The sequence below is a fragment of the Lampris incognitus genome, chromosome 14, assembly GCF_029633865.1.
Source record: "Lampris incognitus isolate fLamInc1 chromosome 14, fLamInc1.hap2, whole genome shotgun sequence".
In the NCBI taxonomy this organism is placed as follows: Eukaryota; Metazoa; Chordata; class Actinopteri; order Lampriformes; family Lampridae; genus Lampris; species Lampris incognitus.
Genome location: NC_079224.1, coordinates 18990727 through 19060917, shown reverse-complemented (window position 1 = coordinate 19060917; position 70191 = coordinate 18990727). Strand labels below are relative to the sequence as shown.

At 44.4% G+C, this 70191-nt stretch overlaps 3 protein-coding genes across 3 annotated transcripts; all 3 read right to left on the bottom strand.

Annotated features, from left to right (window-relative positions):
- Nucleotides 1–24809: 24809 nt before the first annotated feature.
- slc22a13a (solute carrier family 22 member 13a) lies at nucleotides 24810–38747 on the bottom strand. Its single transcript, XM_056292696.1, has 9 exons — nucleotides 38373–38747; nucleotides 38136–38239; nucleotides 37893–38047; nucleotides 36150–36318; nucleotides 35938–36058; nucleotides 27228–27322; nucleotides 26716–26930; nucleotides 26512–26620; nucleotides 24810–25020 (listed from the first exon to the last, which is right to left on the bottom strand). The coding sequence occupies exons 1-9, from the start codon at nucleotides 38745–38747 to the stop codon at nucleotides 24810–24812; spliced, it is 1554 nt and encodes a 517-aa protein (XP_056148671.1).
- A 5939-nt stretch (nucleotides 38748–44686) lies between these two features.
- Nucleotides 44687–52207, bottom strand: LOC130123509 (solute carrier family 22 member 13-like). The gene is made up of 10 exons (XM_056292695.1): nucleotides 51833–52207; nucleotides 49961–50064; nucleotides 49700–49854; nucleotides 49420–49588; nucleotides 48615–48735; nucleotides 48448–48542; nucleotides 48130–48344; nucleotides 47920–48028; nucleotides 47407–47613; nucleotides 44687–44793 (listed from the first exon to the last, which is right to left on the bottom strand). Exons 1-10 carry the CDS (start codon nucleotides 52205–52207, stop codon nucleotides 44721–44723), a joined length of 1623 nt encoding a protein of 540 aa, XP_056148670.1. The 3' UTR covers nucleotides 44687–44720.
- A 267-nt stretch (nucleotides 52208–52474) lies between these two features.
- LOC130123507 (serine/threonine-protein kinase OSR1-like) lies at nucleotides 52475–67698 on the bottom strand. The gene is made up of 17 exons (XM_056292694.1): nucleotides 67460–67698; nucleotides 66656–66768; nucleotides 65904–66012; nucleotides 64065–64206; nucleotides 63152–63207; nucleotides 62709–62818; nucleotides 62475–62576; nucleotides 62197–62330; nucleotides 61995–62043; nucleotides 61817–61882; nucleotides 61599–61721; nucleotides 60824–60859; nucleotides 60529–60666; nucleotides 59727–59832; nucleotides 59554–59622; nucleotides 58625–58689; nucleotides 52475–56439 (listed from the first exon to the last, which is right to left on the bottom strand). The coding sequence occupies exons 1-17, from the start codon at nucleotides 67527–67529 to the stop codon at nucleotides 56365–56367; spliced, it is 1563 nt and encodes a 520-aa protein (XP_056148669.1). The 5' UTR covers nucleotides 67530–67698; the 3' UTR covers nucleotides 52475–56364.
- Between the last annotated feature and the right edge of the window lie 2493 nt (nucleotides 67699–70191).

Sequence of the window (70191 nt, the reverse complement as noted above, 5' to 3'; positions counted from 1 at the left end):
ACATTTTTATTGTGGCTGTTTCTTTCACTTCCTTTTCCTTTCTTTCTTTTGGCCGCCCCGCTGGGCTTTTGATTAACGCCATCCATTTTCTGCTGCTTAGCAATTTTTCCTGCACACTTCTCACTGATACAACCTAACTGATAGTGAGACAGGTAAAAAACAATTCCACTAACCTTGACTTGGCTTAAGAAAAACTGGTCTTGAATCTGTGCAACGTAAGCCACCTGTTCTCTATGCCCACTCACCTCGGCCGTTAGCCCATCTATACAGTCTACTGCCGCTTGCTCACCAGTCACCACTTGCCCAGCCATCTCACCAATATAATAATCAAATATGGGACTTAATTTTCTTGGAAACAACTTTTATTTCATTCTGATTGGATAATTATCAAGAGAATGGGTCAAGCTTTGTTGTCATATATCTGTGGAGCCCGACATTAAAAAAAAAAACACACATTTTTTTTCTCCCATCGCGGAGGGCGCTTTTACACTTAAGGGCCGTTGCCCATTCATGGGTACCAAATACGCCACTTCCGAAATGCCCGCCGCCATATTTGTGTCCGAGTGACATGACAGTTTTCTACTGTGACCGTCATTGCCGTCATGACCACCAACACTGCACATTTGAATGAGAAAGAGAGCGATATTTGGAAAAAACATCAATTATTGGTAGTGTTCCCTATTACCTTCAGCCAGGGGCGGATCTACAGGGTGGCAAGGGGTGGCAGCTGCCACCTCTGGGACACAGTCTTGCCACCCCTGTTGCCACCCCATTTATAAATCAGATAATATGTTTTTAAAGTATATTTTATGTACATGCATGGTGAAGGTCAATGAGACCCGCACCAAACTCATCTCAAACAGAAGTCGCCGATTTAGAATCCCCCTCCCCCTCACAGATCTACAGGGTGGCAAGGGGTGGCAGCTGCCACCTCTGGGACACAGTCTTGCCGCCCCTTTGCCGCCCCAGGAAAAAATCTCTAGATCCACCACTGCCTTCAGCTTTATTTTGTCCCTTAACGTCCACGAAGCGTCTGCCCCAACTTACTTTTCCTGACATTCCTATTTACCTTGTACACAGCCCATCCCCATACACCGGAGATAGCCTGAAGGCAGGAATACTGCATTGTTACTGCCTCCACCTCCATAGCTTTTAACCTCTGTTTGTACCAGAGATGAAAGTGGTTGGTTTTACCCACTCAGCCCTCTGCTGGCTCTGGCTCCTGCACCTTTTAAGTTGGATGCTGTAATTGGAATAAATGTTATGAGGCCCCTGATCTACTATTGCTGTTTTTTCTTTTGTCTTTATGGTCTGTACGCATTCATCTGACATCGCTGAACACATACAAATGCTGTAGATTGTGCCGAAAGTAATTATATGTAATTACATAGCATATATGCTGGATGACAGACAACTTATGATTTCTAACCCCTACATAGTTACTCTTTTAAATGGTAGGAGACATTATGAAATGAATGATGTACTACTGGAGACGATAAGGTTGCTTTTGTATTAAAGTAAACTCTATTACTGTTGGTTTATTTAAAGCCAAATACAATAAGTCCACAGGTTACAGTAATGGTCACATTTATTGCCTTGATGTATCAGTTTTACATTTTACATGCAACTACTGCCTGTCTATTCTGTGGGGACCACAGATGGGCAAATATTACAAAGAGCACAGCAAACTGTTACCATCTTGTCAAGGGAGGTAGGTTGTCCTTGAGTGGCTGCTTGGCAGAGAGACAGTGGGATGGTGGTCTGAAGGATGGTGTGCTTGGTCTTGACCAGGCTGATGACTCTTTCCACATGGCTCCTGATGGCAGCCAGTCCCCTTGTTGCTTATAGTTCCAGTGTATGCCATTGCTGCTTGCCTTTGGTGAATGCTGGTATTTTCAACTGTGCACAATACAGGTCAACCGTATCTTTGACACTGAAGCCTCTATCTGCAAGAATGACATCTCCTGGTGACAATTTCTCAAAATATCCACAGTTTTCTGTGATGTGCTTGTCGCTTGTGCGTCCACCCCAGCCATTTGACACAAAGGATATAACACCCTGTAGTGTTATTGATATCAGGTATTTTACAGTGTTGTGATGCTTGTACTGAGAGAATGTCTGTGCACGAGCTCTCAAGTTCTTTGGCTTCTCTATAAATATTTCAAAACAGTCAATGATAGAAGTGCAGTTGCTATAGTTATCCCTGAAACAGATGGGCAGACTGACCTGAATTTGTTCTTTTGATGGCCAAAATAGTGGTGACAGTCTAACATACATAACATCTAATGTACTATTGAATATTCTGGCAACACTTGTCTTAGACATACAAAATAAATAGACAAAAAAATATAGAGATAAATTGAGCCTCATTCTCATCAGTGTTAACAGAAAGCTATGAAAGGGAGTCAGTCTTGGACTAGCTTTCAGAAATCCTGACGGAAAGGTAAAGACAACCATTAATTTAGTATAGCTTGGAAGGCTTGTGAGTTCCTGTACCATTTCATCATTTCCTTTAAATGACTTTTCATTAAAAGAAAGCAGATCAACTTTGTCCTTCAGACTATGAACCTGTGCTCTAAGTCGAGCGCACTCATTTGTTAATGCTTTGACTGTAGCTTTGCAGGCTGCATTTGAGCATGGTTCCATGATGCCTGGGCTGAGTGGCTTGAGAGTAATTTCCTCACAGTCTGCCTGTACTCCCATGGTGTTGTTGGTGTCATTGCTGGTGCTGGAAGGGGCCACAGTCTCATGGTCAGTGTCACTGCTAGGGGCCAAAGTCTCAGTCCGTTTCCATTTCATCTGCCGGGTATGCTCAAACCTACTGTTGGCATAGATGTTTTTCTGCTACTGTCCAGCTGAAGTGTGTGCAAACAGGCTGTGTACATAATCAGGGCTCATGGGTTGTCATTTTTTCTTCCTAAGTAGACAGAGAGGCAAGAATGGTAGAATATTGCATGTGTGCATACCATCAAGATATTGGCCAACCTGTGCAAGGTAATTTCCCTTTCAGCTTTTTCTCTCAGACATTTTTCTCTCTTATTCGCCTTTATGCTGCAGGTAAGAACTGTAATTTATATTTCACAAGAAGGGTGAGCTCAGCGCGCATCTGCTGATCGGCAATCCGGTGCTTCTCAGTGAGGACAAACATCAAAGTAGAGAGGAACACTGGAGCAAACCTGGCAGTTGAATCCTTTTTATTAAGGTGCAGTGCAAGTGAAAGCTTGGTACTTGGTGTGTCATCAGGACAGAGGAAGGAAGACAAGGAGACTTGGTGGTGGAATGAGGAAGTACAGCAAATTATACAGAGGAAAAGGTTGGCAAAGAAGAAGTGGGATAGTAAGAGAGATGAAGAAAGTAGACAGGAGTACAAGGAGATGCAGCGTAAAGCAAAGAGAGAGGTGGCAAAGGCAAAGGAACAGGCGTATGGTGAGTTGTATGACAGATTAGACACTAAGGAAGGAGAAAAGGAATTGTACCGATTGGCTAGACAGAGGGACCAAGCTGCAAAGGATGTGCAGCAAGTTAGGGCGATCAAGGATAGAGATGGAAATGTGCTGACAAGCGAGGAGAGTGTGCTAAGAAGGTGGAAGGAATACTTTGAGGGGCTGATGAATGAAGAAAATGAGAGAGAGAGAGAGAGAAGGTTGGATGATGTAGGGATAGTGAATCAGGAAGTTCAGCGGATTAGCAAGGAGGAAGTGAGGGCAGCTATGAAGAGGATGAAGAGTGGAAAGGCAGTTGGTCCTGATGACATACCTGTGGAGGCATGGAGATGTTTAGGAGAGATGGCAGTGGAGTTTTTAACTAGATTGTTTAACACAATCCTGGAAAGTGAGAGGATGCCTGAGGAGTGGAGAAGAAGCATACTGGTACCAATTTTCAAGAACAAGGGCGATGTGCAGAACTGTAACAACTACAGAGGTATAAAGTTGATCAGCCACAGCATGAAGATTTGGGAAAGAGTAATAGAAGCTAGGTTAAGAGGAGAGGTGACGATCAGCGAGCAGCAGTATGGTTTCATGCCACGAAAGAGCACCACAGATGCGATGTTTGCTTTGAGAATGTTGATTGAGAAGTATAGAGAAGGCCAGAAAGCGTTGCATTGTGTCTTTGTAGATTTAGAGAAAGCTTATGACAGAGTGCCGAGAGAGGAGGTGTGGTATTGTATGAGGAAGTCAGGAGTTGCAGAGAAGTATGTAGGAGTGGTGCAGGATACGTATGAGGGAAGTGTGACAATGGTGAGGTGTGCGGTTGGAATGACAGATGGGTTCAAGGTGGAGGTGGGATTACATCAAGGATCGGCTCTTAGCCCTTTCTTGTTTGCAATGGTGATGGACAGGTTGACGGACAAGATCAGGCAGGAGTCTCCATGGACGATGATGTTCGCGGATGACATTGTGATCTGTAGCGAGAGTAGGGTGCAGGTTGAGGAGAGCCTGGAGAGGTGGAGGTATGCACTGGAGAGAAGAGGAATGAAAGTCAGTAGGAGCAAGACGGAATACCTATGCGTGAATGAGAGAGAGGACAGTGGAATGGTCAGGATGCAAGGAGTGGAGGTGACAAAGGCATTTGAGTTTAAATACTTGGGGTCAACTGTCCAAAGTAACGGGGAGTGCAGTAGAGAGGTGAAAAAGAGAGTGCAGACAGGTTGGAGTGGGTGGAGAAGAGTGTCAGGAGTGATTTGCGACAGAAGGGTATCAGCAAGAGTTAAAGGGAAAGTTTACAAGATGGTTGTGAGACCAGCTATGTTATATGGTTTGGAGACAGTGGCACTGACGAAAAGACAGGAGGCGGAGCTGGAGGTGGCAGAGTTGAAGATGCTAAGATTTTCACTGGGAGTAACGAAGAAGGACAGGATTAGGAACGATTATATTAGAGGGACCGCTCAGGTTGGACGGTTTGGAGACAAAGCAAGAGAGGCAAGATTGAGATGGCTTGGACATGTGTGGAGGAGAGATGCTGAGTATATTGGGAGAAGGATGCTCAATATGGAGCTGCCAGGGAAGAGGAGAAGAGGAAGGCCAAAGAGGAGGTTTGTGGATGTGGTGAGGGAAGACATGCAGGTGGCTGGTGTGACAGAGGAAGACGCAGAAGACAGGAAGAAATGGAAACGGATGATCCGCTGTGGCGACCCCTAACGGGAGCAGCCGAAAGTAGTAGTAGTAGTGCAAGTGAAAGCTTCTTTCACTTGCAGGTTGCTCCAGTGTTCCTCTCTACCTTACTGTATATTTAACTAAGTGCAGAGGTAAGTAAGGGTAGAACTATTTGGTTTAATAACATTTTCCTTTTTAAAAAATAGCCGGGCAAGTGATTAGTGTAATAAATCTAACCATTAATTATTTTCCCTCACAGGGCAAGATAACGTTAGCTAGCTTACTACACAATCTAAATAGTTAGCTAGCGAATATTAGCATAATGTTAGCTAGTTAACATTAGCATAATGTATGCAAATAACAAGCTTATGATACTGCTGTAGGCGTTTTCCTGGCAAAGGGGGCTAAAAGATACAAATAACAATTAGCTAAGTTAAAGGCAAACATAACTTACTGGTGACAAAGTGTTGACTGCACAATCTGGAGTTAGAAGTTGGCTGCCAGTGGTCCCTTCTGATTGTAGCCAGCCATTTATTCCGCCGATCTAGCTCCTTTGGGATTGAATAAAATCGTAGTCCGGGGTTTCTCTGACGACTGTTGTTACAGCCAACAGCACAAGATATCCCGGGCATATTGTATGGACCTTTTATTTGTGTCTAGAGACTCTAGAATCACAACTAGTCTACTCTGGCAGTAGTGGTTGTGCAGCTGTGACCCGAACACAAAAATGGCGGCGCTAAAACACAGTGACGTCACAGGGTATCTATGAATATGGTAGCTCTGGCGCAGAGGCTATGCCTCAGGATATCCCTCACAGTTGGCAGTTTAGACACCAACAGCTCAAGCCCAGTGCCAACAAGATTACTCGAAATGAGAATTTGGTTTCATCCTTGTTCTGACTTGAGCAATTTTTTAACTAGTTCATACTGAAATAAAAACAATAATACGCAGGTAAGTATCCACTACAGACAGCTATTAAAGTATTACACAGGTAAGTATTATAGCGAATTCAGGGGGGCAGCCGGGAACCGCCGCAGCCAAGACGCGAAAACGGATCTCCCGCACCACGGGCGACAACGTTAACCAGTCGACTAAAGGGTCCGACCGTTAGCCAAAGTCTAGCGAGTCTATTCATCCGTGATCGTTACACTACCCCCCTCCTCGTCCTCCTCCTCCTCCTCCTTCGGGAAGCGCGTCCCCGTGCTTCAGCATACCCGCTCCCTCACGCCTCTGGGCGCACGCGCTTCCGATGGCCTCACCATCCCACTTCTGACACCAATGTAGCGAATTCGGTGGGCAGCCCGGGAACAGCCGCGCAGCGTGACCCCCCCCCCCGCTCCACTAACCACCGGCACGCACAGCACCCGACATAACATGCATTCCCGTGATTGGCAACAGCAGTGAGACGATAGATCGACTCCGCTAATCCAGAACTCCCAAATGTAGAGTCGCTACAGTATTACAGAAAATCGTCAAAATATTCCCTTCACAAACCCATACTTTCCTTCACAGGTAACTCAGGCTAGCAATAGGTAAGTACAAAAATCAATGAACAAATATAATATAAAACAAAGTAATTTATGTCTAATATTAATCGGTTACTGGGTTCCTAATCGAAATGTACTTACAATGCCACAAGAAGAGAACAGAAGACGGATGGACAAGATTGCCAACCTCCGCAATTTGGGGCTTTCAGCAACAAGATGGCTACAACTGCCGTCCCAACAGGAAGTTACCAAAATAAAAGCCGTAACTTCAAAATAAAAGCCCCCTCCAACTTAGTCTCTTTCTTCCAGAAGAATAGAAAAATAATCAATTTTTTTTAATGATAATCAAATGCAAATGGATGTAGGTTAGGGTTATCAGAATTAAAACGTTCTTCAGATTTGTGTTTTTCACACCAAAATATGTTGTTTGAAAACCCCTCTCGATTGATTTACAAAAACTACAGAGTATGGCCCACCCTACCATCCCAGATCCTTTCTGTGTATACTTTGCATGTTCTCCCCGTGTCTGCATGTGTTTCCTCCGGGTGCTCCGGTTTCCCCCCACCATCAAAAAGACATTACATTACATTACAGTCATTTAGCCGACGCTTTCATCCAAAGCGACTTACAATAAGTGCATTTAACGTAGGAAATCAGGAGAACTACTAGTCATCAGAGGTCATAACTGCATCTAAACAAGCATCTAAGAGCAAAACCAGTGCTAAAGTAAAAGCGCAAGAAAGAGATTTTTTTTTAAAATGAGTGAATACAATAAGTGCTAAGAACAAGTAACAGGGTAGTAGTTCTTGAAGAGGTGAGTTTTCAACCTGCACCAAAAGATAGGCAGCGACTCCGCTGTCCTGACATCAGTGGGGAGTTCATTCCACCACTGTGGGGCCAGGACAGAAAAGAGTCGTGACCAGGTCGATTGGCAGCAGGGGCCTCTGAGCGACGGGGCAACCAGGCGTCCCGAGGCAGTAGAGCGAAGTGGTCGGGCGGGAGTGTAGGGCTTGACCATGACCTGGAGATAGGAAGTAGCTGTTCCTTTCACTGCCCTGTAGGCTAGCACCAGAGTCTTAAACTGGATGCGAGCAGCTACTGGGAGCCAGTATAGGGACATGAGAAGGGGAGTTGTGTGGGAGAATGTAGGGCGGTTGAACACCAGATGGGCTGCAGCTTTCTGAACAAGCTCCAGAGGTCTGATGGCCGACACCGGGGTACCAGCAAGGAGGGAGTTGCCGTAGTCCAGCTGGGAGATGACTAGAGCCTGGATAAGCACCTGTGCCGTCTCGTCGGTGAGGAATGGGCGAATCCTCCTGATGTTATAGAGGAGAAATCTGCATGAGCGAGCAACCGATGCAACGTTTTCAGCAAACGACAGTTGGTCGTCCAGGATCACACCCAGATTCCTCACAGTCCGAGTTGGCATCACCACGGTGTTGTCAATGGTGATGGCCAGGTCTCAGTGCGAGCAACCTTTCCCCGGGAGGAACATCAGCTCTGTCTTGTCCAGATTGAGCTTCAGGTGGTGTCACCATCCACTCCGAGATGCCAATCAAACACGCAGCAATGCGTGTCTCTGATTGTGTGTCAGAGGGAGGAAAGGACAAAATCAGCTGGGTGTCATCGGCATGCATGTTGATCACCCGGATGTGGGTGTCATTGCATTAGGACACTTCATATAAGGCATGTCATGGGTAGAAATTGCAGAAAAATACACTTTACAAAAACACATTTAAAAAACGTGGTTCCTATCTTAATGCTATACTAGGCCGACTTTTCCATACAGCCATAACTTAAGGAGAGACCTGCTGCCCTAAAACACACACAAACTCCACCAAACATAACGTGTCAGGCCAGGACTCCACAGTCTACACCCACCTACACGCCAGTGGCCACTCTCTCAAGGATGAGGATGTGCACATCCTTGATAGGGAGGAATGCTGGTTTGAAAGGGGAGTCAAAGAGGCCATCTATGTGAAGAGGGAACGACCATCCCTGAACTGAGGGGGGCATCTTACAATGCTGTGATTGCAACTATTCCCCAATCCTGTGAATTGTACACATTGTCATTGAAACTCTAGTTGGTGGTCACACCTATTTGTTTATGAAACCAATCATTGGTTTCGGTCGTTATGCACCTGTGCTGTATATAAGGTTGAGGGGATACCTGCAGTCAGTTGAGACCAATGAGGTCACTTGGATGAGTAATGAAACGTTTCTCCTACTAAACACTGTGTTCAGATGAACTCATTCACCTTTCAGTGATTTTCTTACCTGGATTATTGAGCGTGCATAAAGACAAAGCTAGTTAATGTTTAACGCCTGTATCTTACATTGCACCAAAGGAACACTTAAACATAGATGTTGTCAGGACATTTTGCACGAGTAATAATTTACTCAATACAAAATGTCCCGAGAACATCATATGAAATGCAAGTCATAGAAGGGCATCGTTGTGATAGTAGACACCGATAATGTTGTGATATAAAGGATTCATATTAGCCTGACAATACCATATATCAGTTTAATGGTCATGCTTAGAGACTATACAGGGGAGTTTTAAGGCCTTTGTTAAATTGAGAAAGCGAGTCTGTGGCTCTGATCGAAGATGGGAGCTGCTTCCACCATTCTGGGGCCAGATAAGAGGAAAGTGTGAAGACCTTGAACTCGTCGCTTATGGAGGTGTCATAGACCGTAGCTTTATGACATGTTCACCACAAGTACTTGTTCCTTTGAAGTCAAAGAAGTATCACAGATCGACATCCAGATGTTTTGCATGTCCACTTTCTTAAATATTTGTTTGTTATGAGTAGTCAATCCCAGGTTGAGAGGAGCATTCTCTAACTACTACAAGCACACAATGTGAAGATGTGACACTTCTGTAGATGGTTTGACTGCAGCATCTCATAATGATAACCTTTACTTATAGTCTGCACTATGACCATCACGGTGCTGTTGACTTGAGAAAAGCACAAAACATTATTAAATGTATTAAAATTTGCATTGTGGGGATGTTTGTGAGTAATGTCATGTTATGTATAGTGTAAAGCACACATTTTTTTAACTTATTTTACATCAAAATCTAATCACCTTAACTTCCTTGTGATTGTATTACCAAGTATAAGCACATTCCCACCAATAATAATAATAATATTATTATTATTCTTGCTGCTGCTGCTGCTGCAGCAGCTCCCGTTAGAGGTCGACACAGCAGAACATCCGTTTCCATTTCTTCCTGTCCTCTGCATCTTCCTGTCACACCTGCATGTCCTCCCTCACCACATCCGTAAACCTCCTCTAGGAACTTCCTCTTGCCTGGCAGCTCCATATTCAGCATCTTTCTCCCAATATAACCACCATCTCTCCTCCACACATGTCCAAACCATCTCAATCTTGCCTCGCTTGCTTTGTCTCCAAACCATCCCACCTCTAAATATTCTCGTTCCTAATCTTGCCCTTGGTTGCTCCCAACGAAACATTCCCACCAATAATACCATGAAATGTTTTGCACGATCTGACCAAATCACATCCCTCCCTATGTTTTGTCACACCCTAATAACTTTGAACTTTACATTTTGCACCTCTTCTCTTTTTCCTCTGTATAACTTCTTGTAAATTAAACTGAGTACATAAGTAGCCGAGGCTCATCCTGTCATTTTAACATGCATTTAGAAGTCCAAAGTCCCAACTCACAACTGCTGTGGTGACCATCACAATCCTTTAGCCAAAACCCCTTTCACCACTGCTTTGATCGGACACACTGAATCCTGTTTCTTTAACACGCAAGAGAAAAACGAGGTTGTCCAAACAACGTAGATCTGGTTTTCCTTTTTATTACATTGAACGGAAGAAAAAAGAAACGGAAAAAAAGATGACAAATTCAGATCGGTGAAATCAATCAATGAATAATAACATGTCGCTGGTTATGGCTGTGCTTAGAAATTATATGCTATCTCCTGATACCCAAGTATACTTTACTTCTGAACATCTGGTTTTTTAACAACCCCAAACCACCAGCTGACTGTGAAGTCTTGAGTTGATGCAGTTGGAGGACAGTAGGGGAAGGTAGAGTACAAGATAGGATGTAAGTGACTGTAAGTGGGGAGAAGAAGTGTGACGTGGGTTATTGAAGTAAAGTAGCGTATGCTAACAGACGTGTGTCTTCGAGTGGTCCCTTAGCAACACAACACTGACATATGACAAACCGCACATACAACGCACAATAACAGCTTCTACGATCACAACGGCTGACATCCTGGGATTGCAAAATGCCGATCACATCCTTAAACTGCTGCTGCGAATGAGATAAATAGACAAATGGAGGTTTGATACTCCTCAGCATTTCTTGCGGTATTTGCATCCTTCTATCTCCAACTGCTGGTGCAATACGGTTACGTCTGATTAAATACGTTTCGTGATTTTACGCTGCTCGCTATTATTCACTGTTAATCTCAAACCACTTAAAATGCATTGTGACATGGATCAGGTACTCTGGCTCCAACTATCACAATTTATAAAGCGGTCTTCAACATCACCTGTCTGTCAAATGTGCTCAAAGTGGCAAAGTGCCACACCCCAACAGGTTGGCTGTTGATTTCTATTGAGACACTGAACACGCTAAAGGAGCCAATGAATGGCCCACTTACTACTAATGAACCAGTGGCTGCCATACGGGATATTTACATTCTCTTTCCTGTCCGGGAAAGTATTTAGCTATTTTCTATTTTCTTAAAAGAGAATGATATTCTCATAATCACAATGCTGCTATTACACGATATTATGACACCACTGAGAAACAAAGAGCGCCAAGCTACTTCCGGGTGGATTCTAGTAGCTGGGTAGTGCCTAGTAGCTATAACGGTTAGATAGCACTAGTTGAACAGACAAATTAATTTTCAAAATGCCGAAATCGTGCTGTGTGTGGGGCTGTAATGCCAAATGTACCCCCGGCAAACAGGTTTTTAGGCTTTTTCCGTTTTCCATCAGATAAATCTAAATCTACCCAGCGAAGTCTGTGGGTACAGAGGGTAAAACGGACGAAGAGCACTGCTAACGTTACAAAGTTAGTGAAATTGCCAGGGGGACTTGCTTGTGCTGAACCGGGAGGAGGATGGAAACCATCCATTCATGACCGGATTTGTGGGAGACATTTTATTACAGGTAAAAATTAACATTGTTGCCATTGTGTACTGGGAGATTAATGGTGGGCTAGACTCGGGCTATGTAGCGTAACCGGTTTTTTTTTTTTGCCCGGTGCGGGATTCGATACGAGGTGTAGTGCGCCACAAGGCGACATCACTAACCACTTGGCTAAAGGGTCAGACCCGTTTGCTAGGGACTAACGTGTCTTATTATTAGTTTACAGTAGGATAGGCTTTGTAGAAAATAGATACCTGGTTAGGATCACAAAAGAGGTAGGCTATAGCCTAATAATAAAACACATGCGCCTATTATCCCCAAAATGAACATTGGTGTACAAGATACATTGTTGTGGCACCAGGCATTACATTACCCAGACGTCAGTTGAGTTCCCCCAAAAACCGCCTGGCTAGCTAACGTTAACTACATTTTACATCAGTCAAAGTAACGTAAATCCCCGATCGCGTCATTACTAATGAAAACAACATATAATATTGTTCATGAAACACCCAGCTTTCTATAGCTAGGCCTACTACTTTATTTTTGTTTCAACAGAATTATTAATTAATTAGTCGCGAACACTTCCTTACCTTCTCATTTGATCAGGCGATCTCATTCAATCGCTGTTTCCGTGTTATGAGCTGGAGGACTACCTGGTGGGGGAGGCTCTCTGTTCTACATTATTTAAATGTCCATTTATATTATGAACAGGAAAAATAAAATGGAAGACAGAACAGGGATGGAAATCATACCTTTTATTCGTTTCACTTTCATTCATCAACAGTGCTATAACAGCGTGTTTTACTTTGTAACAGGATGAAATAGTCTTTACAATTTTTTTGTTTTTTGTTGTTGGTTGAAATCTGCTTTAAATGTGTATTAATTTGTTGTTACATAGGAGTAGTTGTCTATTTAAGGTATATATGGAATAAATTAACATGTATATTTGTACTTTACTCATGTAAACTACATAAATGTGCTTGCGAAATAAAAATATCTCTCGCTCGCTCTTTCTCTCTCTCTCATTTCTTTCCCTATAGCTCCCCCTGCTGTCCTTCTTTGGCTCTTGCAGGGCAACAGAGTGAATAGTGGTCATTTCTTTCTTGCCAAACTTATTGTAACAATGCAATGTAAAACATTTCTTATGTTCAAATCTGCTCTATGCTCTATTCATCAAGCTTGTGATAAACTTAGTGATATGTTTTGACTCATGATTAATTATAAATAATTAAGGACAATAATAATAACAACAGTAATAATATAACAATGTTGTGACCCTGTGTGTATGGAGGATTCTGTGGAGTTAGGAAACAACGAGACAGGAGACGTGAGAGTAGACGTAGTCGAGGTAGTTTACTAGCTCCAACTTTGCATGTCATACATTCGACAACGACACTGAACTGTGTACCGGAAGCGGAAGTCCATTATCTGACCCCTCGCCTCTTCCCTTAAAGGTACACCGTCCTCTTAGGTGAATGTCTCTCGTTATATAGATGTGGGTCACCACACAGGCCCCCCCAGAATTCACCTACACAAAACAATGCAAAACAGCAAAAGCGCAAGTCATGAACATAAAAATAGATTCTACAACAGAACAGTCAACGACATAGTGCAAAGTCACGGGGAAAACAGGTGACGAGTCGGGGGGCGGACCCTGCGGCCATAACGGCTGCGCTTCACAGGAGGGGAAACAGATGGGGCCGAAAGCCGGGCCATAGGCGGGGCCGAAGCAGGAACAGAGGCAGGTGCCGGGGCCGACCTAGGAGGGCGTCCCCGCCGCGGGGGTAGGGCCAATTGCATTGGCTCCCCAATGTCCAAGTGAGCGGGCTTGAGACGGTCTATAGCGACCCGCTCCGGCCTGCCCCCCATGTCCACCACAAAGTTCTTATCCCCCGCCTCCAGGACGCGGAAGGGCCCGTCGTATGGGGGCTGCAGCGGGGACCGATGGCTGTCGTGCCTAATGAAGACGTACCTCGCCGATGGCAGATCCTTGGGGACGTAGGACCGGGGGAGGCAGTGTTGAGACATCGGAACGGGAGCGAAGGCACCGGCAGCGCTCCAGGATGCACTGAGGTGAGAGGCGGCCGACCAGGGAGCCGTAGCATCCGGAAGAAACTCCCCCGGAACCCGCAGGGGCTGGCCATACACCAGCTCAGCGGAGGAGGTCTGGAGGTCTTCCTTCGGGGCCGAACGCAGGCCGAGCATGACCCACGGGAGCCGGTCCATCCAGTCGCAGCCAGTGAGGCTTGCCCGCAGAGCGGCTTTCATGTCCCGATGGATCTTCACCCCCAGGTGCTCAGCGACCGCCGTCCAGAGCTCCGAGGTAAACTGGGAGCCCCGGTCGCTCGTGATGTCACCCGGCGTGCCGAAACGGGCCACCCAGCAGCCGATGAACGCCCGTGCTACCTCTGCTGCCGTCGTGGAGGACAAGGGAATAGCCTCTGGCCGCCTGGTGGCCCTGTCCACAATAGTGAGGAGGAACGTATAACCACGGGAGGGGGGCAGGGGACCCACCAGGTCAACATTGACGTGGTCAAACCGCCTCTCTGGAACCACAAACGGCGCCAAAGGGGCCTTGGTATGGCGATGCACCTTGGCGCGTTGGCACGCCACACACGAGCCGGCCCAGGCTCTAACATCCTTACGGAGCCCAGGCCAAACGAACTTGACGCTCACCAGCTTGGTCGAGGCCTTCACTCCCGGGTGGGAAAGGCCGTGGACGGTGTCGAAAACTCGGCGCCGCCAGGAAGTAGGCACCAGGGGGCGCGGTTGACCGGTGGAGATGTCACAGAGGAGGGTGGTGTTGGCCGCGTCGAACGTCACGTCCTCCAGCCGTAGCGCTGTAGGGGTCGACCGGTAGTCTTGAACGGTCGCGTCCTTGGCTTGGTCCGCTGCCATAGCGGCGTAGTCGAGTCCCAAGTGAACGGCGTTAACAACCGCCCGTGAAAGGCAGTCGGCGACGAAGTTATCCTTGCCCGACACGTGTTGTATGTCCGTGGTAAACTCGGAAACCGCCGCGAGATGGCGCTGCTGACGCCCAGACCACGGTTCTGAGGTTTTGGCCATACAGAACGTCAGCGGTTTGTGGTCCACGAAAGCGGTGAACTGTCGACCCTCCAATAGGAACCTAAAGTGTCTGGTTGCGAGGAAGAGACCCAGTAGTTCCCTATCAAAGGTGCTGTATTTGCGCTCGCTCTCACGGAGTTGTTTACTGAAGAACGCCAACGGCTGCCAGCCCCCCCCCCCCACCCACTGCTCACACACGGCCCCCACGGCGTAGTCGGAGGCATCCGTTGTAAGGGCTATGGGGGCGGCAGGCGACGGGTGAGCTAGCAGCGCAGCGTTGGCCAGCGCGGTCTTGGCGGCCACAAAAGCCTCGTCCATCCCCGAAGACCAGTCCAGCTCGTCCTTAGACTTCTTACCCCGCAGGGCCTCATACAGGGGACGCATGATGTGGGCGGCACGGGGCAGGAAACGGTTATAAAAGTTCACCATGCCCAGGAATTCCTGCAGCGACTGTACAGTGCGGGGGCGGGGGAACATGGTGACAGCCTCAACCCTGGCAGGGAGGGGAACGGCCCCCTGTGGAGTGATGTGGTGCCCGAGGAAGGTGATGGACGACTCCCCGAACTGACACTTAGCTGGGTTGATGATGAGGCCGTGTTCGCTGAGCCTGTCGAACAGCTGTCTGAGGTGCGTCATGTGTTCCTCCGCCGACGCGCTGGCCACGAGGATGTCGTCTAAGTACACAAACAAAAATGGCATGTCGCGGAGCACAGAATCCATAAGGCGCTGAAACGTCTGCGCCGCCCCTTTAAGGCCGAAAGGCATACGTAAGAACTCAAAGAGCCCAAAGGGTGTGATGACAGCCGTTTTTGGGACATCCAGTGGGTGGACCGGCACTTGGTGATACCCCCCCACTAACTCGATTTTGGAATAGATGGCAGCGCCCGCCAGGTGGGGTAGAGAAATCTTGTATGTGCGGTATGGGGTACCGGTCGGGGGTCGTGGCATTGTTTAGGCAACGGTAGTCCCCGCACGGGCTGTCAGAACGGCGGACAATGCCGAGGCGCTCCATAGTCGAAAACTCCTCCCTGGCTATTGCGAGCTTGGCCGAGTCGAGGCGTCGGGCCCGGGCGTAAACTGGGGGGCCCACTGTGGTGATATGATGTTCCACGCCGTGCTTGGCCACCGCCGAGGAGAAGGTGGGTGTGGTGAGCGCGGGGAAATTTGCGAGCAGGCGTTGGTATGGATCCCCGGTGGAGAGTGTGTTAGCGTGGCACAGCGCTCCAGCCCCCCCAAGCGTGCAGGGGTATGACGCAAAAGAGACGGCATCAATCACGCGACAGTTTTTAACATCCACCAGCAGGTTGAAAGCACAGAGGAAATCCGCACCTAGGAGCGGGGTGGATACAGCAGCCATCACAAAGTCCCAGCCGAAACGTCGGCCGCCAAAACACACGTCCACATGTCTGATACCGTACGTCCGAATGGACGTGCCGTTGGCGGCGTCCATCTGGGGGGCGTGACTGTCGGTCATCGTGTCCACAGCTTGTGCTGGTAGTATGCTGCGTTGAGCGCCAGAGTCAACCAGCAGCCGCCGGCCCGACAAGGAGTCCCTGATGAACAACAGCTTGCAGTCACGGCCGGCGCCCATAGCCGTTAACGAGCGCCGGCCTTGGCGTTTCCCTGAACCCTGTAACTGCAGGGTTTGCGACACTGTTTTGCTTTTGCCTCAAACCTGGCATGGTAATAACAGAGCCCGTCGTCAGGTTGGCGGCGGGCTGTCACCGCAGCCGCGGTGTCCATATAGTCGTACACAGGTGGTGGTGGGGCGGTCTGGTGGGGTAGCAGGGCATGCACAAACTGTTGCCGGTTGGCCAGGAAAACCCTGTCTGCTTCAGCAGCCAGAGAACGGTAGTCCTTGGAGGCGGCAAGAGGAGAACTGACCAGTGCTGTGCGTACAGGTGCGGGGAGCTGCCTCAGAAAAATGTGTGTGAAAAGAAAGGCCGGATCAGCCGATCCCAGCACAGACAGCATTTTTTCCATTAACTCAGACGGTTTGCCGTCGCCGAGGCCATTCGGGGACAGTAAACGGTCTGCCTTCTCCAGCTCCGACAGTTCAAATAGTTTCAGGAGGAATGTCTTTATAGCATCGTACTTGCCAGCAGCTGGCGGAGCTTCCAACAGTATCATTGCTCGCGCCGTTGTCGATGCGTCTAACGCCGCCACTACGTAGAAGTACTGCGTTGTATCCTGCGTTATCCCTCTCAACTGGAACTGGGCTTCCACATGTTGAAACCACGGCCGTGGATTATGCTGCCAAAAGTCGGGTAGCTTCACAGTAGCGGTGTAAATGCTAGCGTTAGCAATAGCCATGTTGTTAGCACCGGCGTCGTCGTTGTCAGACATACTCGTATTAGTAGTTCGATCACGTCGGGGTCACCAATGTGGAGTTAGGAAACAACGAGACAGGAGACGTGAGAGTAGACGTAGTCGAGGTAGTTTACTAGCTCCAACTTTGCATGTCATACATTCGACAACGACACTGAACTGTGTACCGGAAGCGGAAGTCCATTATCTGACCCCTCGCCTCTTCCCTTAAAGGTACACCGTCCTCTTAGGTGAATGTCCCTAGTTATATAGATGTGGGTCACCACAATTCCACTGTGAATTTTATAAGGTCAATTGAGTCCCCATTAAAAGACAATGGAATCCATAACGGACATTGTGTTATTCATTGCTGAAGGACGTTGGTTGTCCATTCTCTATCAGTATTTTACTATACTTGCTGAGGAAACGGTGAACCACAAGCACGTGAGGGGCGACAAAAAACGTGCCAAGGATGCATGACCCAGATCTACACACACAGTCGTACGTTGTTCTGGCTATAGTACTTTATAAGTGAACATACAATATTTAATACAGATAACATCCATGTTATTCCAGTAAGTTTAATGAGATACGGCACAAGGGACTGTTACACATTATCCTGGGTTTTGGTAAGTACCGCATATCTTTTGCACAGAGACCAAAAACCTGCTGAAAAATCATGTGGAGGAATTGTTTCGGACTATAATTTGGTTGACCTTAGGCCTTTGTGTTCACGTGTGTTTGGGTAACTTCTGGTCTTCGTGGTCGTTATCGTTCTGCGGGGAAAAGGAATACAGATAAGTGTTTCGGTTCACCGGGATGAAACAGCAAAGGGACAGATTTTGCCGTTTTCCTTCTGTTGGAAGTCAAGCGCTCTGATCTCCAAGTCGCCTTTCTGCGAAGCCTCGGGTGGTTTTACCAACACAAGTCACAATAAAACCTAGGAGAAAGCGAGGATTCACGTTGTCTTTTTAAATGCAAGAAGTGTTGCCCGTGCCTATAAAGTGACTGAAGACAGATTATTTGATAATATAAAATTGAAAAGAAGTCCTTCTGGGCCTGAGTTAGGCATGGTTTACATGCTGAACCTGTTGTCTCAGACAGACAGCTGAATTTAAGAAGTGTCACAGTCCATCTTCATACCTTCACTTCATGCCCTCCTGTGATTCCCACGTGTGATTACCTGCCCCATCCTAATGCGTTGCACCTGTGTCTAATTGTCTCCCTCCCTAGTGTATTTAGTCTGTGTGTTCCCTGTCCTCTGTGCCAGCTCGTCTTGATCTTTGCGTGACAGCGTTCCAGCATTTCCCCCCTTGTGTTTTCCCCGTGAATGTTCTAGAATCTAGATCAGACCTGATCGTTTTTGGATACCTTTGCTGAGCTGAGTGACCTCTGTGTATCGAACCTTTTGCTGAATAAAGGACTTGATGTTTGCCCTATCCTCGAGTGTGCGTGCATTCTGGGTCCTGCTCTAGTAGTTCAGTGCTTAACATAAAGATGCTGTTGAGTTTCAATGACCTGATTGTTGTTGTCGTTGTTTGGCTGTTTGTTTTTTTGGAATTTCCACCTTTTTCTCTCTAATTGTACCTGGCCAATTACCCCACTCTTCCGAGCTGTCCCAGTCGCTGCTCGACCTCCGCTGCTGATTCGGGGAGGGCTGCAGACTACTACATGGATAGAGACTAGTTCCCATCGACGCAGAGAACGGAAATTGAGTCGAGAACGGTCAACTGAGCATGCGCGAAATGCCTCTACCATGCCTCCACACGCCCCGCGTAGCATCCAGACGCTGGGATTCTAGGAAGACCCACCCCTACTCTGCGTCTGATTAGCTAACTTTAACCCTAACCCCGCTGTAATATTCTCTAGAATATAATAGCCCCTTTGGCTATAAGGATGTGATACAAGTACTCCTATTGGCTGTTAAGTTAGCTGCAAGCTGATTGGTCCATCTGACGCATGAGGACGCAGGGTGAAGTAATACTTGGGGTAGTATTGGTCGAGGATCAATGACCACACCGGGTTATAGGACTCAGGTTTAATCGTGGCTCAGTAGGCAGACGTAATAACCATACATGGTAGTGGTGTAACCATAATAACAGCCCGGGTAGTACATAACACCTAGTGTAGTTCCAGTGGATATATATAGCATTATATCACTACACAGGGGAACCACATAATCGTCAGTCTATGTTTAGCACTCAGACGAGTCACTACTGCGGAGCTAGCTACTGTATGATTGTGTAAACTACTAATAAGACACGTTAGTCCCTAGCTAACGGGTCTGACCCTTTAGCCGAGCGGTTAGTGATGTCGCCTTGTGGTGCAGTACACCCCGTATCGAATCCCGCACCGGGCAAGAAATAACCGGTTACAATTGTAACCGTCACCGTTGAAATAAAGACACTGAACTATAAAGTCGTCATCGGATTCCTCCATATGGACAGAAAGTCAGATATGGTGTCAGAGTAAAAGCGTGAGAAGAAAGAAGAAACAGAAAAGTCAGAATGGACGTCGCTGGAGTTGCTGCACCCCGCATGGACTGGGAAGCTAGCAGTCTGCCCGAAGCATGGCGCACGTTTAAACTGCACGTCGAGTTGATGTTTTCTGGACCTTTAACGAGGAAATCGGAGGAAGAAAAATGCAGCTACCTACTGATTAGGGTAGGAGAAAATGGACGGGACATTTACAATACACGGACGCTCTCAGAAGCGGAAGGAAAGTTGCTGGAAACATACTACGGTCGTTTTGAACGGTATGTAAAACCCAAAGCAAATGCAATCTTCGCGTGCTATAAGTTCCATGGAAGGGCACAGGCAGCTAGCGAGTCTTTCGAACAGTTTGTGACAGATTTGAGACTGCTTGTGAAGGACTGTAATTATAGAGAGAGTGAAGAGGAGATCAGAGACCGTATCGTTTTCGGAGTTCATTCACCGAGAGTGAGAGAAAAACTACTGAACATCGGTTCCGAGCTAACATTGGAAAAAGCAATAGACGTTGCTAGGTCTCATGAACTATCACAAGCACAGCTCAAAACCATTGCTAGCACCAGCACGGGCACGCGCGAACAGGCTGTGCATGCAATCGGTCGGAATGCAACAAAGAAGAAGCACTGGAAAAGGCGCGAGGACGACACAAAATGGCGCGCAGCCTCAGACAATGCCTCATGGAGAGCGAGAGACAACAACCGTAGTAAAGGATGCAAATACTGTGGGAACAAGATTCACAGTGGAAACGAAACCTGCCCAGCAAAAGGCAAGCAATGCAACAGCTGCAGCAAATGGAACCATTTCGCTAAAGTGTGTCTCTCCAGACCAGGAAAAGGCGTACACACTGTGGAGGAAAATGAGTCTGACAGATGCTCAGACAATGAAGAACTGTTCATCGACGCATTGACACAAGGTAAAGACAGTAAAAATACGGATCAAGTTTTCGCTGATATGCAAGTAGGTCCAAACAAAAGCACAGTCAGTTTTAAAGTAGACACTGGGTCCTCAGCTAATGTCATTCTCACACAAGCTTTCGGAAGACTGGGAATACAGAGTGCATTGCAGCCCTCCACTCGCCCACTATATGGCTATGGTGGTGAGCGGCTCGTCATTCAAGGGAAATGTGACCTGAAATGCCAGTACAAAGGCACCCAGTCAATGTTGAAGTTCTATGTTGTTGACACACAGGCACCACCTGTGCTAGGATTAAAAGCATGCCTAGACTTTGGACTGATCAAGCTCATACTGTCTGTATCCAACACACCCAAGGTATCACTCATTGAGGAGTACTCAGATGTTTTCAAAGGAATAGGACTGTTTCCTGGTGAATGCAAATCCACGTTGACCCAAATGTAACACCTGTGGTCCACCCACCGAGGCGTGTTCCAGTAGCCTTACGCGACCATCTCAAAGAGGAGCTACAGAACATGGAGAAGCAACAGATTATTGTGAAAGTCACCGAACCGACTGAATGGGTCAACTCAATGGTGTGGCAGCAGAAAAGTCACGCACAGGAAAGCTCAGAGTGTGCCTCGACCCGAAGGACCTGAACCAGGCTGTGAAACGACCTCATTATCCTCTACCTACCCTCGACGACATCACCTCCAAACTGGCAGGGGCCTGCTATTTCAGTGTCATGGATGCTCGCTCAGGGTACTGGGCGATAAAACTCACAGAAGAGTCGTCCAAGTTGACAACATTCAACACGGTGTTCGGAAGATACCGTTTCCTTCGTCTACCTTTTGGGTTGATCTCCGCCCAGGACGAGTTTCAACGGAAGGTTGATGAGACCTATGAAGGTCTACATGGAGTCACAGCCATAGTGGATGATGTCCTCGTATATGGAAAGAGCAAGGAGGAGCACGACAGCAACCTCCGAGCCATGTTGCAGCGCTCCAGAGCGAGGAGTGAAACTCAACCCGGAGAAGAGCACGATCTGTGCCACTGAGGTCAGCTATTTCGGGCATCGCATCACAAAGGATGAAGTCAAGCCTGACCCAGCCAAGATTGCAGCTGTGAGAGACATGAAGCCACCCAAGGACAAGGGTGAGTTGGAGACAATCCTCGGTATGGTTAACTATCTGTCCAAGTTTGCCCCGATGCTCTCAGACATCAACGCACCCATGCGTCACCTGCTGAAGGAGTCAAGTGAATTCAGATGGGATGCGCAGCATGACGAAGCTTTCAGGAAGATGAAAGAAGTGATCACACGTGAACCAGGACCAGTCTTAGCCTACTATGACCCTGGCAAAGAGCTCAGACTACAAGTCGACACATTGAAGTACGGACTAGGTGCAGTCCTGCTACAGGAAGAAAAGCCCATCGGATATGCATCCAAATCGCTAAATGACAGTGAAGTCAATTACGCACAAATAGAGAAAGAGCTATATGCTATTCTGTTTGGATGCAAGCGTTTTCACCAATACATCTATGGTCGTCATGTCATCGTGGAGAGTGACCACAAACCGCTTGAGTCCATTATGAGAAAACCACTCACAGCAGTGCCTCCGAGACTACAGCGGATGATCCTCCAGCTACAGCGGGATGACTTCACCATCGTGCACAGACCAGGCAAGGAGATCCACGTGGCAGACACGCTGTCCCGCAAGTCGCTCACAGACCAAGATGACAGCCTCAGAGAAGGCATGGACATGCAGGTACATACAGTGTACAGTGGCCTGCCGGTCAGTGACACGAAACTGACAGAGATCAGAGCTGCGACTGCCGCAGACACACAGCTCACAATGCTGAGAGAGACAATCAGAGAAGGATGGCCTGAGGAGAGGAGAAGATGCCCTCAGAGAGTTGCAGAATACTGGAACCACCGAGATGAACTGTCAGAGATGAATAACATTTTGTTTAAAGGCGAGAAAATCATCATACCTACCTCGCTCCGCGCAGAGATGTTATCTCGGATACACACAGGACACAGGGGCATGGAGAAATGCAAGCAGAGAGCCCGTGAATAGTGTTGTGGCCTGGAATGAACAAGCAGATCGAGGAGATGGTTGGACAGTGCCCCACCTGTCTCACATACACACCTGTCGACAGCTTCAGATCACCAGCCCAGCTGCTCGTGAGTTGTCGTCTACGCTCAATTCTACCCAACACACACCAGCAGCTTCAGCCCAAGGTCGTCAGTCACAGAGACACACATGCCAGGAGAGTCCAACGTCAGCTGCAGAAGAAAAGGTACTATGACAGGTCAGCGAAGCCGATGTCACAGCTGCACGAAGGAAAACGCATCAGACTCCAGGAGCACGGCTGTTGGAAACCAGCAGTTGTCATCCAGCCAGCGGATACCAACAGATCCTACCACGTCCGCACAGCTGTAGGACAGGAGTACAGACGAAACAGACGTCACCTCCTGGACACAAAAGAAACACACACTGACACTCACACCAACACAGGCACTGACGAGAACTAAGGTCAACTCACAATTCACAACACACCACACATCTCACACGCAGCGGCTGAGACAGCCTCAGAGACTGTCCCCTACCAGACAAGGTATGGACGAGCAGTGAAGCCCAGAGAGGTTCTGGACCTGTAATGTACAAGGGTGTAGGCGGATCGCTGCCCTTATCTAAAAAAAAAAAATTATTGTAAATGTTATTGTAAATGTTCTTGTGATTTGTAATACCTTCGTAATACCTCTACTTACCGTAGTTTAATATGCGTACAGTAATATTGAATGACTGATATTACCTGTTTTATTAAGAGTATTGACTCTATCAGTGATTACTATAAAATATGTTTTCTTTCGTCCGGATTGTTCATGTTTGACAGAGGACACGTGCTACTAATGTTGGGTGTCTAATGTTTGATTTCAATTTCTTAAGAAGGGGGATGTAATATTCTCTAGAATATAATAGCCCGTTTGGCTATAAGGATGTGATACAAGCACTCCTATTGGCTGTGAAGTTAGCTGCAAGCTGATTGGTCCATCTGACGCATGAGGACGCAGGGGAACCACATAATCGTCAGTCTATGTTTAGCACTCAGACACGTCACTACTGCGGAGCTAGCTACTGTATGATTGTAACCGTCACCGTTGAAATAAAGACACGGAACTATAAAGTCGTCATCGGATTCCTCCAAACTGACGGAAAGTCAGACACCCGCCCTAACCCTAACCTTAACCTACCCAAACAACGGAGGCAACGAGTACTTGCGCATGCTCAGTTGACCGTTCTCTGCATCGATGGGAATAGCCTCTACCCTACTACATGCCTCCTCCGATACATGTGGAGTCGCCAGCTGCTTCTTTTCACCTTTCGCCAGGGGGACGTAGCGCGTGGGAGGCTCACGCTACTCCCCCCGCCCCCTCCTCCGAATAGGCTCCCCGACCGACCAGAGGAGGCGCTAGTGCAGCGACCAGGACACATACCCACATCCGGCTTCTCACCCGCAGACACGGCCAATTGTGTCTGTAGGGACACCCGACCAAGCCGTAGGTAACACGGGGACTCGAACCGCCAATCCCCCGATCACAGCGGCTAACTCACTCGAAACATTCACGTCAATACTTAAAAACGGTTTTAAAGCTTACTTTACAATCATTTGTCTGGTCCACCAACAGCTGAAATAGTGCTTGGTGCTATGTAACGTATTATGATGATGATTTTGCAGAATTTTTCCCAATCATTGATATATATCATGATATCTGCTTACATATTCAGAAATAACATATTTAACAGTTCAAGTGAGGTTCATCACACTGAAATGTTTGGTAATGTAAACCAATGTAGCAAATTCAGGGGGCAACCGCGGGAACCGCCGCAGCCGGGGCGCAAACCCACATTTATCGCACCGCGGGCGACATCGCTAACCGCTCGACCACAGAGTCCGCCCCGTTAGCCATGGGCTAACGTGTCCACTTATCCATGCACGTTACAATACAAACCAAAGCTAGCATCCAAATAAACTCTCTTCAAATATCTCAGATCAGGCCATAATTTCTCATTATCATTAATCTGAATATATTTTTGTTTCTGGTGTTTGTCGTTTTAATTTATTGTGTCTTTTCGCTGTTTTCCCTTAAAAATAAGTGTGTGTAAAGTGTGTTCGGACACTTCTTCCGTAGTAATACACCATATATAAGTTCTGGCTTGACCTGACTCGACTTGACCCGTGCAGTTGCAGGGACGCTGACTGTGTGACCGACAGCGCTGCTCAGCTGTCAAGATGCTCGAGCAGCGCAGCAGCAGCAGCAGCAGCGTGTTTTACCTCTTTCCCTCCGCCTCATCCATTGAATCGGGCAGCTCCGTTCTCCTGGTCTCAGGAAGCAGGAAGACCAGGGCACCACCGACCATCGACAGGCTGCTGAAGACAACGGTGGGTATGGCCCAGTGGAAAACAGCCAGCATGTTGAGCGACGGGGCCAACAGCCCTGCAATTCTGGTGGCGATGGCCCCTAAACCTGAGGCCGTTTGTCTGATAGGAAAACACAGCGTAATGCAGTGCAGCTTCAAACCACAGTAAAACTGGGTTACAAATAGTCCTCTGTGTGGATGTTGAATGCACCTGTTTGGTATTTCACAAAGCGACATTAGCAAGTTAGCCAGATAACTGTGAAAAGGGTGTTGCAGTGTCCTAATGGTATTGATTTGATTCTGTGCAGCCAGGTTTGGGGATCTGATTTGGTAATATATCTTTACTATTGCTGCTGAAGGGCAACATTCAGCAAGCTATTGCATTCATTTTTCGAAATTATCTGGCTAACTTGCTGATCCTGCTTTATCAAATACCATCCAGATGTGATTACAGAGCAACAAACATATTGCTTAACAAGCAGCAGCGGTGTTTTTGCTTTTCGGGGTTTATGGAAAATAAATCAGTCTGAATAGTTGTTGTCAGCACTGTTCTTACATTTATCAATCATTGTATTTCAAGTTGCCCTTGGGTGATTTTAATATTTCTGACAGAAACTCATTGGTAATATAAAATAGAGCATAAAGATAAAACTGTAACAGCCTCAGTCATATATCTTAATACCCCCGCCCCCCGCTTTTTTTCTCTCTCCCCAATTGTACTTGGCCAATTACCCCGCTCTTCCAAGCCGACTACCACAGGCCTCCTCCGATACATGTGATGTCACCGGCAGCTTCTTTTTACCTAACAGGAGTTTCACCAGGGGGACGTAGCATGTGGGAGGACCACGCTATTCCCCCCCAGTTCCTCCTCCCCCCCTGAACAGACACCCCGACCGACCAGAGGAGGCGCTAGTGCAGCGGCCAGTAGGACACATACCCACACCCGGCTTCCCATCCGCAGACACGGACAGTTGTATCTGTAGGGACGCCTGACCAAGCCGGAGGTAACACAAGCCCGCTACGCTACCCGGACGCCCCATATATCTTAATATATGAGTGTTCTAAAAAGGGGACATTTAATCTCAATGAACTATGAATAGGATCTGAAAATCGACCATGAATACCATCACTTTCTCGTCATAAAGTAATTGAGCTTCAAAAGCTGTTTTTGTACGAGATGGAAACACATCAGCATCCAGGGCTCAAACGGGCCAAAATCTACCCATTAGAAAGAAATGTTAATCATGAAGCAAATAAAAGGAAGCTCAATTGCTTTTTTTTAAACTAAAAAAGACTGAACGAAGAAGGTCAACGTGAATATATCCTTCTCTGTACTTAGCTTCAACTTTTGATATGTGTTTGCTAACTTTTCTCAGTGACGGGTGTCGTCACATCATTTTACCATTCACCAGGGTCAGACAGCAAATACAAATCCAGACACTCTTGACACGGACTTGTTCCCTCACAGGCTTCCCTGGAACGTATTTTAAGGTGGTGATCATGCTGATTTCTTTGTAAAAACCATAAGGGTGTTATGTAAATCCTGTGGCAAGGTCTGCCCAATTGTCACTATGATAAAGGCTGGAAATGAGCTGGGATACCTGGAACCTACCGGAAGGATGTTGGAAACAGCTCCTGAACATAGATATTGCATATGGATCCTGCACAGTTCATAAAAACGCGTCCTGCTGTGGCTAATATGGTGACAGCAATGGCGGTACCTGAACAAGAATAGCGCAGTGACACATATGGTAAACAAACACTTTATATTCATTCCTTAAATGTTGTGTCTGAACATGTTGTGTCTGAACATTACCTTGTGGAACAGCTAGGGTTAAGATGCACAGCAGGCCACCAAACAGAAGGGTACCCATTAGGGATAATTTTCTTCCCACCACCTCTAACAGCCAGATGCAAATAACGTGAGCTGGTAATTCAGTGAGACCGAAGATAAGCTGTGTCAAAAAGATGTCCAGGCCAAAGCTCCCCACATTGAATGTAAGGGAGTAGAAGGAAAGGTTCAATGAAAACCTTGGATTTTTAAAGAAAAGGCATGTGTTAGTAATAAAATGGATGAATACAACACTACCAAGCCAAAAAATAAAAAATAAAAAATCACTTACAGTATTAATTAGTGACTAATACTTAATAGCTATTGCTACTAGCTATTAACAGTCAGGACATCTCTAATTGTTATTTGTGATAACTATTAGTTATGACAAAATAAAAAGTATCTTGTAGGGTTAGTTTCATTTTGCCATCTAAATTGTATTTTCAACCTTGTTTGATCATACAACTTCATGTGAATAGTTTGCGAGTGTAACTTACCATGCTAGTGTTAAAATGGAGAAGTACTTTCTAAGCACTGGGGATTTGATGAGACTTTTTACACCTCCTTTCTCCACAGGTCTCTCCTGAGCCATCTAGATGTATTATTTAATTTCATTATTTTGGAATGAAAATATATACAGGGTTAATACACACAATCTCCTCGCTTTTAAAGGAAGTTTCATTTGTTCATTAATACACAGGATCTGATGTTAGATCCCTTTTTCTGATAATTAGTGAGCAATATTCAGAAGCACAGCTCAGCAAACAACTTCACGTACTTGCCCTTATGTTAAAAAGAGGGGATATCAAGCAGTGCCGTCATGAATCTCCATAAAGCCGGCTCTAAATGGCTTAGTTGGCTACCAAACTGTGACAACCACAGACTGCCCATGTGAGTATATAAATGAGGTTACCAAGCAGACCCCTTCGCTCCCAGATGTTTTATTGAACTAGGCCCACAACGTCTCCAGACGGCTCAACAATGAGTTCTGGCATTCCAGAACCAGCCCCCTCCATGCCCACATACAAAGATCCTCCACCTACCACTATCTTGCAAGTGAATTTGATCACTTACAAGAGTCCCACCCTACTTGTATCACCACCACCGGCTCCATACAGGTCTGCCCTGTCACCAACCCCGCAGGGTTCCCACTCTTTTTTAGAAATCATTTTCCAGGACCTTTCAAGAACATTTTCCATGATTTCTGCTTGGACAGGCCTATACGTGACAGCCATTGCTCACAGAAGGTCATATTATTCAGTATCAACTATCGGTGGAAGCCTCAACAGTCTCTAGAAGCACTGTATAATTTCTGGCTGATCACTAAAACACAACCACCAAACTTCAAGCACTAATGTGTCATCTCAGTGGCTGTAGCAATATGAAATCTCAGCTAAAAACTTATAAAATATATGCAATCATAGCGGGTAAAATTTAAATTTTATAACCTAACTTTACAATTTCCCATGACCCAAATAACATTTCCAAGACAATTTTATCAATTTCATAATTTTCTAGGTGCTTTCCATGACTGGAAAACTAGTCTATACATTTCCAGGTTTTCCATGATGCATGGGAATTCTGCCCCACTGGTACTGATAAATGCATTCTCAGTGACAGAGGTTTTAGGTATGGGCCTCCTAGGTGGCCACCATGCACCTCTCAATACTTTATATTGTTTTGAAATTTTCACCTAAATTGATGGGGATATATTGCCTGGGTCCAGACCTTTGAATCCACCCACTCCACTGAGTTGACTGATTATTTTTGGTCTGGCATTGGGCATAACGGGGGTTTCTCGGTTGAAAAAGCGATTATCCAATGAATGCTACAGGGGGATAACAATTAGCCAATCAGCGCTATGGGGGGGGGGACAAACACCACTGTCAAGCTGTTTGTTGTCAAGCGTTAGACGGCAGGTTTTCTCAATATCACTCAACATCATAGTAGCTGGTTTTTACTTCGCCCCACTCTTTTTTTTTCTCCCATTTTCTCCCCAATTGTATCTGGCCAATTACCCCACTCTTCTGAGCTGTCCCGGTCGCTGCTCCATCCCCTTTGCTGATCCACCCGGGGAGGGCTGCAAACTACCACATGCCTCCTCCGATACACGTGGAGTCGCCAGCCGCATCTTTTCACCTGACATAGTCCATGGGCCAGACGATATTTCGGTACACTCAAGGTGGCAAAACTTACTTATAATTTTTGAAAGGATCCATGTCTGTAGATGATATTTTGGTATGATAACCATTCCTGAGTGGCAGCTGTATCACAGTTATCAGCTCATGAAGTTAACCACCCGCTAAACTAAATTGCATTTTAGACACTGGTGCATATCCTGGTTTAGCCTCATGGTCAGGATATTTTTCAATGTTCTATAATATTGTCTTTGGTATCATTTTAAAGGGGACCTTCTTAGCTTTCATTCAAGCCCTGTTGTGGATATTTCTCACAAATATAGAGGTCACTTGAGCTCTTCAACCCGTCAATAACGCACATCTTTCTGCAATTTTCACCTAAACTATATACTTTCTTTTAGCCCTGTGGCATCTAGGAATATCAGGGACACAAAACACAAAAACTGGAATACTCACAGGACTGTAAAGATTCAGAAAATGTATAATATACCCATACTATTTCATTGTGTGAGGTGATTGTGAGTGAGCCTTAAATGAGAACTAGACCAAAGCCAGTTAGGTCACAAACTGGTCTCTATACATTTGTTTAAATACACAATCAAAATACATGATAAAAAGGAATACCATAGTGAGGTAATGAACTATTTTAATATTTTAAACAACATTGACATTTACATATACTTAGTCAATGATACATGTAATCCCATATCATTTGTGGGTATATGTAATGGTAATGGGTAGGGTAATGGGTATATGTGAATATGGTTACATTATTGTTATCAAGCTCTGGGTAACCAAGTCCAGAATCAACATCCTGTGCATCAATAGACTACTACCACAGTAATACCATCAGAATCATCACACTGTCATTCATCAAACTGCTCGTTTCTCTCATCATCTGACTCCCCAAGTTCAAAGTCCAGTTCTGGACCATCCTGCTGTTTTTGGTTACTGCAGGTCTGTAACCTGCACATGTCTGTGCATGGAAGTACATTTGACAGGCACATGCAGCTTGGCATTTTGCATGAATGCACACACTTGCATGTTAGCATTTCCAAGACCACATCTGGTGCAGGTGGGGAGCGCATCCAGTAAATGGCCAGCTTGCCTTCATCGTCTGTCCATCCATACTCAGTAGGGCTTGGCACCACAGGGTTAGCCTGCAGACAGCACTTCCATATTGCTGCCTGATAGTTGGCTCGTTGAACATGCATAAAGAGACAGTCTCTACATGGTGGCAGCTGGCTGGACTCAACCTCTCCCCTTTTGGTGCAGAAGAGCTGGTAACGCAGTTTGTTCGCCTCAGCAGTGCTGCTATTAGCAACATACATCCGACAGGTGAACTGCTCAATTTTCTGGAACAGCTCATCACTCGTATTCCATGTCTGTCCCAGTTGACTAAAAGTCTCTTGGCAGGAAGTGTGCTTTCTCACTATCTTCAGGGCATTCAGCTTCCCTCGACCAGCGAATGCACTGACAGTGTCGCAGCCTGTGAAGTCATGTAAGCCAATTAGGCTGTCACAGATGCTGTCTCCAAGTGAACTTGCCAGTTTGGTGATGTCGACAAACTGTGTGTGGTTCTGAGTCCCACACTTCTGGTAGATGGGACAGGTGATGTCCTTCTGGAAGCCAATACAAAGCACCATGACATCAGTGTCCTCAGCTGTGATGATAACTGACTTTGAGCCCGCATTTGCTGCATGCAATGCATGCAGGAGCAGACGGGTGTCAGCTTCTTCATGTATGGAGTGCAGTTCTGCTGCTTCCTCACACCCATCTTCTGTCAACTTGTAGCAGGTTTCCTCACAGGTCATGTACAACACCTTGCCATGCAGCATAGCTCTGTATCGTGGGAGTTTCCACTCTTCCACCAGAAACTTGATGAGACTGGTCTTGTTGGAGGAACTGCACAGAAATTTTCTCCACTGCTGGACGTGGTGTCCCCCTGCAAGATTCTTGTACTGGAGAGTGATGTCTCCACCCCGGTTCAGTCGTTCAGCATCTTTGATCGAAGTCTGGTGATAGACATCAAAAACAACATCAATCCTCCCACTCTGTGCTCCCTCATGGAGGACCTGGGTCAAGGCTGACTCTGCCACCTGTGCAAAGGTTTTGTTGTTGCCATTCATTTTTTGGACCAGGCTCATCCCATCAATGATGGAAGTAGATGGGATTGGGATGTCTTCTGCAGGAGATACATTCTTTTCAAGCTCTCTGGCAAGTGCAGCCTTGTTTGTTTTTCGTAAGGACCCATCAGCATTTGCCAGTGCCCATGGTAGTGGGCCCAATGGGTAGGCAAGGACATCCTTCAGATTCACCTTCCTGCTTTCAGCCACCAGGATCATGTGACTGAAAAGGTTTCTATCTGCCTTCAGAACCACATCCTGTGCTTTCTTTCCATGAGCTTGTTTTGTGCTGACATTGGAGAATGTTTTCAGACTTTGCTTGGTCATCTTGTCGTGGAATTTCACAGGTGGTGGGTCTGCATCTAACCTTGTTTGCTGGAATGCTTGGTAGGCCTCTTCTCCTTTCTCAAGAGCTCTCAAGAGATCTATGGTCACATCAGGTGGAGCCATGTTGCCAGTGGAGAGGCTAACCAAATCAATCTCATCAGGGGACATAGGATTGAGCCAGTTATTCTCCATAAGGTCCATGAGAGACTGGACATCTGCTTCATCTCTCTTGATCCTTGGACTCTGTAGATCTGGATGAGACCATTTGCACCTGCCTTGACCTGTCAGGTCTCTCAGCTGTCTGAGGTACATGCTTCTATACTCAGCTGTGAGATAATATTTGGTCACAGCTCCTGGCTTCAAGCTGAATCCCTTTGTCCCTCCAGCTGTTTGGGTGTCTTTGTTCACCGTTTCTTCTATAGCTTGGTCAACAGGGATTCGGCCAAAGGGATTGGTGGAGCCCAGTTGGACTGAGAAGCCTCCTTCCATGAATTCTGTGTACACATCTGGGTGTGTGATGGGCAGCTCAGACATCTGGGCGTAGTAGTAGGGGAGGTAGCGTGCATAATTCATCCTGTCATAAGCAAAGCACCATGGGATCATTGCTCGAATGCTAGCCAAGTGTAGCATCCAGTCTCCCTCTCTGGATGCTCGGATGAGCCCCAACAAGATTTCAACCATGTCCAAATAGGACATCCACAAGTTCGAGAGGCTGCCATTTCCACCTCTAAGGAACTCACGGTAGACTTCAAATAGATCCATGATGCGTGTACAAGAGCTGTTCTTCAAAGGATGTTGTGAGACTTCTTTCCCAAGGCTGTCAATGGTCTTCAGTGTCTCATTCAGGTGAACCATGTCATTCCTGTGAGTTTCTTCCAACCAGGACAGGAAACCATTCAAGGTCAGTCGCATGAGAGCCTCATACAGGAGCTTGTGTAGTCGCACTGCCCTGTTGTACTTGCGGCCATCCATAACACCAGCAATTGAGCCTTCTGCAATCATGCCAGACTCAATGCAGAGGTCTTTGAGTCCAGCATCTTGGTAATGCTTTCCTATTATTGCCAGCAGTGTGCAGATGGTGTGGAATACCCCAAGCCTAACGATGATATCATGGAACTTGTCATGGTGTTTCCATGTGATCTCGACAGCCTTCGCATACAGGGCTTGGTCAAAGACACAGACAATCTTCCTCAGGCCTAAGCACTGCATGATGCTCAGTGACTGGTTAAGCACCTTGTTGACAGTAGACATTTGTGTCGCTGGAGCATTGATGGTAGGCAGATAGCCTATATTGTCGGGGATGACCGTCATCTCTCCTCGAGTCAGGATGTTGAAGCCTGTCCAGCTGCCGACTGACTGTTCTTCTTGTTGTGACATGCGTGCTAGGACCCAAAGAAGGTTTTTCTCTCTGGCAAGCTTAGTATTGGCTGCAGTATCGGCATCTGACTTTTTGTTTTGGGAACAGTGGGCATGGGTTGGACAGGAAGTGGGTTGACTGGCTTTGCTTGCACAGCAATCCCATTGACTCTGTGAGATGTTCCCTCACTTCTGACAGTTTCTTCAAGACGGTCGATATTGTCCCAGGCTAAAGTTGTGAATATGCCAGGATGGATGTTAGCTGGAAGGGCAATGCCACTCCCTGATGATGAGAGTTTCTGGAGACACAGGGCAGTGTTGATCTCTTCCATCTGTGAATAGGACACACTGTGACCAAGTCGGTTGAGGATGTTTATCAACTCTACATTTCCTGTCAACGATTTGACACTGAATGGCAGAACAATGTGCTTGGAAGGCTTGGTATTTCCACATGTCACTGCATATACTATATCATGGCCAAATGACTGCAGAAGGCACTGCACTCTCTGGGATGCATGATCAGGATCATTTGAGCCTGTGAGTAGAGAGTACAGGAAGATAATGAGCGACTCTGGAATGGTAGGACATTCTGCTTCTGGTTTGACTTCAGGCGGCCAGGTTTGAGGAACATCTTGACTTTTAATGTCTGCTCTCAATTTGATGGCTGCTTTGGCTATAACATCTTGTGCACTGACACTTTTCAGGGTCTGCAGCTCCCTTTTGAGAGACTGATTTTCTTTGGCAAGTTCCCTCATGGACAAGTTATCGGGATAGAGGAGGAATTTTCCTTTCTCATCAGGGAATATCTGCAAGGCTCCAGCAAACTCACTCTCCAGGTTTCGCCTTATGTGCTTCTTGGTTGATTCCTTGACTTAGGCAATGCCTTGGGAGTTCATTGAAGCTACCAGTCTAGAAGAGAGATCAGTCATTGTCATCACTTGAGGATTGCCAAAAAGCTCCATCCTGATGAAGAGGAACAGCTCATTGTATGCCTTATTCACAGCAGCTTCATACTGGGCTGCAGCATCATCATCTTCATTGCTGGCAACCTCTCCTTTGGAAACCTCTTCTTTGGTGTAAAGTCTATAGCATGACCTGTGGTAGTGCCCTTCAGCTGCTACAAGGTCTCTACTCACAATGGCTAGGATTCTGCTGTCCCTTTTCTTTGTGGCTGCACTCCTGATCTTTGCATCAGCTCGCAGTTCTCGACACTGCACCAGTACTTCTCTCGTATTCTGTCTCTTGGAATATTTGCTGTTTTTCTGACAAAATATGCACTCTGCATCATAAGTCCTAGATGTACTTGGAGCATGTCGAGCTACTCTCTTAGATTGTTTCTCTTCAGCAGAGACACAACTTTTCTTTTCTTTTGCAAGGAGGCCATCAAGAATTTGCTTCATAGTGAAGATACTGCGACACTTTCTATGGTAGTAGATTGCTGGAATCTGTCCCTCAGGAATGTCTTTTGCCAGTTTCAAAACTGGTGCATGATTTCGTATCTGAGCTGCCCTGAGCAGAGTTCTCCATGAGTCGACACTTTTTAGTGAAACCAGCTTATCTGTATCATCAGAACAGTGGATAATGCACTCCACCCGTGGGCGCTTTGGTATTGGGTAAAAACTTGCTTGTTCACCAGTGGCCATATTCAGTCAGTTTTCACCTGCCACATACAAACAAATACATGTAACTTAGGTGTATGAACACTACTAAAACAAAGTTTACTTTGCTTCACCAGCGTCATATTACCATTATTTATCTTACATAGCCACAAATAGATACATTACCTAGTTGCTATGCAACAGCTGTATTTTGTCCACATGAGGCCGCTAAAATCAACACAAGATGAAAGTTCCTCGTAGCCACTTTAACTAATCATATTAACATATACATTAAAAGAACATGCTAACATTATGGGAAATTAGCTTACAATCTTCTCCAGAGTGAGACAAGAAGATAGATACCAGTTTCCTCTATATGTGTTTAGTAGAAAGCTATCTGGCTGCACGTTAGCCTAGCTTAGCACAATGAATGGAAGTACACAGTACTGGTTATCCTTGGTTGTTGGCCAACTAAGAACTGTCCCAGAGTTTAAGCTAGGCTAATCAGTACCAGGGGTGTTGAAATGCTATATTTGTAAAAATCTGGGCAAATACACAATCGTGAGAGGCACAGAAACAGGTTTCTTGAAAGAAAAATGAAATAGCTGCTCATTTTGGAAAGGTTATCATGTATTATTTTACTTCTGTTAGTGTACCAAATAAAATGGCACCAGTGAAGTTGTGTCACCTTGGGTGATATCGATATCTGGTCTGACCCATGGACTAACTGGCTTTGGTCTAGTTAGTTTCTTAGTAATAATGCCCTTCTAATTTAAGGTTCACAATCACCTCACACAATGAAATAGTATGGGTATATTATACATTTCCTGAATCTTTACAGTCCTGTGAGTATTCCAGTTTTTGTGTTTTTTGTCCCTGATATTCCTAGATGCCACAGGGCTAAAAGAAAGTATATAGTTTAGGCAAACATTGCAGAAAGATGTGTGTTATTGACGGGTTGAAGAGCTCAAGTGACCTCTATATTTGTGAGAAATATCCACAACAGGGCTTGAATGAAAGCTAAGAAGGTCCCCTTTAAAATGATACCAAAGACAATATTATAGAACATTAAAAAATGTCCTGACCATGAGGCTAAACCAGGATATGCACCAGCGTCTAAAATGCAATTTACTTTAGGGGGTGGTTAACTTCATGAGCTGATAACTGTGATACAGCTGCCACTCAGGAATGGTTATCATACCAAAATATCATCTACAGACATGGATCCTTTCAAAAATTATAAGTAAGTTTTGCCACCTTGAGTGTACCGAAATAGGAAATTTTGGGCTCTGGCCCATGGACTAACAGTGAAGAGTTTCGTCGGGAGGACGTAGTGCGTGGGAGGATCACGTGAGAGGAAAACTAATATGTTGGTATGGCTATGCATCAGTATCGGCTTAAAATTACATCAGATTCAGGCGAATACATTGGCCTCTATTGATTGGTTAGGGAAAATCGAATTCCCCCCCCACACACACACACACGGAAATCGGTTAGAGCCGAGGCAGGGAGGCAGGCTGAAGAGCTCAGACTGAAGATGGAAATGGAGTGTAACGGCTTGACAATTCTGTCTAGTATCAGGCAGGAGCATATATTCAACATTAAGTGTAACTTGGATCCTCAACCACAACCACTAGGAGGGGAACTTTACTTTGACAGTACATTTTCCAGCAGCGAGTCTGGAACGGTGCATCTGTTGACTGCCGCCACCTTGAGAATCAGCAGTTTACCTTCCTCTGCCCTTCCTCTGTCCATCAGCCACCTGGCTGACTCTGGAATAAACCTGATACAACAATGGGTAAAATGGCACTTTATGACGAGCCATGATTTGTTGACAGAGCACTTTGGAGTCAAGATATGTGATAAATGCTCACCATATGTACATAGCAACCACGGCAAGGGGTGCTGCTGTGACCCACTGGGCTAGTCTCCAGTCCCGGATGAAGTAGACCAGGCCAGCGAGGATACACTGGCCACTTGCACCAAATATCTGAGTCATACACGTTCCATATGACCTCTTGGTTACTCCGACCCATTCGGTGGCTGCAAGGAAGAATATTTCATGTGTGATTTTAAGTTTCATGCATTTGTTCAGAAATCCTCTTTTTTTTTCTTGCACAAAATTAAGCTCCACAAAGAATCAGTTGCAAACTCTGATGTCAACCCGTTGCTAAAACCCACTGGTTTTTACTCTCTCAGAAAATGACTCAAAAGTGGGTTGTGAAATTAATCTTCAGATAACGGCTTCGGTAAATGATTTTATGCTATGTTTTCATTTTTAAGATGTTTCAAGCCAAATGATGTTTGGCTAATAATTCTGTGGGTCACATTTGATTTTTTTTCCCCAATTATCAAGAACGCAACCTGATTTTATTAAATTATTTCCCCCTCCAGTCACATAATCTCATCAAATTTATACAAATATTGAGCTTAAAGGGTTTGAATGTGTACAAATACCATGCTTGTAACCAGTAGCGCACCATGAAATTTCAGTCAGGGCCTTCAGTAACAAACTGCACCCCCCCCCCCACACACACACACACAGACACACAAACACACACAAATTTCTCATAAAGGTGTCAGTGCAGCCAACATAGCCACATACAAAATACAGTATCAATCACTATACTGGATCAACACCAACAAGACAGCTGATCTTATACAACCACAATGCACATGCACACCACATGGCACAAAAAAAACCCAACCAAGTTTCCACAGTTAATGTAGTGTTCACCACTCACGTGCGCAACTTCAGCAAACTCAGTAAAGTATAGCCACAATATTATCAGTGCACCACCTTCAGTTCAATAAGAAAAATGTGCAGACCAACGTGGAGTTGAAGTTCCACTTCACTTGAGAGACTCGTGGCAGCCTACTAGCAAAATTCATCTGGTAATTTAGTCTGTATAAAAGCACCTGTAAAAAAATGCAGATAATCCTCCCAGATTTGCAAAAAACACTAAGTAGATCGACAACAAGATCATCAGTAGCTGGGAATGCAGCCATCGCCCTTAGTTCTCTCACAACCCGCCAAAGGCTCAAGCTCAAAGTTGATGATGACACCGGGGCTAGCACCGATACACCATAGTGCCCCTGGGGCTTTCTGTCACTACACATCAAAATTTGATTGGCTGATGATACGGTCACTCAAAGCTGAAATGAGTTTGCAGCTTTGGGCTTCAATGAAAGGCTAGCAATGCCACTAGTGCTAGTCCAAGGAGCTGTGGTGGGATTAGATGACACAGGAAATCCCTGCTCAGCCCCAGGAGAAAACAAGTAACTGCATTCAGACACATTTCAGGCACACTTCACTTTAACTACGAAAAATAAATTATGGTTTTGATTTTGTCAGGGCCAGCAGAGAAGGCCCTGATGGCCCTGACAACCCACCACAGCCTGTAAATATCACAGTATTGAAATTTTTAGACATCTTCAGATTCTTATTTAGACATTGGTAACATTCTTGAGGGTTTAGCAGTCTATGCCCTGGATTAATTTGACTATATGTGTAAGTTACGAGTAAATTGCTTCACATTTGGAAAAGAGCCATCCCACTAAACAACAGCAGACTTATAATTGTGTTTTCATCTGTGAGCTGATGAGGCACTCCATACCGAGTAAGATGCAGTTGACTCGAAAACCTCCGTATCCAACGCCCACCATAAAATGTGATGCAGAGTATAAGTAGAAGTTTGGACACAACCCAGTTGTCACAGTAAATATGAACATAAGAACCACTGGAATTTGATTTGCTCGTTTGCGGCCGAATCTGGAACAGGAACAGAATCACTGGTTATTACTGAAGATAATGCACAGACTGAGCGCATGTGTGCTTTTACTACTTGAAATACACGTACGATTCAGCAAAAGGTCCGAATAGGAGAGAACCAAGAAGAATACCGGCCATCAGCACTGATTGTGCCACTTTCACAAAATCAACATTCTGACAGGCTAGATCAAACTGTAAAAAGAATAAAGATAGCTGATGAAAATAGCTTGTTAATGAAAAGTATGCTAATTGTAAAAAGGAACTTGTACAAAAGGGTGAATGTCTATAACACACCATTCTGCAACACTTACTCAGCATAACTTACATCAGTGACTATAGTGGCCTCGTACATGGTCTTGTCGTACACCCATCCATTCTGGCAACCTGTGGTCTCATTAAGTCCATACGCTCTGATGGTGTCAATGTCCCAGTCCACTGGGACAAACATCAGACACCTACTGAGGGCCCCATCCTGCTCCCGGGGCAGGGTCAAGTTCAGCTGCTCCTCTGTGGTTAAGTTGGGACCTTTTCTAAGGATCCAGTCTGTGTTGCACCGTCTGTCTGGGTCAGACTGAACAAAAATCAAACTGGCAAAGTGAAAGGGCATGATAAGATTTGGAAAACATAATGCAAGAAGAAGGAGCTTCTGGAATAAACCAAATTCCCCAATAGTGTTAAGGACCTTTCCAAAATCCGACATGTTGAGGGTTTTGTTTATGTATTATGTCGAACCTCTGTTGAATGAATCACATTTAAACAATATACATCAATGTTTAACCACTGTGTTTTATATTTCAGTCATAATGAGTCAGCGGATGAGCAGATAAGGATCCCCCCCCCGTATGAAAGTGAACTAGATATGACACTTCTTTACCGTGATTTGTAAGATATTTCAAAATATAAGCTGTATATCACATGACTTAGTTTATTCACCAGTATTTTTCTATTTTGGGTGGCTTTAATGCAAGCCCCAATACAAGTGTAAAACAAGTACAATGCAAGTACAATGCAAGTGGACTCACAAAGTACTACAGTACTTTATGAGTCCACTGCCTTGTTTTAATAAGTAACTTCAGTGTTTTCATTTTAATTCTGTAATTCATTGCTGATGTCACAGAAAGTTGAAACAGTCTATCTGGACACATTTTGGGCGGTACAGTGGCCCAGTGGTTAGCGCGCTCACGGCTTGCCTCACAGCAACCAACCTTGGGGGTGGGGGGAGGGGTCATCCCAGGTTGTCCTCTGTGTGGAGTTTGCATGTCTTCCCCGTGTCTGCGGTGGGTTTTCTCCAGGTGCTCCAGTTTCCCCCATCATCAAAAAAAAAACATACATGTTAGGGTTTATACTCCTATCCGTGCCCCTGACCGAGGCAATGGGAAAGGAACAAGAGTTGATCCCTGGGAGCAGCATGAAGGCGGCAGCCCACGGCTCCTAGCTCACAGCTCACAGCTAGGATGGGTTAATTTGCAGTAACTGGATTTCTGCAAGAGGATTAATAAAGGAAACTTAATTCTTAATTCTTAATTATTGAGAGAAATATTTCATCACTTATCAACTGACTGCAGGTATCCCCACTGTTTTGAATTGTCGTGTTTGGTGTAGAGGATTTGTATCCTGTGCTAGAAACATTTTCATTAAATTTCATTGAATACAGGGGCATAATGACTGAAAACAACGGTCGGATTCATATGCAAATAGGCGTGACCACCAACTAGAGCAGGGGTCAGGAACCTTTTTGACTGGGAGAGCCATAAAAGCCAAATATTTCTAAATATATTTCACTGAGAGCCATATAGTATTTTTAACGTATAATAAATTAAATATGTCTTACTTTTAATGCGACTTCTGGTGCTGCATGGTGCGTATCGAAGTGCCGCTTTATATTTGACCGTTTCATCGATGCAATTTTATCATTGCATATTAGACATACCGCAGATCCTGCTCTCTCCACAAATGCAAATTCCTCTGTCCACGCAGCCTGGAATGCACGGTAATCATCGTCTTTTTTTCTTTCCGCCATCTTTTCCGTTACAAGGGTTGAAGCGGATAAACTAGTTGGCTATCTGATAAAATTGATTTCTTCACCTTTACAATGACCCGGACATGCTCGCGAGCCATTGGTTCCCGACCCGACCCACGGGTGACCCGTGACCCGTGAAATTTATCTTCAAAACTAATTTCAGTTTACTTTAAAATGCCATATATGGCTCGCGAGCCATAGGTTCCCGACCGCTGAACTAGAGTTTTTATGGCCATGTGTACTATTCAGAGGATTGTGGAATAGTTGCAATCACAGCATTGTAAAATGGTGACAGATAAACTCTTAGACCCTCCTCCCCCCAGTCAGGGACGGTCGTTCCCTCTTCACATAGATGGCCTCTTTGACTCCCCATTCAAACCAGCGTTCCTCCCTATCAAGGATGTGCACATCATCATCCTTGAAAGAGCTAGCGCACGCGTCAAGAAGGCGTGAGTAATACACATGGCCATTGTAACTCTGGTTAATGGTCATGATAATTTGCATATGAAACCAATTGTTATGCCACAGTATTGTTTATAAGCATGGAGATACCTGCAGTCAGTTGAGACTGAAGAAGTCACTGATATGAGTGATGAAACGATTGTCAATATACGTTGTGTCCAGATGAACTGATTCAACTTTCTGTGATTTCCTTACCTGAGCATGCATAAAGACACTTACTGCTGATGCACTGTAGCCAAATTCCAAGGCAAGACTATTTACCTTTGATGTATCTGTCTTTGTGTGATATGTCTTGCCAGAGATTTTCGTGATTCAGTTGTCTCTGGAGGGGATCTGTGTCAGAGCCTCGCAGACTGACTACAGGCATCCCACAAGGTTTGGTTCTGGGTCCTCTCCTGTTCTTCCTGTACATGATATCCCTGGGTTCTGTTATTCGCTCATATGAGTTCTCTTGCCATTGTTATGCTGATGACACCCAGCTGATCTTGTCCTTCCCTCCCTCTGACACACAAGTAGACATGTCTGTGAATGTTCTCATTCATCCAGGTCATGGTTATCCAAAGGAGTTGAATCAAGTGCAACTGGACTTGATCTATCCGTGAAGACGTTTCACCTCTCATCCAAGAGGCTTCCTCAGTTCCTACCTTTCTGACTAGACGAAGCTAGTCTGACTGGCTGGTGATGAGACCCAGAATTTATCCTCTAGAAGGCGTTGTCAGAGCTATAGATGTCCATGGCTCTTTGTGTCCCGACGTTTACCAACGCCCGTCGCTAACAGAGCCATAGAAATGAGTGGCTCTTTTGTGTACCGATGTTTGGCCGCGCCCGTCGTTATCGGAGCTATTGATATGCGTGGCTCTCCTGTGCTCAGATGTCCAGCCGGGCCCATCGTCATCGGAGCTATTGATTTGCATTTGTTTAGCAGCGACGGTCGTTGGGGGTGTTAGTTTCGACTTCATTATTTAGTGGCCACGAGAGTCGTTGGAACCGTTAGTGACCGACTGTTGTTCTTGGAGGCTAGGCTTCTTGAGTCTCTTGGGTAGAGATGAAAGGACGGCATCGTAAGTGGGAGATAGGTAGTGTCGCAGACCTCCTCCTCTGTTGAGGGATGGTTTTTCCAGTTTCGTAGAGACATGCATTGCTGCGTGTTCATTAAAAAAAAAACTCTTTCTCACGCTTTTACTTTAGCACTGGTTTTGCTCTTAGATGCTTGTTTAGATGCACATATGACCTCTGATGACTAGTTGTTCTCCTGATTTCCTACATTAAATGCACTTATTGTAAGTCGCTTTGGATAAAAGTGTCGGCTAAATGACTGTAATATAAATGTAATGTAATGTTATTACTATTTACTATCATTACTATTTACTATCATACCCATTTACTATTACATACATACTATTAGGGAGTTATTTTAAAGCTTCTCTTGGGTGGGGATTGCCTCAGAAATATTGACTGATCAGGGGTCATGCTCTCTGTCAAAGTGATGGGAGCAATGTCCAAAATGCTAAAGGTTAAATGGCTGAGAACCTCAGTGTACCACCCTCAGAAAGCTTGACTGGTGGAAAGATTTTAATAGAACAATAAAGGGGATGTTGAGGAAGCTAAAAGACATAGATGGGAAACATTGGGATCAGTTGTTACCATATGTACTATTCTCTATCCGGGAGGCACCCCAGAGCTCCACACACAGGCTTCTCACCCTCTGAGCTGCTGTATGCCTGGCAAGTCGGAGGCCTAATAGATATGGACAAAGGAAATGTGGGAACAGCAGTCCTCAGCCCGCCGTTCCATGATCGAGCATGTGAACCAGATGCAACAGCGCATGACACAGGTCTGGCCAATAGGGAGAGAACACATGCAGGAGGGGCAGGCACAGATATATGATCGAGGGGCCTGGATCCGAGAATTCCACCCAGGTGAGAAAGTGATAATACTGGTTCCGTCCACAGAGTGTAAATTCCTAGTGAGATGGCAGGGGCCATATGAGGTGATGGGGGGGGGGGGGACTGGTGAAATGCAAAGACAACCAGGGCAGTGCAAGGCCCACCAAATATATCATGTGAACCTCACGAAGAAGTGGTACAACCAGGACCCAACCCCCGCAGAAGCCCTGATGGCCCAAGATCCAAACCTGACACTGGAGCCTATTCCCATGGGAGATCAACTCTCAGTAAATCAAAAGCAAGACTTGTAGAAGCCGATGGGGCAATTCTGAGATGTGTTCCCCAACCAGCCAGGTAGGACTACAATTGCCACAGAACCAGGAAGAATAGTGTGCCAACCGCCATATTGTATACCAGATAATAGAGGAGGTTCTGAAGATGCTTAAGATGGGGGTCATTAAGGGGTCACACTGCCTGGTCCAGCCCAATAGTGCCGGTCCCTAAGCCAGATGGGACTCCTCGCTTCTGTAGTGAATTTTAGACTGCAGAATGAGAGACGACCATGGACAATGGATGAATGGTAAAGATGACTTGGTAACTTGTTTCCCTCTTGTGCCTCACCCCCTCTCCTTTCTGTCTTCCAGAGTGAACCCCGTTAAATTTCCCATTACACTGTAAAAAACGACCCCAACCAGGAAGAACCTCAATTTGATTTATGCCCCACCGTTTAATAAAGTGTAGTTGAGTTCTGCAACACTAGTTTGTCCCGTCTAGCATTTTCCCCAGACCGGAAGCCTACAACTAGTAAAATAAAGCTGAATTAATAATAACATGCCATCTTATGGCATGGTGGTTCAGTGGTTAGCGCAATCGCCTCACAGCAAGAAGGTTCTGGGTTTGAGCCCCAGGGTAGTTAAACCTTGGAGGTCATTCTGGGTCATCCTCTGTGTGGAGTTTGCATGTTCTCCCCGTGTTTGCGTGGGTTTCCTCTGGGTGCTCTGGTTTCCTCCCATAGTCCAAAGACATGTAGGTCAGGTGAATTGGCCATACTAAATTGCCCCTAGGTATGAGTGTGTGTGTGTGTGTGTGTGTGTGTGTGTGTGTGTGTGTGTGTGTGTGTGTGTGTGTGTGGGTCCTATGTGATGGCCTGGCAGCCTGTCCAGGGTGTCTTCCCACCTGCGGTGGGATACGCTCCAGCATCCCCGCGACCCTGAGAGCAGGATAAGCGGTTTGGATGACGGATGGATGGATGCCATCTTATTTTCAAGTGAACCCCTTAATGTTGCTTAAGCCTTGTTGGATCAATTTGACTTACCAACACCTTTTCAACAAGGTCCTCTGCTGAAGAGAATTTTGGGGTTTGAAAGCTTGCAAAGACCTTTAATTAAAAATTTTTTTTTTTTAATTTTGTCGAAAACCTATATATCAAGTCTGTAACACACTACCTAAATTTGACCGCTGACAGGCTTTTTGGTGCAGCATAAATCATTGCCTTGTGTTTATGACATGTGAATGTGAAAGCATGGCAAAGAAATGCTTTTACAGAAAACTGAACTAAGTCCGAGGCTTAACTGACATCATAAGCGCTGTTTATCACCTGCAGAACAATCATTGCATAGTGCTCCATGCCTCTTGTCCTGTCAAACCTTATCTTCCTGTCTGTGTCGGTTACATCTAAGCAACCTCATCCTAGAGAAAGAGACATCGCACGGTGTAATACTGTAACTAGGAAAGCGGACAACTTCAAAAGGTAACTCCAAAAGATCCAAGAAGGAAACTTGCAGTTGTGGAAGAATTGAGCTTATCTGAGTTTTTTGTGTTATGAATGAAATGTCCAGATTCCATGAAAGGTTGGTATATTTCACTGCTGCGTGTGGCAAAATCACAGACGCATTATAAATAGTAGCACCACGGTGTAGGAACCCCCCAACAATTGAGATTTCCGTCCCAATGCCGGAAATATTGTTTTGAAATGCTTTGCAGATGACCTTTAGACTGACATATCTATTTGAAACAGATTTATGACAAGCTTTAAAAAGCAACTCAAGATGTCAAACAACGTTCAAAATTTCATTACCTTTTCTTTCAATAACTTTTCTTATGAAGGACAGGAAAGTCATGACAGACACATTGCATGCAGTCAGACCTGTGATACAACTGCCCTAGCAAATGCTGCCAGATCACCATAAAGATAACGCTTGAAAAGTCTTTCCAGTTCAATGACAATACAATCCTTTATTTTTGGCTTGATGTAGTGATTGTTACACATATGGAAAAGTGTCTCTGTAGAACTGTATAATTCAGACTACAGTTTAGTTGATCTTATACTATTGTGTTCAGTCATTTTTGAGTCAGTTTTGTTCTTCGTGTTTGTATTTCTGTGGAGAAAAAAAGCACACACATCAATGTATGTTAGTTCATCAGGAGAAGGAGGCAGAATATTGGCAACAGTACACTGTTGTATTACTGTATATTTTCATGTCAAACATATATGGGTGGTCTGACTAACTGAAGGAAAAATACTTGGTGGTATTTGGCGGCCTCAAACAAACAATTTGAGATCTTTTTTACTTTTTTTTTTTAGACTTTTTCCTCCTTTTTCTCCCCAATTGTACTTGGCCAATTACCCCACTCTTCTGAGCCATTCCGGTCACTGCTCCACTCCCTCTACTGATCCAGGGAGGGCTGCAGACTACCACATGCCTCCTCCGATACATGTGGAGTCGCCAGCCGCTTCTTTTCACCTGACAGTGAGGAGTTTCACCATGGGCACGTAGCATGTGGGAGGATTACGCTAGTCCCCTCAGTTCCCCCTCCCCCTGAACAGGCACCCTGACCGACCAGGACACATACCCACATCTGGCTTCCCACCCGCAGACACGGCCAATTGTGTCTGTAGGGACAGCCGACCAAGCTGGAGGTAACACGGAGATTCGAACTACCAATCCCCATGTTGGTTGGCAACGGAATAGACGGCTATGCTACCCGGTTGCCCACAATTTGAGAGCTACAATATGGTGTGGCACATGTAAGAACACAACCACCAAGTTGTCCAATATCCATCCATCCATTATCCGAACCGCTTATCCTGCTTTCAGGGTCACGGGGATGCTGGAGCCTATCGTAGAAGTCATTGGGCGGCAGGCGGGGAGACACCCTGGGCCGCCAGGCCATCACATAGAGCCCACACACACACACACACACATTCATACCTAGGGACAATTTTGTATGGCCGATTCACCTGACCTACAGGTCTTTGGACTGTGGGAGGAAACCGGAGCACCCGGACGAAACCCATGCAGACACGGGGAGAACATGCAAACTCCACACAGAGGATGACCTGAGATGACCCCCCAAGGTTGGACTACCCCGGGGCTCGAACACAGGACCTTCTTGCTGCGAGGTGAACGCGCTAACCACCGCACAACCGTGCCGCGTGGTCCAGTATATCATACAATATTGTGCACCCTCGAGTAGCAAGCACTGACAAGAGTGTCTCATCGGCCCTTTAAGGTCATCATCCATCAAACATGATAAAGAAATACCTCAAAATGTATTAAGTTAGCGAGCTCACCTTCTTAGTACTATATAGGAAGCCAAGAGTCCTTATTACCAGGTCATGGGTTACAGCTCCTGGCACTCACCATTCATATCAACTGAATGTAATTTGTAAATATAATCAAAGAAGCCTATATGGACAGTTTTTGAAATCTTCAAGCAGAAAATAATTTATCTGTCCAGAATATCGGCAGTATGCTTACTGTTTGGAAATAATAAAGTCTTGAACTATTGCCAGTCAATGTGTGCAGAACAACCTGGTTTGGTGAAATGCAGCTTTGATATCCCTTAAACTTTAGCAACAGACAAAAGCTTGCTTTGAGTCTAACTGTATAGCATTATAAATGTTGTCTTTAATATAATTAACAATGAATAATTATTTGATCCTTCCAGAACTGTGACTTCCCTTTAGGGAGGTCATAGGGTCATCAGCCGCTTCTTTTCAACTGACAGTGAGGAGTTTCACCAGGGGGACGTAGTGTGTGGGAGGAACACACTATTCCCCCCAGTTCCCCCTCCCTCTGAACAGGCACCCTGACCGACCAGAGGAGGCGCTAGTAAATCGACCAGGACACGTACCCACATCCAGCTTCCCAACCACAGACATAGTCAATTGTGTCTGTAGGGATGCCTGACCAAGCCGGAGGTAACATGGGGATTTGAACCGGCGAGCCCCCTGTTGGTAGGCAACGGAATAGACCTCTACGCTACCCAGATGCCCCATTGAGTTTTTTTTTTGTCCTGATTTACATTCGACCAGACAATGCCTTGCCCAGAGAAAGCAATGATTTTAGAATTTGTTTGAATGCATTGTATTTTGACCAGATCTGTTCACTGAATGAAGAACTAGATTATTCAGTTAGAACAAAGTCGTGCTGGGCATGAGATAGGCATGGCTTAGGTGATAAACCCGTTGGCTTCAGTGACTCACTGCATTTAGGAGGTAAAGATTTTGTGTTTCATTGATATAATAGTGAGATGACAAGTAAGGGCATCTGCCAAAAAGTTGTTTGCCTCACCAGGTCCATTTATCATCATTCACAGTGAGGCTTCGTTTAATAACTTAGACTGCTGAGAATAACTGATTATGATATATTCATGAATGTTTCATCTTTGTAACTTTGCACTGTTTTGTTTCTTGACACACTAGAGTGTGTTAACTGCTACTGCAGTTGCAAAAATACTGAATGCACATCAGAATATGTTGTCTCAGCTATCAAGATGGAGTCTCACTAAATTCCAGGGGTTTCAGAACAGTGTCCCATGTGGGGCGGCATGGCCAAGACAAAAAGAATTGGTTAAAGTTAGGGTTGGGGATAGGGATAGAGATAGGGGTTTTCATGCCCATTTGATGACACTACATCAGTTTCGCTGCCCTGAAACCCAGGCATTTTAGTGAGATCCAAGATTCTCGTATTATGCAGCGTGCTTACCTCGTGGCCTCCGCCTCATCCGTTGAATCAGGCAGCTCTATCCTCCTGGTCTCAGGGAGCAGGAAGACCAAGACACCGCTGACCAATGAAAGGCTGCTGAAGACAACGGTGGGTATGGCCCAGTGGAAGACAACCAGCATGTTGAGCGACGGGGCCAACAACCCTGCAATTCTACAGCCTACAGAACACAAACCAAATGCTGCTTGCCTAAAATAGGAGAGAGCAGAGGTGAAAAAATGTTTGATGCCTATTTGAAATAGGAAGGCCAAAGAGGAAGTTTATGGATGTGGTGAGGGAGGACATGCAGGTGGCTGGTGTGACAGAGGACAGGAAGAGATGGAAATGGATGATCCACTGTGGTGACTCCTAATGGGCGCAGCTGAAAGTAGTAGTAGTAGTAGATATATAAGTGTGTGTGTGTGTGTGTGTGTGTGTGTGTGTGTGTGTGTGTGTGTGTGTGTGTGTGTGTGTGTGTGTGTGTGTGTGTGTGTGCCTCAAGAATATTTCACCTACCTGACAGAAGTGGGAAACAACTCCTGAACATAGACCATGCATACTGAATTAGCAATATTCACAAAGAACCTTCCTGTTGTTACGAGGGCTGTTATAGCAGTAGCACTGTCTGAAATACAATTTCAAAACAGCACACACTTTAAATGGTTATACAGAGATGTAATTCTCACGTGGTAACAAATCCAATAAGTGGAAGTAGGGAATATTTACCTTGAGGAAGAGCCAGGGTCAGGAAGAGGATGACACTGCCAGTCAGCAGGGAAGATATTAAGGTCATTTTCCTCCCCAACTTCTCCAGAAACCAGATACAGACAAGATGGGACGGTATTTCAGTGACACCAAAAATGAGTTGTACCAGGAAGATGTCTAGACCCAACTTGCCCACGCTCAGCACGAGGCAGAAATAGCACAGCGTTACCGAAAACCTTTATACCACAAAAATAAAGGTAACACAACAGGTAGGTTAAGCAAACGCTCCAAAAAATGAAATCTATCCTCCCAGATGTATGCGTATGTTATTAAACTAACCATATGATGGATGTTATTACGAAATATTTCCTTAGGATTGGTGATTTAAAAAGTGGCTTGAGTCCTCCACTTTGGGTTTTTTGTTCACTGGTTACCTAAATAACAAAAGTATGATCAGAAATAGCTCTGCTTATAGTGACTTATGATACGAATTAGGTTTGACATACCGCATTGAGCAGATTCTCTGGGACTATCCGTTTATTTATTGCTGCCACTCTCAGCACCAAGTTATTGGCTTCTGAGATTCTCCCCTGTGCAAACAACCACCTTGCGGACTCAGGAATAAACCTTTGGATTGAAATCACATAATACCCATCAGTTTAAGTGACACAACTTTTCATGGTGTGCTACGGAGTGTGAATCAAACTTGACTTATTAACTATATTAGGCCAAAGTGCACACTGATGACTTCAGTTTGAGTGTTTTCACCCGCAGCGAAAATGCAGTAGTCTTTTTTTTTTTGCAATGGATCTCCTCAAGCCATAACATTAAACATCTGCACTAGGGCGTCCAGGTAGCATAGCGGTCTATTCCATTGCCTACCAACACAGGGATTGCTGGTTCAAATGCCCATGTTACCTTCGGCTTGGTCGGGTGTCCCTACAGACACAATTGGCTGTGTCTGCAGGTGGGAAGCCAGATGTGGGTATGTGTCCTGGTCACTGCACTAGTGCCTCCTCTGGTCGGTCGGGGTGCCTGTTCAGGGGGTAGGGGGAACTGGGGGAATAGCGTGATCCTCCCACGTGCTACGTCCCCCTGGTGAAACTCCTCACTGTCAGGTGAAAAGAAGCAGCTGGCGACTCCATATGTATCGGAGGAGGCATGTGGTAGTCTGCAGCCCTCCCCGAATCGGCAGAGGGGGTGGAGCAGCGACCGGGACGGCTCGGAAGAGCGGGGTGATTGGCCAGGTACAATTGGGGAGGAAAAAGGGGGGGGAAATAGCAGAGAAAGGATACCAAATATGTGACATACCATATATAAACGCATACGAAGGCCTGTGCTCCTGCCATGACATACTGAGCTTGCCTCCAGTCACGAACCACATAGACCAAACCAGCCAGTGCACATTGTCCTACAGCTGCGAACATCTGGGACAGACAGGAGGCGAAGGACCGATGGGTGACCCCAATCCACTCTGTAGCTATGAGCACATATGTTAAAATCAAAATTAGTTGAGTACCGAGTTTCATTCACACTTTCACATTCACAACAAAACAATTCTGAGACAGGTAAGCTTACTGAGATCGTATACCTAATACTGGCGCGTTGATCCTATATCCCCCTAATGCAGCCGCAGCTATGAACTGCGACACCATGTACACATGTAGATTTGGAGACAAACCAGTTATAATGGTGAAAATAAGCAGAAGGATCACTGTTATCTGAGTGATTCGCTTTCGACCACACCTAGCGAGAAAAACAGAAGAATTTAAAAGTTTGCTTTTCCCAACACTTGTGGCATGACCGACAGAAACATTATGATGCATTGTTAACTGTTATGCAGAGAACTTACGATTCAGCTGCTGGTCCAAAAAAAAATGAACCAGTAAGTACACCAGCCATGAAGACTGTTTGGGCAACTTCAACCAGGTTAGACTTGTCACAGATTAAATCAAACTGTAAAACAAATACCGCCAAAATTAGTGGGTGGTCAATAAATAAATAATAATAATAATAATAAATTGAGTTTGTATAGCACGTCTCATCTGCAGAGACAGATCTCGCAGCACTTCACAGATAAAAGACTAGTAAAAGAAAAAAAGAAAATATATATTAATATATAGCGTTTTTTTTTCCGGAAACCGTCAATGGTGTTGATAGCCGTGCTCAACTAATGAGGAGCGGAATATCAATAAATGATAGCTCCGGCTGGACATCGGAGCACAGGAGAGCCACACATATCAATAGCTCCGATAACGACGGGCGCGGCCAAACATCGGTACACAAAAGAGCCACTCATATCTATGGCTCTGTTAGCGACGGGCGTTGGTAAACATCTGATCACAAAGAGCCACGCATATCAATAGCTCTGACAACGACTCCTAGAGGATAAATACTGAGTCTCATCACCAGCCAGTCAGACTAGCTTGGTCTAGTCAGAAAGGCCCGAACTGAGGAAGCCTCTTGGATGAGAGGCGAAACGTCTTCACGGATATATACCAAGTCCAGTTGCACTTGATTCAACTCCTTTGGATAACCATGACCTGGATGAATGAGAACATTCACAGACAATATCAATAAACTTTTTTCCAGCATCTGTATTAATATTAATATATATATATAAAACATAAAATAATAAAATAAAAAGTAAAAAGATGATAGAGGGGGAATAAAACCAAGGTGAGCCACTGTAAAAAAAAAAAGTAAGAGTAGGCTAAAATGAAGTAAAAAGAGGATTAAAACAAGGGTGGGCCACTATAAAATGTTTAAAAGAAGGCCCGCTGACAAAGAAGGGTTTTAAGGCCCGTTTTAAAAACCTTGATGGAAGGGGCAGTTCTGAGATAATCAGGGAGAGAGTTCCAGGGGCGAAAGGAAAAAGAGCAGAAGGCTCAGTCTCTCATCATCTGCGTATGTGTAGGGGGATGTGGAGCAGTGGGGAATGGCTGAGCGGAGGGAGCGTCAGGGTTTGTGGGTGGTGATGAGGTCACTGAGATAACTGGGGCTTTGGCGATTTAAAGCTTTGTAGGGCGTTAAGATTCCGATTAGAGGGTGTTAACGTTTCGATCAGAGGGCGTTAACATTCTGATTAGAGAGCGTTAACATTCTGATCAGAGGGCGTTAACATTCCGATCAGAGGGCATTAACATTCTGATTAGAGGGCGTTAACATTCTGATCAGAGGGCGTTAACATTCCGATCAGAGGGCATTAACATTCTGATTAGAGGGCGTTAACATTCTGATTAGAGGACGTTAACATTCCGAACAGAGGGCATTAACATTCCGATCAGAGGGCGTTAACATTCCAGAGGGCGCTAACATTCCAACTAGAGGGTGTTACATTCTGATCAGAGGGTGTTAACACAAAATCAAGAGATTCCAAGGAGGGAAAGGAGCCTAAGCAAAGGAGTACAGGTGAAATTATTTTTGCAGATTACAGCAAAACCACCTCCACGGTCACAAGGTCTGGGTTGATGGAGATATGCATAGTCAAGAGGTGTGGCTTCTATTTATGGGATAAAATCACTAGTACTAAGCCATGTTTCTGTGATTAAAAAAATTTGAGGAAATAATGTCTCTGTATATTTCTGGTGACGTCAGCTCTCTCGGAGAGCCACGGTACCGGGTCTATAGCAGTGAGGCTTTTGAATAATAAATATAAATAATAAATATAATAAAGATGGTGAGAGCACTGTGGATCTCACAATTTTACTCATATTTAACTTACATCAGTGACTATGGTGGCCTCATACATGGTGTTGTCGTACAGCCATCCATCCTGGCAGCCGGTGGTCTCATTAAGTCCACGTTCTCTGATGGTGTTAATGTCCCAGTCCACTGGGACAAACATCAGACACCTACTGACGGTCCCGTCCTGCTCCCGGGGCAGGGTCAAGTTCAGCTGCTCCTCCGTGGTCAAGTTAGGAGCTTTTCTAAGGATCCAGTCCGTGTTACAGCGTCTGTCTGGGTCAGACTGAACAAAAATCAGACTAGCAAAGAGAACGGGTAGGACCAAATTTGGAGCAGTTAAGGAAACCAGGATAAGCTTTTGGAATAACCCAAAGTCTCCAACAGTCCTCAGAATCTCTCCAAAATCCAGCATTTTTACACTTTTTAATCACACGAGTTGAAGGAGCGTTTGGAGCGCGATACTGTGTCAACGCCGCCTCCATAATGAAAATGTTTAACCGTCAGTGTTTTATTCAGTAACCGCTGTGTGGATAATTTACTCTCAGGGAGCTAAAGCAAAATAACTGACTTTTGGTACAAAGTGCTTGGACATAAAACCTCAGGATTTAACAAAATATGAAAAGTGAATTCCCTGTTCCTTGTTTTAAAAATTTCTGATGCATTATTTGAATTCCATCAAGTGTCTTTATTCAGCTACTAAAAATCACTGTTTTGTTCTGTGTCGATAGTTTCCAACAGAAGCATCATTTGAGGGATCTTCGTGTCTGACATCAAGTTCTACAACGTAATCACAAATTTTCCTGTTCAAACAACTTATTCGAAATGATTTCCACATATGACAAAACATCATGAAAACAAAAAAAAAACAAAACAAAAAAAATCAATGTAATGATTTGTAAAAAATAAAAGTTGAAAACAAATACTTTGCCAATCAACTGGTGAAATTAATACTAATGATTCAAAGGCCTCACCTTGAGATAAACCGGCGGCTTTTCTGATTAATAAACCATAAAGAGGAAGATATTTAGCAAAGCTAGACAACTAAAAGCTCAAAAGTCTGTTGATCATTACCTCACCACCGCACACACACAAAAAACAGTGTCATTTTCGTGTCACTGGGGTCATTTTCGTGTTATTTGTTCGAGAACACCACAATGCTTATTATTTTCGCATCCACTGTCATCAGGAATATGCATCGGATCGGCTTCAGAGAGAAAAACTGCATATTGTGTAACACCATAGCAGTGTGACTACAAGCTCTCCATTATAGCCAAACAAGCTAGTTTGCATTATCATTAAGGTGCCGATCAAATTAATAATCTGTGCACATTTAGTGACGTTTTTACATACAAAAGGCCAATAGTGGAAAACGCAGTGAAGGAGAGATTAAATTCATTACTTGCTACTGCACCGGATGAGTTAGTGATCAAGTTTACCAGCTGGTTGCCTTAATCATTATGTACAACTAAAATGTTGCTTTCATATTTGAAATGTATTCAACAAAAGACGATGCATCTATGTATTCACATACAAACATACAAATGGTGTTTGAGTGACAGTGCATGGGGTTGCCATCATACGTACATTATGAAATACAATATCTTTAAATACACCATTTACAATAGTACCCTGAACTATAAGCTAATGCACAGCCTTTGCACACAAAAAAAACAAAAAAAAGAACGATTGGTGCCAGGCATGACAAAGCCTGCACACCACAGGTCACTCTAATTGAAAGGTCATGGTGCCGGGTGGAGGAGTGAGTGGAACCTCCCATGTGCCAGTAATAGTGACATGGCTATCTGCAGAAGTTTATGAGCTACAGTCCTTTTTGAAAACCCATAATCTTGAATTTGCACCTTCAAGGTCACAGTTCATACTGTCATGTGTGGATTTTCCTACCTGTCAATAAGAGAAATTAAATGGCTATAAAATGGTTTCTATTTTCTTATCTTGCATCTTGTTAGTTTTTAGTTATTAGAGCGTGAGTGTCTGTAATAGAACTCCATTTCCCCTCGGGGATAAATAAAGTATTCTGATTCTGATCAGTAGCAGTTTGTGAGTTACACACTGTAAAAAAATAATCTGCTGGTTTAATTTAAGTCAATTTTATTTGTATAGCCCAATATTGCCCGTGGTGCGAGCGACCCGGATTCGCGTCCCAGCTGTGGCTGTTCCCGGCTGCCCCCCGAATTCACTACATTGGTGTCAGAAGTGGGATGGTGAGACCGTGAGGCCATCGGAAGCGCATGGGCCCAGAGGTGTGAGGGAGCTGATATGCTGAAGCGTGGGGACGCGTTTCCTGAAGGAGGGGGGTATTGTAACGACCATGAATGAGTAGACTCCCTTGCCAGTTGCCCAACGGGTCCGACACTTTAGTCGACTGGTTAACATAGTCGCCCGTGGTGCAGGAGACCTATGTTCACGTCCTGGCTGCCCCCTGAATTCACTTCATTGACTTAAAAAAGTAAGCAAGAGCCACAGTAAAGAGACAAATGCAATGAATGTGTGTCACACACATCGGATTTGTCTGTCTTTACTGTGGCTCTTAGGTAGCTCCCATGTTATGGAGAAGTGATCATTGATCTTTTGAGTTCTGCACACTCTAATTGAGATTACTCAGAAAAGGGCTTGTAATAGGTTGCTTTACTTTTTTAAACCAGATTATTTTCTACAGTGTAGCATTTTGAAAGCCTACAGCCTTAAGATTTACTGTTCAAGGTCACTCAAAGCCAAAGGTGACAACGCCAAAATGAAAGCACATGTATATTATCCGTCAATAATAGTAATTAAGAGGCTATCGGCTGCCATTTATAATTAGAGAGTTATACAGGGAATGTAATTTTTATTGATGACCTTGACCCCCCCAAACCTTAGACCTTAACGATCATCAAAACAATAAAAAGCAACGGAAAGCATTATCTTAGAAATAAAAAAAGTGAACATTTTGGCCCAGGTTTGAAGTAAATGAACAATTTTAGATCAAGGCAAAAAAAAAAAAGTTTACACTTTTCTTGAGACCTTGACCGAAATGTTGTCCAAATTTTAATGGTATACTATACATCTGTCATTTGCATTTCATTCGAGTGAGTCATTTTTCTGTGATGTTACTCACAAACATACAAACACAGAGACAAATGGCACCAAATACAACAGCTCCTTTGGGTGGGGGATGAGGGGCAGGGTAAAAACAACCTTACGGCTACACTGGGAGTGACATCAGTGATGTGCAGGTGAGTGTTTATAAAGCACATAGACGGTAAGGATCAACATGCCTCGTGGTAAAAACAGAAGCTGCTCTGAGCTTCTGAGGACATTTCCACTATATTTCCATCGGGTGGAAGATTTTCAATTTTCACCGTGCACAACCTAGCAGAGGTTCAGGCATCTTAAATGCTGGCTGTTCTGGGGATTTGCTGTCAGAGTATTGCTTCTATTATTTATTATTATTATTTTTTAGTGGTGAAGCTTTTTTTTAAATTTTTTATTTTGCTTCTTTATTCTAGGTGCAACTTTCAAAATGCAAGTAAGCAAAGGATAAGAGGCATTTGACCCATTTGGGCATCCCCTGAACACCTAATTTCTGTGTTGACCATTCAGGAACATCTGTGCAGATCTGTGCACTACAAAAAAAAAAAAAGTCCACCGGTCACAGACTGTGGGGAAAAAAAACAAACAAAAAAACCCCAAAACTATTGCATAGCACAAGAAAATTAAGTAGGAAACTTGTGGAAAAAGCCATCTGACAAACAAGCATAGCTGTAGCATGCAGTCATGTGAGAAGGCCATTCCTCCTGTTTTCTGTCTGCATATGGATATGTTTAGCTGTGCCCTTATTTCAGCTACTCCGAGACAAAAACACCACACACCAACACTGCTGCTACTCTGGCACATCAATGATTCGCAGAGGTGTTTTGTTTTTTGAAATAATCAAAAGTCCATTTAACAGAAATAACAGCGTGAACATCATCACTGCGTGTCTATGAGGTTGTCTTTGACCTTTGAATTTTTGTCATTGTTAGAATGAACTCTAGATATCTGAAAATGAAAAAAAAAGCGAATGATTTGGGGATAGGTTAAAAAAAATAATTTTTTTTTACACACCGGTAAAATCTATAGCATTGCTCACTAAGGCTGGATTTACACTTGACCAATTCATAGTCACATCAAGTGCCAAATAAAGGTCGCACGACACGTGACTTCTGTGGCACAGTTAATTAAAAAAAAAAGAAAAGGAAAAAAAAAAGAAGGCAATCACTTCCTGTAGTGGCGGGAGTTGGTTTGGATTGTGCTTATGTATGACAAAGGGAAAAAAAGTAATTAAAAGTCGATGTAGTTGATTGCATACGATCTCCCATCTATAGGCGCACTGTAAACTTTTCAAGTGTGATTCCTGTGTTGAAGTGGGCCCACTCTCCAGGTGGTCCCCCTGCATCCCTGCACCGGGTGTCATGCTCCTGCTGGGCCAAACTCGCTCCTCTCTTTGGCAGTAGTGGTATCTTGGAATCGGGTGCTATGCAGCTGTGCGATACCAACAGTTGCTGTCCTTTGTTGTTGGCTTCACTTGCATTAACTGATGCTGAGCTGTGCAAAACCCATGAGCTTGACATCGTCTGGGATTTCTGACTCGTCCAAGCCAGACGCCTGACAGGGGAAAAGAACAGCAACAAGATTTCAACATAAAATACACTACCGTTCAAAAGTTTGGGATCACCCAAACAATTTTGTGTTTTCCATGAAAAGTCACACTTATTCACCACCATATGTTGTGAAATGAATAGAAAATAGAGTCAAGACATTGACAAGGTTAGAAATAATGATTTGTATTTGAAATAAGATTTTTTTTACATCAAACTTTGCTTTCGTCAAAGAATCCTCCATTTGCAGCAATTACAGCATTGCAGACCTTTGGCATTCTAGCTGTTAATTTGTTGAGGTAATCTGGAGAAATTGCACCCCACGCTTCCAGAAGCAGCTCCCACAAGTTGGATTGGTTGGATGGGCACTTCTTTGAGCAGATTGAGTTTCTGGAGCATCACATTTGTGGGGTCAATTAAACGCTCAAAATGGCCAGAAAAAGAGAACTTTCATCTGAAACTCGACAGTCTATTCTTGTTCTTAGAAATGAAGGCTATTCCATGCGAGAAATTGCTAAGAAATTGAAGATTTCCTACACCGGTGTGTACTACTCCCTTCAGAGGACAGCACAAACAGGCTCTAACCAGAGTAGAAAAAGAAGTGGGAGGCCGCGTTGCACAACTGAGCAAGAAGATAAGTACATTAGAGTCTCTAGTTTGAGAAACAGACGCCTCACAGGTCCCCAACTGGCATCTTCATTAAATAGTACCTGTTAGAGCCTGTTTGTGCTGTCCTCTGAAGGGAGTAGTACACACCGGTGTAGGAAATCTTCAATTTCTTAGCAATTTCTCGCATGGAATAGCCTTCATTTCTAAGAACAAGAATAGACTGTCGAGTTTCAGATGAAAGTTCTCTTTTTCTGGCCATTTTGAGCGTTTAATTGACCCCACAAATGTGATGCTCCAGAAACTCAATCTGCTCAAAGAAGTGCCCATCCAACCAATCCAACTTGTGGGAGCTGCTTCTGGAAGCGTGGGGTGCAATTTCTCCAGATTACCTCAACAAATTAACAGCTAGAATGCCAAAGGTCTGCAATGCTGTAATTGCTGCAAATGGAGGATTCTTTGACGAAAGCAAAGTTTGATGTAAAAAAAATCTTATTTCAAATACAAATCATTATTTCTAACCTTGTCAATGTCTTGACTCTATTTTCTATTCATTTCACAACATATGGTGGTGAATAAGTGTGACTTTTCATGGAAAACACGAAATTGTTTGGGTGATCCCAAACTTTTGAACGGTAGTGTACATGTTTTTACCTGCATTCTTTTTTCTTTTTCTTTTTTTTAATAATTTCTATTCTTTTTTACGACTGGCCCTGAATATTCAAATATTTGGATACTCCTTCAGCAGGCTGGTATTTGGACATCACTTCAATATTCACAGGCTTCATTTATTCTTTTTCCTTTTTCTTGTACACAGCCATGTCAGGAGTTTTTATATAGAGTATCTCAACTAACGATCCTGTAGTGTATAGCCCATTATCTTCACCCTCTTTATAGACTCTTGAGTTCAGAAAATGAATTACAGTCCGGAAAGTGTACGCAGGTGTCATACCAAAATTTTACTCCCGCCAGGATTTCACTACCTTTTGTGTAAATGCGCATTGAGAATCTCCCTCGCTGTGTAGGCTGCTATATTCTCATTTTCTTCATTTTAATACTCTGCTGTTGACCTTTTTCATGGAAATAAACTGTTTTCAGAGGGCCTTGGCTCATTTGGATGTCATCTGTAACAGGCTCGCCAGCATGATGACAAGTTATATCTGCAGAACAGAATCTGGTGTGCATATAATTGCAACATCTAGACCAAAATTCTAACCTGGTGACAGACACATCCTGATTTTATATTGTGCGTCCTGAAAAGTACTTCACTAATGGCAACAGGGACAAAAGGAGAATGGTGTGTGTGTGTGTGTGTCTGTGTGCAGATGGGTGGGGGGCGCTATCTGTTCCCTAACTGTTCCTGTGTCTACTTTTTAGGCCTAAGAAAAGTTTCAAAAATACACTATGTTGTTTGTTTTCCAATTAATACTGAAATATTACATGACCCTTGTGACCAAATTTAATCCATCACCTGTATTAGGCCGTGATTGGACTTTACTGGCCAATTAATGTAGAACATTCCTATAAATGGGCGCAGCATTAAAACATCCATTCAGTGCTTCACTCTTTTAACTCACTGTACTTACCAGTTTGAATGTCACATTTTTGTTGTTTTGAGGGTCATCAACAATCTTTTGCAAATTGGCGGCAACTGGACAATGGAACGAAAGAAGACACATCAGATGAACTCGTGTTGAAAACAGATGACAAAATTTTTAAAACCCAGCAGTCAAAGCCCAAAACTAAATGACCCCGGTCAGGGATGTGGACACATGACGCTTCAAGGTGAGGGTTGTAGAGAATTAGACACTGAATAAAAGGACCCACTGAATCCCTGACACTGCCTCACAACATTCATACCAGACAACAGTTTCATACCAGACAACAGTGAGATGGATGGTCAAAAGTGAGTAAAGTAGATGCCATCAGATAAGACAGCTATGCAATCACAGAACTTGAAATTGGACCCGACACCACCACCACCAAAACAAAAACAGAAAACTGCATTTGTGCTCAAAACCTCCCAGGTGTGAATTGCAGCTGTAGCAAAATGAAGCAGGGTGTTGCTGAGTAACAGATAAACAAATCTTCCTATTGCTGATTAAAAGTTCAAAAAGGTAATCAGTCTACAACAAAAAAAATAGTTATGTAGGCTGAATAAACCTGAAGGACAATAGCCTACAAAGGACACTTCTTATCAACTGATGGCGACACTTCTTATCAACTGATGGCAGGCACACAAGTGCACATCTCCTCTGACACTTTGTATTGGATGCTCTGCCACAAATGTCCCCACGCTTCTTATTCTCCCATTAACCTTGTCACACTGTGAGCATCTGGACTAGCAATCAACCCCAGTTCACTCAGCCTGAAAACTAAAAACAGCCAAATTAGGTTAGAAACAAGGACAACAGTCCAGCAGTGTCACTACCATTACATCGATATCTTTTATTCAAGGATGCACATCAAGACAGCTGAGACTATCCCGTGATGCAGCTCAGCTGGTCTTACTTACCAATGACCAAGTCCCTCCCATCAACTAAACCTGCTGAGACCAACTCCTGAGACACTCCATCAGCAGAATCTGAGGGGGAAAGGCAGCCAAGGGGAAAAAAGCAGAAAAAGACGACATGATACCAAAGTAATTAGTACACAGTTAAACAGAAACATCTAAATAACGCCTCTCACCTCTGCCTGGCATGAACTCAAATCGAATGTCGTTGAGTTCCTTCTTGAGATTCCTCAGTCTTAGAACCAGGCTGATGGGAACACTGATGTCAGGTGGAACTGGGTCCTGTGAGAGCGCAAGACAGTTCAGGAGTTACAACACAGGACTTTACAGGTTGAATGAGTGCAGCGAGAGCAGGGGCAGGACAGAGAAAAGACAAATATACACAAACGGGACGCTGAGGCTGAGACTGTCTTGGGGGGGGTTTGTTGACTGCCATCGCCATTCCTCTTGCTGTAGTCTCCATTCAGACTCTAGTGATTTACAGGTAAGGGAATTTTTCAAGAATTTTTGCCAAGACCTGAAAGAACCTTCATCGAAACCTGTAAATATATACCCTGACTATGTCCATCTATGTCTATTGGTGAGATATGCTAGTGGTTTTACGACAGCATGGCCTAATGTCCTCTACTATAAGGACCGACAGTTAGCACACAGGGTAAAGATAAGAGATGGTGAAATTAACATGTCGTCTGAATTAGGCGTCACAGTAAATACTCACCTTGAAGTATGGCACAAGGATTGTTACACAATATCCTATGTATTGCTGAATGTTGTAATGGTAAACTTCTTTATTTTTTTAAACTACTTTTTATACATATCAACTCCGACCCATGTTTGACTTCAATTAATAGCTACGCAATTCATAAACTGTTTTTTCTCATTTGTTTAATATGCTTTTCTTATTTACTGAAGGAAGCAATCTTTAACCATTAGATGCAACACAAAAACTGTTCTACAGATTCACCATCTATATTTCACCTGTGCAGTCGGCCCATGAGACGGACTGGTTGCTTGTGATGTGGCGTCTACCCCTGGTTGGCCAGCGTTCAAAGGAGTCTCCTGTGTTGAAGCAGGTGGCTGCAGACGGCTCAACGAACCCTCCATGGGTGGGTACAGCTGGGGAACAACACGAGCACCAATCAGTGCATGTTTTAGGGCATCACATCCATGAGAAAAGAGGACAAACATCCGACAGTCATGCAAATCTCTGTGTCAATACATTACAGATAAATCAAAAGTTTTTTTGGGTCATGTCCGGTGTCACTGGACTCACCTCCAGATTGTGAGATCCGTCCTTCACTCTGGGTGACTGCAGAACGGACATGACAGATTGTCAGGATTAAAAACATGCAATAATCCTCCCCGCTCTCCAAACTATAGAATGTCGGAATATTATAGGATGAATTTGGTGCATTAAGGCTTTGGTCACAGGGTTGAACTGAATTTATAGTAGAGATCACAGGAGAGTAAAAACCCACTCCAAACATGATTCAGCATAAAGGTGACAACACACTGAAAAATTGTTTGAACCAATTAAGTACTAAAGCCAGTTCAAGCAGCTGTTTTTCAATGACAATGTATTATGAAGGTACATTTTCACTCCTGAGTTTCTAAATCTAGGTATCCACAGATTTATAGCGACAGTCAGATTTCAGTCCAAATTTAGGCATAAAGAGGCTCTGCCGGTTTGGTAAGTTTTAAAAAAAAAGACATATTGCCATTTTTGTGTTTAAGAAGGCAATGCTTCACATCACAGGGCACCCAACTGCCCCAGGTAACAAATGTTTTTGCTGCGATAGTGAAACTTCAATTCAACAGTCAATAGTTACCAAAAGGTCTAAACCTCAAGGAGCAATTCTAGCAGATCAATGTGCACAACCTGTATTAACATGATCTCACTTGCTTTCACCAAATAATAGGATGTTACTATCTAGACTGGATTTTTGCTGGCAACTGCAGCACTCCATTGGTTCAAGACACCGTGTAGCCCAACCACTAGAAGATAAAGCGAACAGAGTCTGAGCAGAAGCGAACATGGCGAGTCTCACCCGCAGGGCTGCCACAGCAGCCTTCCCCTCCTCGCTTTCTTCATCCAGCTCATCGTCACTCCATTCCCACTCTCCGTCCTCCGTCTTGTGGAGCCGTCCGCTAGAGCCAGGCACACGACGCACCTGCACAGCGCATAGGAACACATGACGCGCAACAGAAATAAATACATACAACTAGAGCACAATTGTGGTTTTCCTTACTTAACAGGGTGTCAAACCTTTTTTGACCGCTCCGTTATTGTTGGGCCTTTCTGCAGAAGTTTCTCCTGCAGGTACTCATTATTCTGTAATGCAAGCAGCAAATTATTTTTGAAGTTTCTTAAATATGAGCATCATGACAAAAAGGCAAGAAAATATATATCCATCTTATTTCTGTATTAATGACATAGGTTTTACCTTGGCTTTTGTGAAAAATTTGTGCTTCAACAATTCAGCTGCAGTTGGCCTGATAAAACAATAAGGAAATATCCCATTTCTGACCAATGCAGAATACAAATGAATGCCAAAGCAAAACAAGCACGTGCTAAATCTCTTGTGAGAGAATGGGGTTACTTCTATCAGTGCCGCCTTGATGTAGTTGTTTTGGACACTTGCTTACCTTTTTTCTGGATCCTTCTGTAAACACAGAGAGATCATCTTCCTCAAAGACTTGCCATACTTCTTCACCATCTCCTTGTCTGTGATCCCAGTTTCCAGACAAGGGGGATCATTTTGCAAGGTCAGCATCAGCACCTACAGACACATACAGATCCATATTATTTACTATAGCACAAAATGCACTGGTTTGTAATTTCATTCTTTTGCTTGTTTGCCACAGCTTGTCAAAACATACAACTGTACAGACTATTTAAGGGTTTTAATCTTTCGAACCCTTACCTTCATTGGTGGATATTTGTGGTATGGTGCAGCACCCGTGGCCAGTTCAATGGCAGTTATTCCAAAACTCCAGATGTCAGCTTTGAAATCATAGCCACGGACCTGTGGATTAAACATGGAATAGGGTGAACAAAGATTTGGCAAGCCCGTTAACACCGAATGGTCAGCAACGAAGGCATTACAGAGCGGAAATGGAGTCATGCCAGGGAGAAATCCATGGTTCTGACCACCCACCTGCTCCATGACCTCCGGGGCCATCCAGCATGGTGTTCCAACAAACGTCTTCCGCACCTTGTTTCTGGTCATGTCTCCTCCTGCTGCTAGAAAGGCACTCACACCAAAGTCTAGACAGATGAATGGCGGCGTGCCCACGAGAAGAAGACAGAGAGAGAGAGACAGAGAGAGAAAGTGAAGGGAGGAAGACAGAAGAAGAGCACAATACAGATAAAGAATAGATAATTGGATTATCTTAACAGGATTCAGAGAAATGTAATAACAATGACACAAAACACTGTTCTCCTACCGCTACACTTGAATATATTACAGTATAATTAAATACATAGACAAACTGAAATTTAGACAAAGCTGTTTAATAAATAGGATCATATGGATTATTATATCACAAGGCTTTGACACATTGAATTTTCCCTGTTTTATGTACAATGACAGCACTATACCTGCAATTTGCACTGAACCATCTTCCCCAAGAAGAATATTTCCAGCTTTTAGATCCCTGTAGAAGAGAAAGGTAGACAAATGACTCAAAATCAACACTGCTATATATAAATATGGGTGATTTAGCAACTTTGCAGTCTTTATAAACCGAACACACAAATTACCTACACTCCTCACCTCAGTGTTTCACAAGAGCATGTTTAAAATGTGCCTCTAATCTGCCATGCTTTAATCCAGCCATTCTTTGTTTGAATAAAGAGGAAAACTATGCCTGTGGGAAGATAGGATTACCTCCCCAGTGGAGCACCGGGAGCACACATGACCTGTTCTCAAGATGTCCTGACACCCCTCACCCCCTTTTGCCTTGCTTGGTTAGTTGTAACCAAGTTATCCACAACATCTGATCTCAATCAGAGGCCACTCTACCCGTTCACGGGCAGAATAACCCTGTAGTATAGGCACTTTCAAAAGCATTCAATAATAGCATCATGAGATTTTTGCAAAAGACATTTCAAATAGAGCAACAACAGTATGACAGAAAAACGATGTGCTTGTAGCAGAGAGGGTTATAAATGAGGAGTCTGTTAATTTGAAACAATTACACTTGTCACACAATAGTGCAGAGAGCATATAGAGGGGGCTTTATTCTGTATCCCATGTTTCAGTGGTGGTTCACAATGTTCCTGGGAGGGACTGTTATGTAAAACAAACCTCCTCAATAATGCATTTCAAGTGTATCAAATATTAAAGAGCCTGGGCTGGTGCACAAGCCAAAGGACGGGTTCAAATCATTCTAATCACATACAGAAATGCATGTGCCTGGGCCTTGAATGAGGTAGGATACGAGACAGTAGCAGTTGGTGTGTCATATGGGCAACTGTGGCTCAAATTACTTTAGTCAAGTGACAGCCACACCTGTGAATCTGCCCGTTTTTGTGCAGGTACTCCAGCCCCTCCAAAACTTCTCTCAGGATGGTAGCTATGCTGGCCTCATCCAAAACCCCGGTCTTGTGCTCCCCACGGGAGATGATATGCTTGATGATGTCCAACACTGAGCCTGGAAGGGTGGCAAAGGGAAGAGGAATTATAATGTTGTCTGCACTGTGATTCCTTAAAGCAGTATGCAAGATAAAAGTGGGGAAAATCCTGAAGTAAGGGTGGATGGAATCAAAATTTCATATCACTGCAATAGCAACCAAAATTATCATGGTATTGCGGTATCATTTACACGTGCTGAAAATGTTTAACATGCATTACTAATACACATGGATATTTTACCATATTTTATATTGAAACTGACACTGTATGCCCAAATAGCATAAATACAGGTGAGTCTTGAGTAGACAGTGTTAACAGTAGTGATACCAATAGTGTTTCTCCTGTTGGAAAACTTTTTTCCCCACCTTTTACAAAATGTAGACACAGGGGATTAGAAACACATACAGCAGGACAACAACGCTTGTGCAGTCAGTGTGGTACTAGAGCATATAAAACTGAAAGCTTTACTTTACATAGTGACATGCTATTAGCAAGTTCAACAAACCACACCATTTTTCCAAAGACATTGAAGCTAAAGGTAAAGCACCTTGCATTTGCTATAAAGCAGTGGGTGGTGGTCACGCAGATGTCTTACTGAGTTTGACTTGCTGCCCCTGTTTACATCAAAATCTGCAACACATCAGATTATGTGACCCTATCTTTATAGCATGCCGTTTTGGCTGCTCCCCAGATGCTAATCCTAATCTTAACCGCACCAATCACACCTCCAAAATTAACCATATCCAACCTAATCCCTATACTAAATCATTTCTGACTTTATGCCTAAATTCAACCATATCTAACTACAGTATCCTGGCTGAAATAGCGTGTTCTAGGAAAATTATCATACAATTCATATAATCAGATTTTGGTATAACAAAATCTTTGGCCACAATTTTCTTTCTGCATGTTCTGTACTTAGCGTATTTGTCTTCTATCAATTTCCCTTCAGCACTTTTAATGTAACCAAAACACAGCCATGCTTCCAACTTTGTCCTCTTAGAAGGGCAAAAGATCACAACAGCGCAGTCACGGCAGCCAAGTACACACTGCGTCCTGCATCCGCGTGGTCGAGTACTTTGTAGGAAGATTTGTGGCTGTGTGGTTGACTTTGACTGATGTTGGGCAGTGGGCAATTACCTCTTCACCGCAAAAACTGTAACTTTTTAAAACACAGTAATCGAACATGGTTATGTGGTGATAAAAAGTTGAGCTGGTTACTTACAATTGTGCATTTTTATCACGGTATAGTAACCGTCCCATCCCTACTCTGAGGCAACTATATATGTTTGGGAGATATGAGTGTGATGAGCCATTGTACGAAAGATTTACTGTCCCTTACACATATTGAGAGAGACTGTGTCAGACCACTCTTGCTCTTAAACACATAAAAAATCTTCTCACCAGGTCTCAGTGATAATTCCCCTAGAGTAGTGTTGCACACCGGTAAAGAGCAGACTAAAAATAAGGAGGTGCCAGCACTGGCATTATCTGCATATTCAGCACAAATAGTATCATTTTGGTAGGGATATCCACCGCAGAATTTCTGAGTTAACCTATGGAATTTTAACATCCAATCCAATTTTCAGCCTTAGCTCATTAAAGACAGGTGAAATTGCAGATAAGCTAAAGGAAAGTCAAGTCAAAGTCAAGTTCAAGATAAGAGTTAGCCAAGTCTGAGTCAGGAGCAACGTTACCGCTAAGTAAAACACTCACCACCACTAAGCAGCTTCATCACAAGCCAGAGTTCATCCTTCACAACAAAGGAAGTGTAGTATGAGACAATATTTGGGTGGTGACACTGGCTCATAGCTTGGATCTCTTTCTGCAGAATGAAAGAGCACAGGATTGCAGGTGGAATAAAGATGCACAGAAGCAGAGTGAAAGTTTGGTAGATCACACTTTCTGAGATACTTATGTCTGCATGGGAAACTCTTTAATATAATAGCCAAAGTAGGATATGATCAAAATCTTTATCATCAATCACATTCAGCTCAATCAGACATCAATATGAGTGAAAGTTCAAGTGCTATTACCCCCCACCCCATTCACCATCACTGACTATAACCTCTATAATTTTGTACAGTTTTCTGTAGTTATACTGGTCAGATATCCCTAACCTAATTCAGCAGTGAACAGTACCTCAGGCTGGGGGCAGAGGAATGGCCTGAGTTATGTCACCACTACAGTATCGAGCCAAGACATGCTTAATTAAGACAGCGGACCTCTGTAAATCCAGGGCCCTGGTATGTTATGTAAGCACTTGGTAGTCAGTGTTGGTGGTTCCCAGCTGCTGACCTGACCCTTCCCATATAAAAACACAAATACACACAGAGCATCCTGCTAGAGGCTTGTCTGTCCAGTTTAGAGTCTCACCTATTGAAAAGGACAGTTGCACTGAGGCCCTCACGCATTAGTTCTAGTACAGTACTACAAGCATAATCCATGAGCTAGCTACTTTAATTTACCAGAAGTTCATCCATGCTGGTCTGACACTTCTCCAGGTTGATGCGTTTGATAGCCACCTTCTCTTTTCTGGGTTCACAGTAAGCTGCCTGAACCACTGCTGTGGCTCCACTCCCTAAAGATGAACATAGGAACGATTTTAGAGTGGAATCCATTCTATAGTGGGTTCATATAGAGCATTTCTTTAATGGTAAAACAAGACTTGTACACAACAGAATTACTGATCTCAATCTGTGTATAAGAAACGTTCATGACAAAGCACAAATTTGCAACAACTGATTCATAACAGTAGACAGGAAGGTCATAAGTTGCTCCTTCACACTGCGATACCAAGTATAAATTCATCTGCAACAGGCCTTAAAGCATAGAATTACTAATCGCTGTTAAATGTGAAGCAGCATGCTGCGTCTCAGGATCATCAGCCACATGTTATCAGCATCAATGTAAAAACTTATGACTCATTGAACTATTTCACAGCTCCAGCATTTGAGCACCACCCATTCCAACATGCCCCAAGCGCAAACTTGCATTGGCTAGCTAGCTTCACGCTAGCAGACAAGAGGAACAGCTGTCCGTCTTTAGTTAGTTACTATAGACGGCGATGAACTGGCGAAGTAAGGGAAATTGTGCTGGGTATATCTGCTGAACATTAAGTTGTGAACTGGGGCTATTCTGTTAATCGGTAAAGAAGGTAATGGCAGCTGGCTACTGTTGCAGCCTACTGACAAGATTGCTGAAAGCCCGGGGGCAAAGTTAGCTATCAAGCTAACGTTCCCTGGTATGCTAACGTTAGCTTAGCCACTCACCTATCACCTCATTGAGAACATAGTCATCCTTGTTGATGGACCACGGTTGTAAGTTCTGGTCGTCTGCCATTGCTTCTGTTGTTGAAATCCGGTAGCCAAGCTTTCTCTTTAATAGAAACGGTGTGCTCCCTCCATTCGGCTCTGGGTGCGCTTGCTTGGCCACTCAGCTGACTATCCTTGCCGCTACTGTCAACACAACTTCACTTGCGCCTTCTGTCACGCATTACGTAACATGTGAGGAGGAACGGTAAGGCCGCCATCTTGAGTGTGGCAATATAACGAACATGCAAGCAGATCCGCTTCGGTCGGCTGTTGAATTCACATGCAAGCGACATTTCCAGAATTCACGGATCACCGTCGTAATTCCAGTCATTAATGAGACGGAGTCCTATTTATAGTCCGTGCAGAAGAGTGAATGACTAAATTTTAATCTGTGCTGTGTTGCAAAATTTACTCGAGAGGGCGCAAATAACCCGTCCCCCCCCTCAAAACTGCTTTAGTGACATTGTTCTTGTCCTGAAAAATGGAGCAAGGTTTTCATTGTTTAAGTATATATTCCGCATATATTTTCCTATAGAAAAGAAACAGAAACTCAAACAAACGCCCCCGCCCCCCCAAAAGGAAATAGTCCTCAGTTTGCCCAAAATGCTATACCAGCCATATGACAATACTTGTAGTACTTGAACTTTGTTAACTTTCACACGGTCCCTTGCGTCATGCACTGAAGCTTATAACTGGAGAAAAAGCCTTCTAACTGGCAAGCAACCAGTCTGCCATTTCCTTGTGATAGGATTGATGGGGTGAAATAAGTGAAATCAATATCTCAGTATAAAACTATCGTTTGTAAATCGGGCATATGGACCCTGTTTCCCACCGAAACTTCAACAAGTTATTATGGTATTCAAGTAACGTTGAATTTAACTGTTTATTCCCAATGTGGATTGGGGATATTGAAAAATAGTATGGGCTACAGGTATAGACATTTGTAAATATTACAAATGGCTATAGCTGTAGCCCACACTATTTTTTCAATTTTTGTATATTGTTGCCTTTTTATTTGGTTTTTTGGTTTTGTTTTGTGTTTGTTTTTGTTTTTGTTTTTTGCATTTGGGGTTCATTCAAAGACAATTTAAGAATTACTGACAGCTAAACAGTGCCCCAAGACATGTGGGAGGCTTTGTTGGAACTAGTAAAGCTATGGATCACATCAATGGCATGAGAGAAAACAGTGGGGCTTGTCATAGCTTGCCATGGTTGAAAAGCACAGGCAACGAGCAAAGCAACAGACCAACAGGAGCTGTTTATCTGTTTCTACAGAGCCTTTTAGAGTAATTTTGTTCACTGCTTTCCAGGCGCGGTGTACTTTTGCTTTAGACCGTGTACTACAGACAGCATAAACCCATATAAACAAGCAAATCTTTTCAGCTGTACCTCACAAGTGACTTTCCCAAAACACACTTATAATTTGCTTATACAAATACATGTTGACTGTGCAGATGCTTGGTTTAGTATCTATTTGAAGTAAATGTAGTTGTAACTTTTTCATACTGTTGTTTTCAATATCACCTTGGCGAAAAAAACATCATAAGCCATTAGAAGAATCCTGATGGTGTCCAGTAGAGGAAAGAGAGGTCTGAATACCTCCTTGCTCAACTGGGTTCTTGACTTTCTGACTGGCAGACCCCAGGTGGTTAGGGTGGATAGCTACACCTCCACCCCTCAACACAGGAGCCCCCCAAGGTTGTGTCCTGAGCCCCCTGCTGTTACCCACATGACTGTGTGGCCACAAGCAGCTCCAACACCAAAGTTATGTTTGCTGATGACACATTAAATGGTAAATACACTGCATTTATATAGCGCTTTTCAAATCTACCAACCACTCAAAGTGCTTTACAGTGTATGCCTCACATTCACCCATTCACACACTGATGGCGGAGGCTGCCATGCAAGGTGCCAACCTGCTCATCAGGAGCAGTTAAGGGTTCAGTGTCTTGCTCAAGGACATTTCGACATGCTGTCCGCAGGAGCTGGAGATCGCACCAGCAACCTTCTGATTACTAGATGACCTGCTCTACCTCTTGAGCCATGCTGCCCCTAACCATGCCGCCCCTGTACAGATCAGGCCCACAGTAGTAGTGGGCCTGATCTCCAGCAACAAGGATCTGACACTGTGGTGCCAGGCCAACAGCCTCTCCTTTAATGTCAGCAAAACCAAGGAGCTCGTTGTAGACTTGAGAAAAACAGAGTGGACGAACCACACTCCTCTCTCAATTATAGGGTTCCAGTAGAGAGGTTGAGCAGCTTCAGTTATCTCGGTGTTCACATCACTGAGGGCCTAACATGGACACTACACATGGACACTCTGGTGAAAAAGGTGAGGCAGCGTTTTTATCACCTCAGGCAACTGAAGAAGTTCAATGTCTCCCCACGGACCCAGAAAACCTTTTCCTCTGGTGCCATTGAGAGCATCCTGGCAGGGTGCATCACCAGCTTGTATGGGAACTGAACCTCTAAAGACCAAAAAGCCCTGCAGAGACTAATCTCGGTCCCCCACAAGATTTATACACCGGGTGGTGCAGGACTAAAAGGATTATTATGGATCCCCATCATCCCAATTACAGACTGTTTGCACAGCCACAAGGCCAACACAGAGAGACTCAGAAGGAGCTTCTTCCCTCAGGTCATAAGGGCATTAAACACCAAACAACAATTACATTTGTAACTCACAAGGT

Coding starts and splice junctions, on each gene's coding strand:
- slc22a13a (XM_056292696.1), bottom strand. CDS start 38,747: ATGTCGGATTTTGGAAAGGTCCTTAACACTATTGGGGAATTTGGTTTA. Junction 38,048..38,135: donor TTCGGACCTTTTGCTGAATC/GTACGTGTATTT, acceptor TTCCTGTTCCAG/ATTCGGCCGCAAACGAGCAA. Junction 26,931..27,227: donor TCCATTTTAACACTAGCATG/GTAAGTTACACT, acceptor TAAAAATCCAAG/GTTTTCATTGAACCTTTCCT.
- LOC130123509 (XM_056292695.1), bottom strand. CDS start 52,207: ATGCTGGATTTTGGAGAGATTCTGAGGACTGTTGGAGACTTTGGGTTA. Junction 49,589..49,699: donor GATCAACGCGCCAGTATTAG/GTATACGATCTC, acceptor ATGTGCTCATAG/CTACAGAGTGGATTGGGGTC. Junction 48,345..48,447: donor GTAATAACATCCATCATATG/GTTAGTTTAATA, acceptor TGTGGTATAAAG/GTTTTCGGTAACGCTGTGCT.
- LOC130123507 (XM_056292694.1), bottom strand. CDS start 67,529: ATGGCAGACGACCAGAACTTACAACCGTGGTCCATCAACAAGGATGAC. Junction 60,860..61,598: donor CTGCTGTGGCAGCCCTGCGG/GTGAGACTCGCC, acceptor TCCGTTCTGCAG/TCACCCAGAGTGAAGGACGG. Junction 59,623..59,726: donor TGAGTTCATGCCAGGCAGAG/GTGAGAGGCGTT, acceptor TTTCCCCCTCAG/ATTCTGCTGATGGAGTGTCT.